The sequence below is a fragment of the Oryza brachyantha genome, chromosome 7, assembly GCF_000231095.2.
Source record: "Oryza brachyantha chromosome 7, ObraRS2, whole genome shotgun sequence".
NCBI classification, from domain to species: Eukaryota; Viridiplantae; Streptophyta; class Magnoliopsida; order Poales; family Poaceae; genus Oryza; species Oryza brachyantha.
This window is the reverse complement of record NC_023169.2, coordinates 8282576-8354423: the sequence shown is the minus strand read 5'-3', so window position 1 is coordinate 8354423 and position 71848 is coordinate 8282576. Positions and strand designations below refer to the sequence as shown.

At 48.2% G+C, this 71848-nt stretch overlaps 3 protein-coding genes and 1 pseudogene across 3 annotated transcripts; 3 read left to right on the top strand and 1 right to left on the bottom strand.

Annotated features, from left to right (window-relative positions):
- The first annotated feature begins 35699 nt into the window (after positions 1-35699).
- LOC121053226 lies at positions 35700-43288 on the top strand (annotated as a pseudogene).
- Positions 43289-45193: 1905 nt separating this feature from the next.
- Positions 45194-52659, top strand: LOC102714064 (poly [ADP-ribose] polymerase 1-like). The gene is made up of 5 exons (XM_040526293.1): positions 45194-45353; positions 45430-45723; positions 46494-46689; positions 46781-47021; positions 52463-52659. The coding sequence occupies exons 2-5, from the start codon at positions 45470-45472 to the stop codon at positions 52657-52659; spliced, it is 888 nt and encodes a 295-aa protein (XP_040382227.1). The 5' UTR covers positions 45194-45353; positions 45430-45469.
- An 824-nt stretch (positions 52660-53483) lies between these two features.
- Positions 53484-54714, bottom strand: LOC102713791 (protein CDI-like). The gene has a single exon (XM_006664896.3). The coding sequence runs from the start codon at positions 54650-54652 to the stop codon at positions 53810-53812; it is 843 nt and encodes a 280-aa protein (XP_006664959.1). The 5' UTR covers positions 54653-54714; the 3' UTR covers positions 53484-53809.
- Positions 54715-60969: 6255 nt separating this feature from the next.
- LOC102713513 (phenolic glucoside malonyltransferase 1-like) lies at positions 60970-62717 on the top strand. Its single transcript, XM_040526106.1, has one exon. The coding sequence runs from the start codon at positions 61013-61015 to the stop codon at positions 62471-62473; it is 1461 nt and encodes a 486-aa protein (XP_040382040.1). The 5' UTR covers positions 60970-61012; the 3' UTR covers positions 62474-62717.
- Positions 62718-71848: the final 9131 nt, after the last annotated feature.

Genomic DNA, 71848 nt, shown 5'->3' with positions numbered 1-71848 from the left:
TCTGCATAGGGTAAAGTTATTCTCTTAATTTGCAGTATTAGTTTCAGTTAAATGCACTGCACTACCTAGCATCTCTCTTTCTTTTGACACTGCAATTAATCCCAGGCTTAAACTACCTCTCTCTCTCTCTCTCTCTCTCTCTCTCTCTCTCTCTCTCTCTTCTCCGATCGCCATGAATTAACCTTTCTCATCCATACCCGACGCTGATCGATGATCCATTGATTCCAGGAGCTTAATTAATTCTGTTGCTCTCAAAACCGCACTACGTTGATGATATTGAGCTTGCAACTTTGTTGGCACCTTCATTTCCATATGAAGTTGGTCGAATTCGTCCATTTTGTCTCGGAAACAAGAAAATTTGAGGAATTGGGATGTAGAATTTGCTCAAGCTGATCGATCGGGAGCCAAATATGTCATTGCGGCCATCTCCTTACCGTCCTTGCTATGGACGGTCCTAGTGATTACAGTTGCTTGCTCTATATTCGGACAAATCGATCCAGTGGTTTTGTTAATTCACCGGTATTAATTCATGATCGATGCTGTGCCGGACCATGTGAGGCTGAGAAGGGGTTGCTACAATGAAATGGTACGTTGTGATTTCACATTTAATTTCTTCCATGTTCAGGAAGGCATATCTTGCTTACTCTCTTTTTTAATTCAACTTTGTCTTGACAGAAGTATTTTTTATAAGAGCTTTTTTAATATGCACCTGAAGGTATCATATTTTTCAGATCTCAAGGTATCAGAATTTTGCACTAAAATTTTCGGTACCTCAAGAACTTTTTTTAAGGACGGTAAAAAAACATTTTTTAATGACCTTCCTAATTATTGGACATGTCATGATTATATACCCTCAACTACTCCCTACGTCGCAAAATAAGCCTAACTTTTGACCATCCATCTTATTTAAAATTTTTTCAAAAAATTAAAGAAAATGGTCACACGTAAAGTACTATACATGATTTATCATCTAATAAAAAATATTAATCATATTTTTTTTAGTAAGACAAAGTTCAAAGATTATAGCTAAAAAATGAAAGATTGGTTTATTTTGAGACGGAGGGAGTAGTTTCCCGTTGTAGCAACTAGGGCCAGGTTCAGCATGCTATGCTAAGTTATCTAAACTCCCCTCATTTTCCGCGTACACGTTTTCTGAACTGCTAGATGGTATACTTCTTACAAAAAAATTCTATAAAAAAGTTGTTTTAAAAAATCATATTAATCTATTCTATATTTTCTAATAATTAATAATTAATTAATTATGTGCTAATCTATTATAATGTTTTTCACTCTAGATAATTGACACTCAGAACACGGTCTAGTACGTTTATTTCCCTAGACCGTTGCCTCCCTCTTCTTTCACTAGACCGTTGTCTCCCTTTCATTCCTTTCTTTCTCATTGTCGGCTTGAAACAGTCACCACACCAGACTGTTGCCTAAAAGAAGTCAAAAAGAAGCGGTAGAAGAAGCAGAAGAAGAGGGCACTAGCCGCGGTAGAAGAGACTGGAATTAATAAGAGAGCAGGGCGGTATTATGACCGTTGTTCCTCGACGCACTACTCTAGTCGTTGCATGCAACTCGGGACTTTCATTTTTTCTCAAACGACCCATATATGTTTCTCATGGACAACAAGCTCAGGCCTACGTACGACCCGGCCCAAAGAAGTATGCCTGGATCGATCGAATCCATCTTTGTGTACAAAAAAGACACAATCATCTCCATGCATACTGATCACTTCGCAGGGGATGCCTGCTTCCCTTTTTAGATTTTAGGTGTAGCCGATTTTATTGCAGTTACCAGCAAAATATTTAAACTATTAAGTAGGCATCTCCTTATTTATAGCATGTAGTTAAAAAAAATAAAAAAGATAGATTAATACTAAATGTACAATTCCACAAACATGCAAAGTTCAAATATAACAAAAATTATTAAAAAATAACAAATATGACTGTGATTATACATCTTATATTTAGAGTTTAATTTGTTAATTTTTACAGATTGTAAAAGTTATATTTAAATTTACATATTTATGTTATGATACATCTCATATTAATCTATCTTCATAATTTTTTTAAAATTTCTTTTATAACTATTTAAATAATATACAATAGATAAATGTTATAAGTATAGAGTAAGAAAGATTCATGCCCTATTCATTTGAGTGGGAAAGTGAAGTATGAAAAACAGAGGAATTATCAATAAATTAATGTGCATGATGAACTAGCTAGTTAGGCCGCATTCAGCATATGTAAGGATGAGGATTAAATATCCAGTGCCGAAAAATGTAGTACTAATTAGTACATTATTAATTATGAAAAAATTAAATTTTCCTATAGAAAATAGTTTAATATGGTTTTTTAAAGCAACTTTCCTGTAGAAAATTTTCGCAAAAAGTACACTGTTTAGTAGTTCAAGAAGCATGAGCGTGAAAAACGAGGGAATCTAGGGTTACTTGTTGGGTAGTCGAACACTGCCTTAGTCAACGTGCACGCCTCCAGCCGGCGGGCATGTGCTGCTACTGCTCACGCGCTTGGGGTCACCGCCCGTGTGGAAGCTGTCACGGTCCGAGTCATCGCACTCCAAGACGACCCCCCTCTGCCACTAGTGTCGTACCGCACCCTATCGTGGCATGCTGTGTACATCAGATGCCGCGATCGGAACCGCCGCATCGCACCACGCTTGGCACTAACAGCGGGAAAAGCTATCAGAGGGACCCACAGGGATCACAACACGGAGAAACCAACGGGGCAACCTTAGGGCATTAACACTGCACACACGTGGTGAGTAGCTCGGACCATCCACGTCAGAGAGAGTGCGATGCGGCGCCTGGGTGATGCCACGCCGAGCTCCGGGTGCCCTAGGCATGGTGCGCACGACCCGACCTCGAGCGTGGTGAGGACGCCACCCGAGGCACGCGCCGAATGATGTTGACTCGGTGTGTGGCCTCCGCTGCCTTCGTCGTGTCCGCCCATCGCCTGACCACTGTCACGTTCACGCGAGTTCCGCCACAACAGCAGAGAGACCGTCGGAGAGAGGGAGGGAGTGGCGGAGAGGCGGAGAAAGAGGGAGGGAGAGGCAGGAGAGACCGCCAGAGAGAGGGAGGGAGCATCGGAGATGGGGGAGGTAGAGATCTAGAGAGAGTGATGGCCGGGGAGAGGGAAGGAGATTGGGGGAGGCATAGAGAGGGAGGGGGCCTGAGAGAGGGAGGAAGCGGTGGAGAGACCGAGGAGGGGAGAGAGGTCACAACAGTTGTGGGTCCTATTTACAATAGAGTGATTTCCAATGTAAAAGAAGTGGTCTATGGAATAGTTTTATCTACGTGGCATATATGGAAGTACCCTCACTTGGCATATATGGAAGTACCCTCACTGTGAATGCCCTTAGGACATACACAATGCACCGTATCCTTACGAGTGGTCTTGAGATGCCACCTAAGCTAAGAATGCACCTCTAAAAATACTCTCATGTAGTGCAAGTGGCCTCAGGAGTGGTCTATCTTTTCATTTTAGCCCTAACTTTATCTATCTTAGTCCTAATTTTTTAATCTACGAAGAAGTCTAACATTTTTACATCGAACACCCTAAGACAAACAAATACCAAACTACCACCACCCTACCATCTCTAGCACCGACACAATCACCCTCCTATCTCTCCTCCCATCGCTGATTGCTTGGAAGAAGCAGCATCCACGACGATGCCACGGCAGCGCGACTCGGGCGACAGCGGTGGAGCTTGGCGGCGACGTTGTATATCTAGTGGCGGTAGTGCAGATCGGGCAAAGGCGACAGAGTTCGGGCGACACCGATGTAGCTCGAGCGGCGGTGAGAGAGCTCGGGCGATGACGGTGACAGTCGAGATGTGGTAGCGGTCCGACTACGATAGGCCCCTCTGCTCCTTCCCCTCCATCGCACCGCTGCTTTTTTCTCGCCATCACTACAGTCATCACCTACGTGAAAGAATCCTAGGGCGCGAGCATGAGAGTTGAGGCTCCTGTGGTTTCTACAAGAGACAAGGAGCTCTACAAGATTCATGCCCTATTTGTTCATTTGAGTGGGAAAGTGAGGCCTGAAATACATAGAAATGATCAATAAATTAATGTGCATGATGAAGTAGCTAGTTGGTTGTCACGCCCAGAAATTCCTCACATGAATTTCTGAACTTAATTGTGTATTAAATCCCTGTCCAGGACCAGCCAGGGTACACAAGAAGACAATGTTGATTACATAACCATCGTTCTTAGAAACAACTGAAAATTACACTTATTCTAGCGGAAATGCAGCGGAAAGAAAAAAACAAAGGGGTAGACTAGCTCCAGCGGGTACGGCTCCAGTCCACAGGCAACGCTTCGACGGCGGAACAGCTCACTCCTGAGAGGCACCTCCATCGGACTCTGCTTCTAGCTCTGGGTTGGGAAAGTTAAGCAAGGCTGAGTACAAACCACCGTACTCAACAAGTAACACGGACAAGGGGGAAACAAATGATGCATAGGGATTAACAAGGACAGGCTCGGGTTAGTTGCGACAAAGCAGCAATTTAAATAAATAACAGAGATTGAAAGAATAAAGGTAATTCAAATATAGTGAAGCATAAATAAATAAACAGTTGTAAAATACCCCAACACTGTCCAACGTTACACCACGTTGCAACAGGCCCAACCACTACTCAACGTTACACCACGTTGCAGTAGTCCCGAGTGACAACAGATTTTACTCAAGTTATTAGGGTTCACTAATCACAGTGAAGCTGGGAGTTCGCCCGTAACCGTGGGCACGGCTATTCGAATAGTTTATACTCTGATCAGAGGTGTACTACTGTACCCACAAGACACGACTCCACTACACTTGAACGTGCGCCGACATACCACCACGGCATACCGGAAATGAGACCGTGATAGGACCCGTTACACAACCCTCCCTATTTAATCGTACCACACTTCAGGTTTCACCCCCTCCTTTACACCAAGTCGGGCAGTCCCCTCTTGTGCCTCGGTAGATCCGGAAGCAGGAGAAGCTTTCGTTACACCACGATTGCCCGTCCATACTCCATCACGCCTACCCTTGCCTGGGTACGTCAAATAGTTCGAAGTCATGCTCCAAATCCCACCTTACCCATTTCGGCATGTGGTTAGCACTTATTTACTTCCAGGGTTTCCCGTGAACCGGTCCTTAATTACCATGGGTGCGACTCTCAAAACCATGCACCCACAGCCCACCATTATCAATATTTTAGTTGACATTAACCCGTACCGGGTAGTGAATCATTATCTCGGCTATTCAGAACTAAGCATAATTAAATGTGATCCCATGAGCTATTTGTTCTAAGCATGGCTAAGCATTAACCTAGGCCTGACTCTAATCAAGTTACCCCTGGTCCAGCAATGAATAAGGTTGGATAAACAACGGCGTAATAATAAGGTTTACCCGAAAATAACATAAAGTAAGTACTTTAATTAAAACAATGCATATTTGAAATCAACAAGCGGGGAATTTGCAATAATGGGTTCAATATGTTCAAGGATGAGTGTCACTTGCCTTGCTCTGGCCCTTGGGGAACTTCGGCAACGATCTCGAAGTAAACCGGCTCTTCGGCGGGGTCCGAATCTGAGCGACAAAGCACAAAAATAAATAAAACAGGCACAAACTCTACTGAAACAGCAAAAGAAACTATTTTTAATGGATTCTAGATAATTTTATGAATTTAATGAAATTTGAATGGACCTAAACGGAGACTAGATGAATTACTTATGAATTTTAGAAGTTTTCTGGGTTTTTAACTAAACAGAAAAGTGCTAAATACATTATTGCGCAATTAATGGGGCTGCTGACGTCAGCGAGGAGAGAGGGTACTGACGTCTGACAGGTGGGGACCACCTGTCGGTGAGAGGGAGAGGGAGAGAGGCGCTGACGGCTGGGCCCGGGAGGAGAGAGAGAGGGCGGGCGCGGGGAGCGACTGACGAGTGGGACCCACTCGTCAGCGAGAGGGAACAGAGAGAGATGGGGAGCAGAGCGCGGCTCGGGCGGACGGCGGCGGCCGGCGGGAGCGGCGGGCGACGCGGCGGCGGCGGCGCACGGCGACGGCGGCGCGACGGCGACGGCGCGACGGCGACGACCGGCGAGCGGCGACGGCGCGACGGCGACGACGGCCGAGGCGGCGACGCACGGCGACGGTGGAAGGACAGCGGCGACGGCGACTGGCGAGCGGCGACGGCACGGCACGCGCGGGCGCAAGCAACGGCGGCCAGACGTCGGCGACGCGGAGGCGACGACGACCACGGCGGCCGGCGGGAGCGGCGGGCTTCGGCCTCGTCCGGCGACGGCACGCGACTCGGCGGCGGTCGGCCGGAAAGGGGGAGAAAGAGGGGAGGAGGGTGCGGAGGCTCACCGGCGGCGGCGAGGGCGCGGACGGGTCGGCGAGACCGAGGCGAAGGTGGCGACGCGGGCGGGTGCGGGAGATCGGCAGTGGCGGTGGAGATCGATCGGCGGCGGCGACGGGCGAGACGCGGCGGCGGCCGGGCGGCGGGGAAACGCGCAGCGCCGAGGGGGCTCCCTGGCGACGGCGAGGGCGGCAACAAGTCGGCGACAGAGGGACGGAGGTGATGACGCAGCTGAGCGGCGACGACCGGCGACGGGTGAGAGGTTGCGCGGCGGCGGCGAACGGCGGCAGCGCGGCGGCGACTCGAGCGACGGCGCGCGGCGACTCAGGATTTATAGGGTGGCGGCGACCGGCTAGGGCGGGCGGAGGTTGGAGACCGAGTCGGCGACGACGCGGTCTCGGCGGCGGCGGATGCGGCGGCGGCGGTTGCGGCGCGGCGGCGCGGAGTCCGGCTCGGACGCGGCGCGGCGCGGACGAGCGGCGAAGCAGTCACTGACAGGTGGGCCCCACCTGTCAGTGGCGCGAGAGGGAGGAGGGAGGCGGCGTGGACTCGCGCCGCGGGCGTCGCGTGAGCTGGGCCGAGCGGCGGCCCAGGCGGGAGCGCGCGCGGGCGGAGGGAAGGGGCCGGCGCGGCTGGGCCGGCCGAGCGGGAAGACGGGCCGGCTCGGCTGGGCCGGCCCGGGAAGGAAAAAGAAAAAGAAAAAGAAAAGGAAAAAGAGAGAGGGAGGAAAATTGGACTTCGGCCCAATTTGAGAAGGAAGGGAAAAAGAGAGGAAAAAGGAGGGAAAAAAGGAAAACCCCACTTTTGCCGAGTTTTAAATTAATTTGTTTGGCCGAATTTTATACTTCTGCAATTTGAATTTAAATCCTATTAGTCGATTTGCGAGCCTCGATTTAAATGAATTAATTCCTTTTAGAGGGATTTTTCCTGAGTTAATTAAGCCAATTGTTATTTACGGATTTCTTTTTACAATTTAGGCTTAGGACGAAACTCCGGGTGTGACAAACCTACCCCCCTTAAACGGAATCTCGACCCCGAGATTCGGAGGCACTGGCGAAGAGGTGCGGATGGGCGGCCTTGAGCTCATCTTCTCTTTCCCATGTTGCTTCTTCTTCTGAGTGGTGACTCCATTGAACTCTGCAGAATCTGATCACATGGTTCCGAGTCTTCCTTTCACTGGTTTCTAGAATCCGTGCTGGCTTCTCCACATAAGTTAGATCTTCCTGCAGATCGATGTGCTTGGAGTTGGTCTGTTCCTCAGGCACACGGAGACACTTCTTGAGCTGCGACACATGGAACACGTCATGAATTCCGGCCATGTTAGCGGGGAGTTCCAACTGATACGCAACTTCTCCCCTGCGTTCCATTATCCGGTATGGTCCCACGAAACGTGGTGCCAATTTTCCTTTGGTCCGAAACCGGTGTACTCCTCGCAAAGGTGTGACGCGGAGGTACACATAGTCTCCTGCTTCGAAGGCTAAGTCCCTTCGACGATTATCCGCATAACTCTTCTGTCTGGTTTGGGCCGTTTTCAACCTTTCACGGATTATTCTGACCTTTTCTTCCGCTTGGCTTAGAACTTCAGTCCCAAAAACTTGACGTTCTCCTGTTTGATCCCAGAAGAGGGGTGTACGACACTTTCGCCCATACAATGCTTCAAAAGGTGCCATCTGCAGACTGGCTTGATAACTGTTGTTGTATGAGAACTCTGCATACGGTAGATTCTTATCCCAAGTTCCACCAAAGTCGAGAGCGCAAGCTCTGAGCATATCTTCAAGAATCTGATTTACCCTCTCTGTCTGACCATCTGTCTGTGGGTGATAAGCCGTACTGAAGTTCAGTCGGGTTCCCAATTCTTCCTGTAGCTTCTGCCAAAACTTTGAAGTAAACTGGCTCCCACGGTCAGAAACGATCTTCTTCGGTACTCCATGTAAACACATGATCCTAGCCAAGTAAATCTCGGCTAATCTTTTCCCTGAGTAGGTAGTGTGAACTGGTATGAAATGAGCGACCTTTGTCAATCGATCAACAATTACCCAAATCGAGTCATGACCAGCAGCAGTCCTTGGTAAACCAGTGATGAAATCCATCCCGATTTCTTCCCATTTCCATTCTGGAATCTGGAGAGGTTGCAATAGTCCTGCTGGCCTTTGGTGTTCTGCTTTGACCCGTTGACAAACATCGCACAAGGCGACGTATTCTGCAATCTCTCTCTTCATACTAACCCACCAAAACTTTTCTTTGAGGTCCTGATACATCTTAGTACTCCCAGGGTGAATAGAGTACTGGGTTTGATGAACTTCTTGGAGTATCAACTCCTTCAACTCCTTGTTATCTGGTACGCACAACCTGTTTCCCATCCAGATTGTTCCATGTTCATCTTCTGAAAAGTCTCGAGCCTTACCAACTCGCATATTTTTCTTTAGTTCGGCTATCTCCGGGTCATTTGCTTGGGATTGGCGTACTTGATCCACCAAAGTGGGCTGTGCTTCTAGGGCTGCCACAAAACCTTCTTCGACTAAACCCAAATTTAGTCGTTCAAACTCCTGTTGCAACTGCTCACAAACTTCTGCTGACATTGCAGCGTTGCAGTAATTTTTTCGGCTCAAGGCATCTGCAACTACATTTGCTTTGCCTGGATGGTAGTGGATACTTAGATCATAATCCTTGATCAATTCCAACCATCTTCGCTGACGGAGATTCAAATCCGGTTGTGTAAAGATATACTTTAAACTCTTATGATCCGTATACACTTCACACTTGTTACCGATCAAGTAGTGTCGCCAAATCTTTAGGGCATGCACTACAGCTGCTAATTCCAAATCGTGAGTCGGGTAGTTACCCTCATGTGGTCTCAACTGACGAGAGGCGTAAGCAACCACCTTTCCTTCTTGCATTAGCACACATCCCAGTCCTGATCTGGATGCGTCACAGTAAACCTGGAAGTCCTTCGTTTGATCCGGCAAAACCAACACGGGTGCCGAAACCAACCTTTGCTTGAGCTCTTCAAAACTCCTATCGCACTCACTTGACCACTTGAACTTCTCTTCCTTTTTCAACAACTGTGTCATTGGCTTGGCTATCTTTGAGAAATTCTCAATGAACCGGCGGTAATAGCCCGCGAGTCCTAAGAAACTCCTGATTTGGGAAACCGTCTTAGGCGGGGTCCACTTGATCACTAACTCCACATTACTGGGGTCCACTGCTACACCTTGGGCATTGATCACATGGCCAAGGAACTTCACTTCATGCAGCCAAAAATCACACTTGCTGAACTTGGCATACAACTGGTGTTCTCTTAGCTTTTCTAGCACAATCCGTAAATGTTGCTCGTGCTCTTCTTCTGACTTGGAGTAGATAAGAATGTCGTCGATGAAGACAACCACAAACTTATCCAGGTATTCCATGAACACCTTATTCATGAGATTCATGAAGAATGCCGGGGCATTAGTAAGTCCAAATGACATTACCGTACACTCATACAAGCCATAGCGAGTAGTGAATGCCGTCTTAGGGATATCTTCTTCCCGAATTCTCAACTGGTGATACCCTGATCTCAAATCGATCTTGGAGAAAACTCTGGCTCCCTTCAACTGATCAAATAGGTCATCAATCCTTGGCAGAGGATACTTATTCTTGATAGTGACATCGTTCAAAGCACGATAGTCCACACACATTCTCTTGGTTTTGTCCTTCTTCTCAACAAAAATAACCGGGGCACCCCAAGGCGAGGTACTCGGTCGGATGTAACCTTTCTGAAGTTGTTCATCCACTTGCTTCTTCACTTCTGCCATCTCATTAGCGGCCATCCTATAGGGTCTCTTATAGATCGGAGCGGTTCCGGGTACCAAGTCGATACGGAACTCGATCTCTCTTTCTGGCGGCATCGTTGTGAGATCATCTGGAAACACCTCCGGATACTCACAAACCACTGGTATGTCTTCCAACTTCTTTGGGTCTTTGTCTTTTTCCGAGGGCTGTTCTTCGGCTTCCATCTGATTCAAACCAGTCCTGGTTGACACTGACTCTAGCGACTGATAAGTCGCCACTTTACCTTCTTCACTGGTCAAGGTGACTGTACGCTTGGCACAATCAATCACTCCTTGGTGCTTGGTAAGCCAGTCCATTCCCAAAATGACATCTAGGTCTTTAGATTCGAGAAGGATGAGATTGGCTAGAAAGGGTGTCCCTTGGATTTCTATGGGCACATCAGGGCTATAAAGGTCCGAGAACATACTATGCCCTGGAGTGTTAACCCGCATCGGGTTTCTTAACTTTTCCCTTTTTAACCCAAGCATTCCCACAAACTTCCTTGAAATAAAAGAGTGTGTAGCACCAGAATCAAAAAGTACTGTAGCAGGTACGGAGTTGACAGGAAACGTACCCAGTATTACTTCTGGCGCAGCCTGTGCTTCTTCGGCGGTGACGTGATTCACGCGAGCTTGCACGAACCTTTGCCCACTGCGCTTCGGCTTCGGGCACTTGTCAGCAAAGTGACCTGGGTCGCCACAGTTGTAGCACACCCCAGGCTTTGCACCTGCATCCTTCCTGGCTGGAGGAGGTTGAGCTGTCGGTGGAGGAGCATTCTGTTGCCGGGGAGCTGGTGCAGGAAGAGCGCGTTGAGGTGGAGCACGCTGGGACGAAGCACTGGAGAAGTTGTTGGGATTGTAAGGACGATGTTGGCGGACAATGAAGGTTGATTGCCCGTGCTGCTGATTCGAAGGATAGGGGCCGGTGTGGAATCGGGGCTTCTGAGGAGGCGGCTGGTTAGACCTGAACTGCGAAGCCTTCCTCTTCTTGTCCATCTGGAGGTGCTGGTCCTCTTGACGGATGGCCTTGTCCACTAGTTTCTCAAAATCAGCATAGTCGCCCGAAAGCAACTGCTTCTTCAGTTCATCATCCAAGCCTCCGAGGAACTTTTCTTGCCTTTCGGCGTCGGTGCGGACATCCTCGGGAGCGTATCGCGCTAGGCGATTGAACTCATGAAGGTACTCTGTCACTGTCTTGGTACCTTGCTGCAGAGCGTGGAACTCACGCTTCTTCTGGGTGACTATCCCGTCAGGGATATGGGCCTTGCGGAAGTTAAGACAGAACTCCGCCCAAGTCACTTCTGTGGTAGCAGTGCGGGTAGCCAGGAAATTATCCCACCAAGCAGAGGCGGGACCCATCAGTTGATGTGCGGCGAAGGAAACCTTCTCTTGGTCAGTGCACTGCAATAAGTTGAGCTTCTTCTCGATAGCATGGAGCCAATCACTTGCCTCCATGGGGTTGGTGGTGCTTGAGAAAGTTGGGGGACGGACACGGAGGAACTCCGGTAACTTGGACTGCACTGGGGGTGGTCCCTGCTGTTGCTGGTTGTTCTGACTTTGATTTAGAAGCTGCTGTAGCAGTTGTTGGTGCTGCTGCTGTTGCTGTTGCATCTGCTGCATCATCCAAGATAGCATCTGCGTCTGGTTAGCAAGAACCTGGGCAAGCGACGGGTTCTCTGGTGGAGGCGGCAGGGGCGGTCCTCCGGTGCTGGACTGGTCGGTGTCGCGGTTGCCGTGGCGGGTGTTCACCATCTGCGGGGCGGGAGGAACAGAAAGAGAAAGAAGAAAAAGAAACGACTAAGCAAACAGGGGCTTTATTTAATTAGTGAACTGTAATTGTCTTGCTTAAGAAACACACTTAAAACCACACAACTCCTGGCGGCACAACCATAACCCCACTACTGCTATGGTTCACCACTAGCCCCAAGCGAAGCAAACCTAACACACCAAAACTAGCACACAACGACTAAAACGAAGCTAAGGGCGGCGTCTAAGGCACGGAAGGAGAGCGACGATCGACGACAGGGGACGGATCTTCTTCCTCGTCTTCAGAGCGGCTTCTTGAGTTGCTAGGAAGACCATCTTCATCTTCACCAGAAGCGGAGTCACTGCTGCTTGAGACCGAGACGACCCTGTTGCGGTTCCTTGCTGCGTTGAACGGGGAGACACCTTCCTCGGGCACTGGGGTCGGAGAGGTTGGCACCATCTGCATCAGGGGTCCTGGTTCATCCGGGGCACCGGGGTAAGACTGAACTCTGGGCGGCCCACGGGTTCGCTTTCTTACCGTAGTGCGACACCTTGCACCTCCAGGCTCTGGGAGTCCTTTAAGCCTGGCGTTCTCCTTCTTCAAGCGGTCGACCTCATCTTGCAGGCGAACGATCTGGGTGAGCTTGGCGTCGTTCAGAGCCTTGGACGCTTCGTGGAGGTCGTGATGCATCTGGTCGAGACCCTGCAGCACCGTGCACATCCTACCGAAGGTAGGGTCTTGCTCACTTCGGGCAGACCGAAACCTACTGACCATGGAATTGGGTCCACGACCAGGGTGATACCGGTAAGCCGAATGCCGAAACGTCAGGTCATGCCTGGCCCTGAGCGTTGTCATCAGACTGTAGGCAGCTTCCTGGCAGGCATGCTCATGCGAACCTCTAGCTCCTTCTGCTTCCAAGTTAGGGAGGAAACCGGGGATTCCATGTAGCTCCAATCTTACTCGGTGGGGAAACTCGCCTTCCAGAGGATGGATCGTGGTGTACTCCGGCTCATAGGGGTATCCTGCGGTGAACGAGACTCTTGCCAACTCTGCCACGAATCCAGTCATCCTGTTTCCACGATGGTACAAGGGGTGGTCAGCCATCTAAAGAGCACAAGGATTTGGAATCAATAGATGCAAAATTTTATTTCAAGATAAATAAATCATAAAAGAAAGAAAGTAAATAAAGTTTTACCCGTAAATAGATTTACTCACGCTTTTCAATCAAAGGGGTTTTGTCTTTTTAAATCACTCACGCTTTTGAAAAACACCAACCCATTTTCAAAAACACTCCCACTTTCGCAAACTATGCACAAACATGAAAAGCAGAGGGCTCTTAGGGTTTCCATTGGGCTGATCCTACGGTCAAACCTGGCTCTGATACCAACTTGTCACGCCCAGAAATTCCTCACATGAATTTCTGAACTTAATTGTGTATTAAATCCCTGTCCAGGACCAGCCAGGGTACACAAGAAGACAATGTTGATTACATAACCATCGTTCTTAGAAACAACTGAAAATTACACTTATTCTAGCGGAAATGCAGCGGAAAGAAAAAAACAAAGGGGTAGACTAGCTCCAGCGGGTACGGCTCCAGTCCACAGGCAACGCTTCGACGGCGGAACAGCTCACTCCTGAGAGGCACCTCCATCGGACTCTGCTTCTAGCTCTGGGTTGGGAAAGTTAAGCAAGGCTGAGTACAAACCACCGTACTCAACAAGTAACACGGACAAGGGGGAAACAAATGATGCATAGGGATTAACAAGGACAGGCTCGGGTTAGTTGCGACAAAGCAGCAATTTAAATAAATAACAGAGATTGAAAGAATAAAGGTAATTTAAATATAGTGAAGCATAAATAAATAAACAGTTGTAAAATACCCCAACACTGTCCAACGTTACACCACGTTGCAACAGGCCCAACCACTACTCAACGTTACACCACGTTGCAGTAGTCCCGAGTGACAACAGATTTTACTCAAGTTATTAGGGTTCACTAATCACAGTGAAGCTGGGAGTTCGCCCGTAACCGTGGGCACGGCTATTCGAATAGTTTATACTCTGATCAGAGGTGTACTACTGTACCCACAAGACACGACTCCACTACACTTGAACGTGCGCCGACATACCACCACGGCATACCGGAAAGGAGACCGTGATAGGACCCGTTACACAACCCTCCCTATTTAATCGTACCACACTTCAGGTTTCACCCCCTCCTTTACACCAAGTCGGACAGTCCCCTCTTGTGCCTCGGTAGATCCGGAAGCAGGAGAAGCTTTCGTTACACCACGATTGCCCGTCCATACTCCATCACGCCTACCCTTGCCTGGGTACGTCAAATAGTTCGAAGTCATGCTCCAAATCCCACCTTACCCATTTCGGCATGTGGTTAGCACTTATTTACTTCCAGGGTTTCCCGTGAACCGGTCCTTAATTACCATGGGTGCGACTCTCAAAACCATGCACCCACAGCCCACCATTATCAATATTTTAGTTGACATTAACCCGTACCGGGTAGTGAATCATTATCTCGGCTATTCAGAACTAAGCATAATTAAATGTGATCCCATGAGCTATTTGTTCTAAGCATGGCTAAGCATTAACCTAGGCCTGACTCTAATCAAGTTACCCCTGGTCCAGCAATGAATAAGGTTGGATAAACAACGGCGTAATAATAAGGTTTACCCGAAAATAACATAAAGTAAGTACTTTAATTAAAACAATGCATATTTGAAATCAACAAGCGGGGAATTTGCAATAATGGGTTCAATATGTTCAAGGATGAGTGTCACTTGCCTTGCTCTGGCCCTTGGGGAACTTCGGCAACGATCTCGAAGTAAACCGGCTCTTCGGCGGGGTCCGAATCTGAGCGACAAAGCACAAAAATAAATAAAACAAGCACAAACTCTACTGAAACAGCAAAAGAAACTATTTTTAATGGATTCTAGATAATTTTATGAATTTAATGAAATTTGAATGGACCTAAACGGAGACTAGATGAATTACTTATGAATTTTAGAAGTTTTCTGGGTTTTTAACTAAACAGAAAAGTCCTAAATCAATTATTGCGCAATTAATGGGGCTGCTGACGTCAGCGAGGAGAGAGGGTACTGACGTCTGACAGGTGGGGACCACCTGTCGGTGAGAGGGAGAGGGAGAGAGGCGCTGACGGCTGGGCCCGGGAGGAGAGAGAGAGGGCGGGCGCGGGGAGCGACTGACGAGTGGGACCCACTCGTCAGCGAGAGGGAACAGAGAGAGATGGGGAGCAGAGCGCGGCTCGGGCGGACGGCGGCGGCCGGCGGGAGCGGCGGGCGACGCGGCGGCGGCGACGCATGGCGACGGCGGCGCGACGGCGACGGCGCGACGGCGACGACCGGCGAGCGGCGACGGCGCGACGGCGACGACGGCCGAGGCGGCGACGCACGGCGACGGTGGAAGGACAGCGGCGACGGCGACTGGCGAGCGGCGACGGCGACTGGCGAGCGGCGACGGCACGGAACGCGCGGGCGCAAGCAACGGCGGCCAGACATCGGTGACGCGGAGGCGACGACGACCACGGCGGCCGGCGGGAGCGGCGGGCTTCGGCCTCGTCCGGCGACGGCACGCGACTCGGCGGCGGTCGGCCGGAAAGGGGGAGAAAGAGGGGAGGAGGGTGCGGAGGCTCACCGGCGGCGGCGAGGGCGCGGACGGGTCGGCGAGACCGAGGCGAAGGTGGCGACGCGGGCGGGTGCGGGAGATCGGCAGTGGCGGTGGAGATCGATCGGCGGCGGCGACGGGCGAGACGCGGCGGCGGCCGGGCGGCGGGGAAACGCGCGGCGCCGAGGGGGCTCCCTGGCGACGGCGAGGGCGGCAACAAGTCGGCGACAGAGGGACGGAGGTGATGACGCAGCTGAGCGGCGACGACCGGCGACGGGCGAGAGGTTGCGCGGCGGCGGCGAACGGCGGCAGCGCGGCGGCGACTCGAGCGACGGCGCGCGGCGACTCGGGATTTATAGGGTGGCGGCGACCGGCTAGGGCGGGCGGAGGTTGGAGACCGAGTCGGCGACGACGCGGTCTCGGCGGCGGCGGATGCGGCGGCGGCGGTTGCGGCGCGGCGGCGCGGAGTCCGGCTCGGACGCGGCGCGGCGCGGACGAGCGGCGAAGCAGTCACTGACAGGTGGGCCCCACCTGTCAGTGGCGCGAGAGGGAGGAGGGAGGCGGCGTGGACTCGCGGCGCGGGCGTCGCGTGAGCTGGGCCGAGCGGCGGCCCAGGCGGGAGCGCGCGCGGGCGGAGGGAAGGGGCCGGCGCGGCTGGGCCGGCCGAGCGGGAAGACGGGCCGGCTCGGCTGGGCCGGCCCGGGAAGGAAAAAGAAAAAGAAAAAGAAAAGGAAAAAGAGAGAGGGAGGAAAATTGGACTTCGGCCCAATTTGAGAAGGAAGGGAAAAAGAGAGGAAAAAGGAGGGAAAAAAGGAAAACCCCACTTTTGCCGAGTTTTAAATTAATTTGTTTGGCCGAATTTTATACTTCTGCAATTTGAATTTAAATCCTATTAGTCGATTTGCGAGCCTCGATTTAAATGAATTAATTCCTTTTAGAGGGATTTTTCCTGAGTTAATTAAGCCAATTGTTATTTACGGATTTCTTTTTACAATTTAGGCTTAGGACGAAACTCCGGGTGTGACAAACCTACCCCCCTTAAACGGAATCTCGACCCCGAGATTCGGAGGCACTGGCGAAGAGGTGCGGATGGGCGGCCTTGAGCTCATCTTCTCTTTCCCATGTTGCTTCTTCTTCTGAGTGGTGACTCCATTGAACTCTGCAGAATCTGATCACATGGTTCCGAGTCTTCCTTTCACTGGTTTCTAGAATCCGTGCTGGCTTCTCCACATAAGTTAGATCTTCCTGCAGATCGATGTGCTTGGAGTTGGTCTGTTCCTCAGGCACACGGAGACACTTCTTGAGCTGCGACACATGGAACACGTCATGAATTCCGGCCATGTTAGCGGGGAGTTCCAACTGATACGCAACTTCTCCCCTGCGTTCCATTATCCGGTATGGTCCCACGAAACGTGGTGCCAATTTTCCTTTGGTCCGAAACCGGTGTACTCCTCGCAAAGGTGTGACGCGGAGGTACACATAGTCTCCTGCTTCGAAGGCTAAGTCCCTTCGACGATTATCCGCATAACTCTTCTGTCTGGTTTGGGCCGTTTTCAACCTTTCACGGATTATTCTGACCTTTTCTTCCGCTTGGCTTAGAACTTCAGTCCCAAAAACTTGACGTTCTCCTGTTTGATCCCAGAAGAGGGGTGTACGACACTTTCGCCCATACAATGCTTCAAAAGGTGCCATCTGCAGACTGGCTTGATAACTGTTGTTGTATGAGAACTCTGCATACGGTAGATTCTTATCCCAAGTTCCACCAAAGTCGAGAGCGCAAGCTCTGAGCATATCTTCAAGAATCTGATTTACCCTCTCTGTCTGACCATCTGTCTGTGGGTGATAAGCCGTACTGAAGTTCAGTCGGGTTCCCAATTCTTCCTGTAGCTTCTGCCAAAACTTTGAAGTAAACTGGCTCCCACGGTCAGAAACGATCTTCTTCGGTACTCCATGTAAACACATGATCCTAGCCAAGTAAATCTCGGCTAATCTTTTCCCTGAGTAGGTAGTGTGAACTGGTATGAAATGAGCGACCTTTGTCAATCGATCAACAATTACCCAAATCGAGTCATGACCAGCAGCAGTCCTTGGTAAACCAGTGATGAAATCCATCCCGATTTCTTCCCATTTCCATTCTGGAATCTGGAGAGGTTGCAATAGTCCTGCTGGCCTTTGGTGTTCTGCTTTGACCCGTTGACAAACATCGCACAAGGCGACGTATTCTGCAATCTCTCTCTTCATACTAACCCACCAAAACTTTTCTTTGAGGTCCTGATACATCTTAGTACTCCCAGGGTGAATAGAGTACTGGGTTTGATGAACTTCTTGGAGTATCAACTCCTTCAACTCCTTGTTATCTGGTACGCACAACCTGTTTCCCATCCAGATTGTTCCATGTTCATCTTCTGAAAAGTCTCGAGCCTTACCAACTCGCATATTTTTCTTTAGTTCGGCTATCTCCGGGTCATTTGCTTGGGATTGGCGTACTTGATCCACCAAAGTGGGCTGTGCTTCTAGGGCTGCCACAAAACCTTCTTCGACTAAACCCAAATTTAGTCGTTCAAACTCCTGTTGCAACTGCTCACAAACTTCTGCTGACATTGCAGCGTTGCAGTAATTTTTTCGGCTCAAGGCATCTGCAACTACATTTGCTTTGCCTGGATGGTAGTGGATACTTAGATCATAATCCTTGATCAATTCCAACCATCTTCGCTGACGGAGATTCAAATCCGGTTGTGTAAAGATATACTTTAAACTCTTATGATCCGTATACACTTCACACTTGTTACCGATCAAGTAGTGTCGCCAAATCTTTAGGGCATGCACTACAGCTGCTAATTCCAAATCGTGAGTCGGGTAGTTACCCTCATGTGGTCTCAACTGACGAGAGGCGTAAGCAACCACCTTTCCTTCTTGCATTAGCACACATCCCAGTCCTGATCTGGATGCGTCACAGTAAACCTGGAAGTCCTTCGTTTGATCCGGCAAAACCAACACGGGTGCCGAAACCAACCTTTGCTTGAGCTCTTCAAAACTCCTATCGCACTCACTTGACCACTTGAACTTCTCTTCCTTTTTCAACAACTGTGTCATTGGCTTGGCTATCTTTGAGAAATTCTCAATGAACCGGCGGTAATAGCCCGCGAGTCCTAAGAAACTCCTGATTTGGGAAACCGTCTTAGGCGGGGTCCACTTGATCACTGACTCCACATTACTGGGGTCCACTGCTACACCTTGGGCATTGATCACATGGCCAAGGAACTTCACTTCATGCAGCCAAAAATCACACTTGCTGAACTTGGCATACAACTGGTGTTCTCTTAGCTTTTCTAGCACAATCCGTAAATGTTGCTCGTGCTCTTCTTCTGACTTGGAGTAGATAAGAATGTCGTCGATGAAGACAACCACAAACTTATCCAGGTATTCCATGAACACCTTATTCATGAGATTCATGAAGAATGCCGGGGCATTAGTAAGTCCAAATGACATTACCGTACACTCATACAAGCCATAGCGAGTAGTGAATGCCGTCTTAGGGATATCTTCTTCCCGAATTCTCAACTGGTGATACCCTGATCTCAAATCGATCTTGGAGAAAACTCTGGCTCCCTTCAACTGATCAAATAGGTCATCAATCCTTGGCAGAGGATACTTATTCTTGATAGTGACATCGTTCAAAGCACGATAGTCCACACACATTCTCTTGGTTTTGTCCTTCTTCTCAACAAAAATAACCGGGGCACCCCAAGGCGAGGTACTCGGTCGGATGTAACCTTTCTGAAGTTGTTCATCCACTTGCTTCTTCACTTCTGCCATCTCATTAGCGGCCATCCTATAGGGTCTCTTATAGATCGGAGCGGTTCCGGGTACCAAGTCGATACGGAACTCGATCTCTCTTTCTGGCGGCATCGTTGTGAGATCATCTGGAAACACCTCCGGATACTCACAAACCACTGGTATGTCTTCCAACTTCTTTGGGTCTTTGTCTTTTTCCGAGGGCTGTTCTTCGGCTTCCATCTGATTCAAACCAGTCCTGGTTGACACTGACTCTAGCGACTGATAAGTCGCCACTTTACCTTCTTCACTGGTCAAGGTGACTGTACGCTTGGCACAATCAATCACTCCTTGGTGCTTGGTAAGCCAGTCCATTCCCAAAATGACATCTAGGTCTTTAGATTCGAGAAGGATGAGATTGGCTAGAAAGGGTGTCCCTTGGATTTCTATGGGCACATCAGGGCTATAAAGGTCCGAGAACATACTATGCCCTGGAGTGTTAACCCGCATCGGGTTTCTTAACTTTTCCCTTTTTAACCCAAGCATTCCCACAAACTTCCTTGAAATAAAAGAGTGTGTAGCACCAGAATCAAAAAGTACTGTAGCAGGTACGGAGTTGACAGGAAACGTACCCAGTATTACTTCTGGCGCAGCCTGTGCTTCTTCGGCGGTGACGTGATTCACGCGAGCTTGCACGAACCTTTGCCCACTGCGCTTCGGCTTCGGGCACTTGTCAGCAAAGTGACCTGGGTCGCCACAGTTGTAGCACACCCCAGGCTTTGCACCTGCATCCTTCCTGGCTGGAGGAGGTTGAGCTGTCGGTGGAGGAGCATTCTGTTGCCGGGGAGCTGGTGCAGGAAGAGCGCGTTGAGGTGGAGCACGCTGGGACGAAGCACTGGAGAAGTTGTTGGGATTGTAAGGACGATGTTGGCGGACAATGAAGGTTGATTGCCCGTGCTGCTGATTCGAAGGATAGGGGCCGGTGTGGAATCGGGGCTTCTGAGGAGGCGGCTGGTTAGACCTGAACTGCGAAGCCTTCCTCTTCTTGTCCATCTAGAGGTGCTGGTCCTCTTGACGGATGGCCTTGTCCACTAGTTTCTCAAAATCAGCATAGTCGCCCGAAAGCAACTGCTTCTTCAGTTCATCATCCAAGCCTCCGAGGAACTTTTCTTGCCTTTCGGCGTCGGTGCAGACATCCTCGGGAGCGTATCGCGCTAGGCGATTGAACTCATGAAGGTACTCTGTCACTGTCTTGGTACCTTGCTGCAGAGCGTGGAACTCACGCTTCTTCTGGGTGACTATCCCGTCAGGGATATGGGCCTTGCGGAAGTTAAGACAGAACTCCGCCCAAGTCACTTCTGTGGTAGCAGTGCGGGTAGCCAGGAAATTATCCCACCAAGCAGAGGCGGGACCCATCAGTTGATGTGCGGCGAAGGAAACCTTCTCTTGGTCAGTGCACTGCAATAAGTTGAGCTTCTTCTCGATAGCATGGAGCCAATCACTTGCCTCCATGGGGTTGGTGGTGCTTGAGAAAGTTGGGGGACGGACACGGAGGAACTCCGGTAACTTGGACTGCACTGGGGGTGGTCCCTGCTGTTGCTGGTTGTTCTGACTTTGATTTAGAAGCTGCTGTAGCAGTTGTTGGTGCTGCTGCTGTTGCTGTTGCATCTGCTGCATCATCCAAGATAGCATCTGCGTCTGGTTAGCAAGAACCTGGGCAAGCGACGGGTTCTCTGGTGGAGGCGGCAGGGGCGGTCCTCCGGTGCTGGACTGGTCGGTGTCGCGGTTGCCGTGGCGGGTGTTCACCATCTGCGGGGCGGGAGGAACAGAAAGAGAAAGAAGAAAAAGAAACGACTAAGCAAACAGGGGCTTTATTTAATTAGTGAACTGTAATTGTCTTGCTTAAGAAACACACTTAAAACCACACAACTCCTGGCGGCACAACCATAACCCCACTACTGCTATGGTTCACCACTAGCCCCAAGCGAAGCAAACCTAACACACCAAAACTAGCACACAACGACTAAAACGAAGCTAAGGGCGGCGTCTAAGGCACGGAAGGAGAGCGACGATCGACGACAGGGGACGGATCTTCTTCCTCGTCTTCAGAGCGGCTTCTTGAGTTGCTAGGAAGACCATCTTCATCTTCACCAGAAGCGGAGTCACTGCTGCTTGAGACCGAGACGACCCTGTTGCGGTTCCTTGCTGCGTTGAACGGGGAGACACCTTCCTCGGGCACTAGGGTCGGAGAGGTTGGCACCATCTGCATCAGGGGTCCTGGTTCATCCGGGGCACCGGGGTAAGACTGAACTCTGGGCGGCCCACGGGTTCGCTTTCTTACCGTAGTGCGACACCTTGCACCTCCAGGCTCTGGGAGTCCTTTAAGCCTGGCGTTCTCCTTCTTCAAGCGGTCGACCTCATCTTGCAGGCGAACGATCTGGGTGAGCTTGGCGTCGTTCAGAGCCTTGGACGCTTCGTGGAGGTCGTGATGCATCTGGTCGAGACCCTGCAGCACCGTGCACATCCTACCGAAGGTAGGGTCTTGCTCACTTCGGGCAGACCGAAACCTACTGACCATGGAATTGGGTCCACGACCAGGGTGATACCGGTAAGCCGAATGCCGAAACGTCAGGTCATGCCTGGCCCTGAGCGTTGTCATCAGACTGTAGGCAGCTTCCTGGCAGGCATGCTCATGCGAACCTCTAGCTCCTTCTGCTTCCAAGTTAGGGAGGAAACCGGGGATTCCATGTAGCTCCAATCTTACTCGGTGGGGAAACTCGCCTTCCAGAGGATGGATCGTGGTGTACTCCGGCTCATAGGGGTATCCTGCGGTGAACGAGACTCTTGCCAACTCTGCCACGAATCCAGTCATCCTGTTTCCACGATGGTACAAGGGGTGGTCAGCCATCTAAAGAGCACAAGGATTTGGAATCAATAGATGCAAAATTTTATTTCAAGATAAATAAATCATAAAAGAAAGAAAGTAAATAAAGTTTTACCCGTAAATAGATTTACTCACGCTTTTCAATCAAAGGGGTTTTGTCTTTTTAAATCACTCACGCTTTTGAAAAACACCAACCCATTTTCAAAAACACTCCCACTTTCGCAAACTATGCACAAACATGAAAAGCAGAGGGCTCTTAGGGTTTCCATTGGGCTGATCCTACGGTCAAACCTGGCTCTGATACCAACTTGTCACGCCCAGAAATTCCTCACATGAATTTCTGAACTTAATTGTGTATTAAATCCCTGTCCAGGACCAGCCAGGGTACACAAGAAGACAATGTTGATTACATAACCATCGTTCTTAGAAACAACTGAAAATTACACTTATTCTAGCGGAAATGCAGCGGAAAGAAAAAAACAAAGGGGTAGACTAGCTCCAGCGGGTACGGCTCCAGTCCACAGGCAACGCTTCGACGGCGGAACAGCTCACTCCTGAGAGGCACCTCCATCGGACTCTGCTTCTAGCTCTGGGTTGGGAAAGTTAAGCAAGGCTGAGTACAAACCACCGTACTCAACAAGTAACACGGACAAGGGGGAAACAAATGATGCATAGGGATTAACAAGGACAGGCTCGGGTTAGTTGCGACAAAGCAGCAATTTAAATAAATAACAGAGATTGAAAGAATAAAGGTAATTTAAATATAGTGAAGCATAAATAAATAAACAGTTGTAAAATACCCCAACACTGTCCAACGTTACACCACGTTGCAACAGGCCCAACCACTACTCAACGTTACACCACGTTGCAGTAGTCCCGAGTGACAACAGATTTTACTCAAGTTATTAGGGTTCACTAATCACAGTGAAGCTGGGAGTTCGCCCGTAACCGTGGGCACGGCTATTCGAATAGTTTATACTCTGATCAGAGGTGTACTACTGTACCCACAAGACACGACTCCACTACACTTGAACGTGCGCCGACATACCACCACGGCATACCGGAAAGGAGACCGTGATAGGACCCGTTACACAACCCTCCCTATTTAATCGTACCACACTTCAGGTTTCACCCCCTCCTTTACACCAAGTCGGACAGTCCCCTCTTGTGCCTCGGTAGATCCGGAAGCAGGAGAAGCTTTCGTTACACCACGATTGCCCGTCCATACTCCATCACGCCTACCCTTGCCTGGGTACGTCAAATAGTTCGAAGTCATGCTCCAAATCCCACCTTACCCATTTCGGCATGTGGTTAGCACTTATTTACTTCCAGGGTTTCCCGTGAACCGGTCCTTAATTACCATGGGTGCGACTCTCAAAACCATGCACCCACAGCCCACCATTATCAATATTTTAGTTGACATTAACCCGTACCGGGTAGTGAATCATTATCTCGGCTATTCAGAACTAAGCATAATTAAATGTGATCCCATGAGCTATTTGTTCTAAGCATGGCTAAGCATTAACCTAGGCCTGACTCTAATCAAGTTACCCCTGGTCCAGCAATGAATAAGGTTGGATAAACAACGGCGTAATAATAAGGTTTACCCGAAAATAACATAAAGTAAGTACTTTAATTAAAACAATGCATATTTGAAATCAACAAGCGGGGAATTTGCAATAATGGGTTCAATATGTTCAAGGATGAGTGTCACTTGCCTTGCTCTGGCCCTTGGGGAACTTCGGCAACGATCTCGAAGTAAACCGGCTCTTCGGCGGGGTCCGAATCTGAGCGACAAAGCACAAAAATAAATAAAACAAGCACAAACTCTACTGAAACAGCAAAAGAAACTATTTTTAATGGATTCTAGATAATTTTATGAATTTAATGAAATTTGAATGGACCTAAACGGAGACTAGATGAATTACTTATGAATTTTAGAAGTTTTCTGGGTTTTTAACTAAACAGAAAAGTCCTAAATCAATTATTGCGCAATTAATGGGGCTGCTGACGTCAGCGAGGAGAGAGGGTACTGACGTCTGACAGGTGGGGACCACCTGTCGGTGAGAGGGAGAGGGAGAGAGGCGCTGACGGCTGGGCCCGGGAGGAGAGAGAGAGGGCGGGCGCGGGGAGCGACTGACGAGTGGGACCCACTCGTCAGCGAGAGGGAACAGAGAGAGATGGGGAGCAGAGCGCGGCTCGGGCGGACGGCGGCGGCCGGCGGGAGCGGCGGGCGACGCGGCGGCGGCGGCGCACGGCGACGGCGGCGCGACGGCGACGACCGGCGAGCGGCGACGGCGCGACGGCGACGACGGCCGAGGCGGCGACGCACGGCGACGGTGGAAGGACAGCGGCGACGGCGACTGGCGAGCGGCGACGGCACGGAACGCGCGGGCGCAAGCAACGGCGGCCAGACGTCGGCGACGCGGAGGCGATGACGACCACGGCGGCCGGCGGGAGCGGCGGGCTTCGGCCTCGTCCGGCGACGGCACGCGACTCGGCGGCGGTCGGCCGGAAAGGGGGAGAAAGAGGGGAGGAGGGTGCGGAGGCTCACCGGCGGCGGCGAGGGCGCGGACGGGTCGGCGAGACCGAGGCGAAGGTGGCGACGCGGGCGGGTGCGGGAGATCGGCAGTGGCGGTGGAGATCGATCGGCGGCGGCGACGGGCGAGACGCGGCGGCGGCCGGGCGGCGGGGAAACGCGCGGCGCCGAGGGGGCTCCCTGGCGACGGCGAGGGCGGCAACAAGTCGGCGACAGAGGGACGGAGGTGATGACGCAGCTGAGCGGCGACGACCGGCGACGGGCGAGAGGTTGCGCGGCGGCGGCGAACGGCGGCAGCGCGGCGGCGACTCGAGCGACGGCGCGCGGCGACTCGGGATTTATAGGGTGGCGGCGACCGGCTAGGGCGGGCTGAGGTTGGAGACCGAGTCGGCGACGACGCGGTCTCGGCGGCGGCGGATGCGGCGGCGGCGGTTGCGGCGCGGCGGCGCGGAGTCCGGCTCGGACGCGGCGCGGCGCGGACGAGCGGCGAAGCAGTCACTGACAGGTGGGCCCCACCTGTCAGTGGCGCGAGAGGGAGGAGGGAGGCGGCGCGGACTCGCGGCGCGGGCGTCGCGTGAGCTGGGCCGAGCGGCGGCCCAGGCGGGAGCGCGCGCGGGCGGAGGGAAGGGGCCGGCGCGGCTGGGCCGGCCGAGCGGGAAGACGGGCCGGCTCGGCTGGGTCGGCCCGGGAAGGAAAAAGAAAAAGAAAAAGAAAAGGAAAAAGAGAGAGGGAGGAAAATTGGACTTCGGCCCAATTTGAGAAGGAAGGGAAAAAGAGAGGAAAAAGGAGGGAAAAAAGGAAAACCCCACTTTTGCCGAGTTTTAAATTAATTTGTTTGGCCGAATTTTATACTTCTGCAATTTGAATTTAAATCCTGTTAGTCGATTTGCGAGCCTCGATTTAAATGAATTAATTCCTTTCAGAGGGATTTTTCCTGAGTTAATTAAGCCAATTGTTATTTACGGATTTCTTTTTACAATTTAGGCTTAGGACGAAACTCCGGGTGTGACATTGGTTGATGTGCACGCCTTCAGCCGGTGGGTATGTGCTTCCATTGCTCACGCACTTAGGCTCACCCCACACGTGGAAGCTATCGCAGTCTTAGTCGTTTGATCAGGACATCAACGCCATCGATACATCCACATCCGCACAAGTACAACTTCATGGCCCTATTACCCGCACTCGTGCATGTCAACTCTTGAGTTCATGTTCCTCTTCTTTATACCCCGGAGACGCGTGCACTATTGTTTTGCTCCAGAACGATGGAGAGGCGCAGGGTGGATTCAGACTACAGGACAGTGCCAACTTGTGACGACCGCCACAACTTCATGCGAACTCCGATTTGGGTGTGGAAGTACTTCATGGAAAGCTTATAAAGTCTATTTTCAAATGGATCTAGCGACATGTCATTATCTGTTCTGGAGCAACCACCATTATTGTTTTACTTTGGACTATTTTCTTCTGTCTATGCGTGTTGCCTCACCTCTTTTGGTCCAATGGGTTGTGTATCAAGTTGGGCCCATTAGAGGCGCATCCAAGGTTAGAGCACAACCATGTGGTCATTCTTCCCCTCTATTTATGCCCCTAGATGCCACCAAGTATAGAGTTAGCTACTAGCTACCTGCTCGCAGCGCGCGTGTTGGCTAAACCGTCCGTCTACTTGTATCAGAACCCCACCATTTTGTGTTTTTAATAGTGACACTATCCGTCCTTGTTCTGCTTGTTCTTGCACGTTCTTCGATTGCTTGCAGGATGGGTGCCCTCGTGGCCGGGTTGTCGCACACCACAAGTTTGCGACAACCATTGGAGATGGTGTATCGGTTGCTAAGACGCAATGTCTGTCACGCCCAGAAATTCCTCACACGAATTTCTGAACTTAATTGTGTATTAAAATCCCTGTCTAGGACCAGCCAGGTACACAAAAAGACAATGTTGATTACATAACCATCGTTCTTAGAAACAACTGAAAATAACACTTATTCTAGCGAAAATGCAGCGGAAAGAAAAAGGTAGACTAGCTCCAGCGGGTACGGCTCCAGTCCACAGGCAAAGCTTCGACGGTAGATCGGCTCACTCCTGAGAGACACCTCCATCGGACTCAACTTCTAGCTCTGAAGGGGGAAAAGTTGGGCAAGGCTGAGTACAAACCACCGTACTCAACAAGTAACACGGAAAAGAGGGTAATACATGATGCATAAGGATTATCAAGGGCATGCTAGGGTTAGTTGTAGTAAAGCAGCAGTTAAACAAATAACAGAGATTAAAAAGAATAAAGGTAATTGAATACAGTAAAGGATAAGTAAATAACAGTTGTAAAATATCACAACACTGTCCAACGTTACACCACGTTGCAACAGGCCCAACCGCTACTCAACGTTACACCACGTTGTAGTAGTCCCGAGTGAAAACCAGTTTACTCAAGTTATTAAAGGTTCACTAATCACAGTGAAGCTGGGAGCTCGCCCGTAACCGTGGGCACGGCTATCCGAATAGATTATACTCTGATCAGACGTGCACTACTGTACCCACAAGACACGACTCCACTACACTTGAACGTGCACCGACATACCACCATGGTATACCGGAAAGAAGACCGTGATAGGACCCGTCACATAACCCACCCTATTTAATCGCACCACACTTCAGGTTTCACCCCCTCCTTTACACCAAGTCGGGCAATCCCCTCTTGTGCCTTGGTAGATCCGGAAGCAGCAGAGGCTTTCGTTACACCACGATTGCTCGTCCATACTCCATCACGCCTACCGTTGCCTCGGTACGTCAAATAGTTCGAAGTCATGCTCCAAATCCCACCTTACCCATTTCGGCATGTGGTTAGCCCTTAATTACTTCCAGGGTTTCCCGTGAACCGGTCCTTAATCGCCATGGGTGCGACTCTCAAAACCATGCACCCACAGCCCACCATTATCAATATTTTGGTTGACATTAACCCGAACCGGGTAATGAACCATTATCTCAGCTATTCAGAACTAAGCATGATTTAAAGTGATCCCATGAGCTACTTGTTCTAAGCACGGCTAAGCATTAACCTAGGCCTAACATTGATCAAGTTACCCTTGGTCCATTATGAATAAAGTTGGATAACCAACGGCATAATAATAAGGTTTACCCGAAGAAAATAAATACAGTAAATACTTTAATTAAAACAATGCATATTTGAATGAATAAAGCGGGGAATTTGCAATAATGGGTTCAATATGATCAAAGATGAGTGCCACTTGCTTTGCTCTGGCCCCCAGGGAACTTTGGCGATGATCACGAAGTAAACCGGCTCTTCGGCGGGGTCCGAATCTAAGCGACAAAGCACAAAAATAAATAAAACAGGCACAAACTCCACTAAAACAGCAAAAGAAAATATTTTTAATGGATTCTTGACAATTTTATGAATTTAATGAAATTTTAATGGACCTAAACGGAGACTAGATGAATTACTTATGAATTTTAGAGGTTTTCTGGGTTTTTAACTAAACAGAAAAGTCCTAAATCAATTATTGCGCAATTAATGGGGCTGCTGACGTCAGCGAGGAGAGAGGAAGCGCTGACGGCTGACAGGTGGGGACCACCTGTCGGTGAGGGAGAGGGGGAAGGAGAGACTGACACGCGGGCCCGGGGAGGAGAGAGAGGAAGGGAGGGGGAAACGGTTGGTTGACGAGTGGGGCCCGCTCGTCAGCGAGGGGGGAACAGAGAGGGGGAGGAGAGCGTGGCCGGCGGCAACGACTCGGGCAACGCGGCGGCGGTGGCGACGACGGCGGACGCGGCGGCGATGACGCGACCGACGGCAACGGCGCGGGACGGCGCCCGGGGAGCGGGAACGTCGGCGGCGCGAGCGGCGGCGGCCGAGTGCGGCGCACGGCAACGACGGCACGGCGGCACGGTGACGGCGGGCGAGCGCGGGAAGCGGCCACGCGGGAAGGCGCGGGTGGCGCGACAACAACGTGACGACGGCGGAGCTGGGCGACGGTCTGGCAGGGAGTGCCGGCGACTCGCGGAGTCTGACGACGACAGCGAGGAGAGAGCTCGGCGGCGGCGATGGAGGGAACGGGAGAGGGAGGAGGGGAAGCGCTCACCGGCAGCGACGGAGACGGCGGCTCGTCGGCGAGGGCGAGGCGGAGGTGGTGACACAGACGAGCGGCGGCTGGCGACGCGTGGTGACGAGATCGGCAGACGGCGGCGAGGCGACGAGGCGCGGCGGTGGAGAGGATGTAGGGGCGGCGATGGGCGCGGGGTGCCCACCGGCGGCGACGGGAGCCGGAGGAAGGTTGGCGACGTCGAGGCGGAGGCGACGGCGCGGCTGGACGGCGACGACGGGCGGCAGAGGACTAGATCGCACGTCGGCGGCGGACGGCGGGGCACAGTGGCGGCTCGGTGGCGGAGGGGAAAAGGTGAGCAGCGGCGCGGCGGCGGAGAGGATTTATAGTGCGGGGAGGCCGGCTAGGGCGGGGCGGAGGTTGGAGACCGAGTGGGGCGCGGCGAGGACTCGGCGGCGGCTGTTGCGGCGGCGGCGGACTCGGACTCGGCCGGCGCGGCGCGGCGCGCTGGCGAGGGCTCGGCCACTGACAGGTGGGCCCCACCTGTCAGTGGCGCGAGGGAGGAGGGAGACGGCGCGGACTTTGCGGGCACCGCGCGGGCGAGCGAGTTGGGCCGAGGCGGCGGCCCCGGCGGAGGGGAGCGCGCGCGCGGGGAAAGGGGGCCGGTCGGCTGGGCCAGCCGAGCGGGGAGAGGTGGGCCGGCTCGGCTGGGCTGGTCCGGGAAGGAGGAGAGGAAAAAGAAAAAAAAGAAAAGGAAGGGAGGAAAATTGGACTTCGGCCCAATTTGAGAAGGTAGGGAAAAAGAAAGGAAAAAGGAGGGAAAAAGGAAACCCCACTTTTGCCGAGTTTTAAATTAATTTGTTTGGCCAAATTTTATACTTCTGCAATTTGAATATAAATCCAGTTCGTCGATTTGCGAGCCTCGATTTAATTAAATTAGGTTCTTTTAGAGGGATTCTTCCTGAGTTAATTAAGCCAATTGTTATTTACGGATTTCTTTTTACGCAGTGGAACGCAGGGGAGAAGTTGCGTATCAGTTAGAACTCCCTGCTAACATGGCCGAAATCCATGACGTGTTCCATGTGTCGCAGCTCAAAAAGTGTCTCCGCGTGCCTGAAGAACATACCAACTCCGAGCACATCGATCTACAGGAAGATCTGACGTATGTGGAGAAACCAGCACGGATTCTAGAAACAAGTGAAAGGAAGACTCGGAACCGTGTGATCAGATTCTACAGAGTTCAGCAGAGTCACCACTCAAAAGAAAAAGCGACATGGGAAAGAGAAGATGAGCTCAAGGCCACCCATCCGCACCTCTTCGCCAGTACCTCCGAATCTTGGGGTCGAGATTCCGTTTAAGGGGGTAGGTTTGTCACACCCGGAGTTTTGTCCTAAGCCTAAAGTCGTAAAAAGAAATCCGTAAATAACAATTGGCTTAATTAACTTAGGAAGAATCCCTCTAAAAGAACCTAATTTAATTAAATCGAGGCTCGCAAATCGACTAACTGGATTTAAATTCAAATTGCAGAAGTATAAAATTTGGCCAAACCAATTAATTTAAAACTTGGTAAAAGTGGGGTTTTCCTTTTTCCCTCCTTTTTCCTTTCTTTTTCCCTACCTTCTCAAATTGGGCCGAAGTCCAATTTTCCTCCCTTTCTTTTCTTTTTTTTCTTTTTCCTCTCCTCCTTCCCGGGTCGGCCCAGCCGAGCCGGCCCACCTCTCCCCGCTCGGCCGGCCCAACCGACCGGCCCCCTTTCCCCGTGCGCGCGCTCCCCTCCGCCTGGGCCGCCGCCTCGGCCCAGCTCGCTCGCCCGCGCCGTCTCCCTCCTCCCTCGCGCCACTGATAGGTGGGGCCCACCTGTCAGCGACCGAGCCCTCGCCAGCACGCCGCGCCGGCCGAGTCCGTGTCCGCCGCCGCGCTGCAACCGTCGCCGCCGCAACAGCCGCCGCCGAGTCCTCGCCGCGCCCGACTCGGTCTCCAACCTCCGCCCCGCCCTAGCTGGCCTCCCCGCACTATAAATCCTCTCCGCCGCCGCGCCACCGCTCACCTTTTCCCCTCCGCCACCGAACCGCCGCTGTGCCCCGCCGTCCGCCGCCGACGTGCGATCTCGCCCTCTGCCGCCCGTCGTCGCTGTCCAACCGCTCCGTCGCCTCCGCCTCGACGTCGCCAACCTTCCTCCGGCTCCCGTCGCCGTCGGCACCCCGCGCCCTTCGCTGCCCCTTCATCCTCTCCACCGCCGCGCCTCGTCGCCTCGCCGCCGTCTGTCGATCTCGTCACCGCGCGTCGCTAGCCGCCGCTCGTCTGCGTCACCACCTCCGCCTCGCCCTCGCCGACGCGCCGCCGTCTCCGTCGCCGCCGGTGAGCGCTTCCACTCCTCCCTCTCCCGTTCCCTCCATCGCCACCGCCGAGCTCTCCCCTCGCTGTCGTCGTTAGACTCCGCGAGTCACCGGCAGTCCCTGCTAGACCATCGCCCAGCTCCACCGTCGTCACGCTGTTGTCGCGCCACCCGCGCCTTCCCGCGTGGCCGCTTCCCGCGCTCGCCCGCCGTCGCCATGCCACTGCACCGTCGTCACTGTGCGCCGCGCTCGGCCGCCGCCGCTCGCGCCGCCGACGTTCCCGCTCCCCGGCCGCCGTCCCGCGCCGTTGCCGCCGGTCGCGTCGTCGCCGCCGCGTCCGCCGTCGTCGCCACCGCCGCCACGCCACCGCCGCGTTGCCCAAGTCGTTGCCGCCGACCACGCTCTCCTCCCCCTCTCTGTTCCCCCCTCGCTGACAAGCGGGCCCCACTCGTCAGCCGACCGTTTCCCCCTCCCTTCCTCTCTCTCCTCCTCGGGCCCGCGTGTCAGTCTCTCCTTCCCCCTCTCCCTCACCGACAGGTGGTCCCCACCCGTCAGCCGTCAGCGCTTCCTCTCTCCTCGCTGACTTCAGCAGCCCCATTAATTGCGCAATAATGGATTTAGGACTTTTCTGTTTAGTTAAAAACCCAGAAAACCTCTAAAATTCATAAGTAATTCATCTAGTCTCCGTTTAGGTCCATTCAAATTTCATTAAATTCATAAAATTGTCAAAAATCCATTAAAAATACTTTCTTTTGCTGTTTCAGTACAGTTTGTGCCTGTTTTATTTACTTTTGTGCTTTGTCGCTTAGATTCGGACCCCGCCGAAGAGCCGGTTTACTTTGTGATCATCGCCGAAGTTCCCCAGGGGCCAGAGCAAGGCAAGTGGCACTCATCTTTGATCATATTGAACCCATTATTGCAAATCCCCTGCTTTATTCATTCAAATATGCATTGTGTTAATTAAAGTATTTACTATATTTATTTTCTTCGGGTAAACCTTATTATTATGCCGTTGATTATCCAACTTTATTCATGATGGACCAAGGGTAACTTGATCAATGTTAGGCCTAGGTTAATGCTTAGCCGTGCTTAGAACAAGTAGCTCATGGGATCACTTTAAATCATGCTTAGTTCTGAATAGCTGAGATAATGGTTCATTACCCGGTTCGGGTTAATGTCAACTAAAATATTGATAATGGTGGGTTCTGGGTGCATGGTTTTGAGAGTCGCACCCATGGCGATTAAGGACCGGTTCACGGGAAACCCTGGAAGTAATTAAGTGCTAACCACATGCCGAAATGGGTAAGGTGGGATTTGGAGCATGACTTCGAACTATTTGACGTACCGAGGCAAGGGTAGGCGTGATGGAGTATGGACGGGCAATCGTGGTGTAACGAAAGCCTCTGCTGCTTTCGGATCTACCAAGGCACAAGAGGGGACTGCCCGACTTGGTGTAAAGGAGGGGGTGAAACCTGAAGTGTGGTGCGATTAAATAGGGAGGGTTATGTGACGGGTCCTATCATGGTCTCCTTTCTGGTATACCATAGTGGTATGTCGGCGCACGTTCAAGTGTAGTGGAGTCGTGTCTTGTGGGTACAGTAGTGCACCTCTGATCAGAGTATAATCTATTCGGATAGCCGTGCCCACGGTTACGGGCGAGCTCCCAGCTTCACTGTGATTAGTGAACCTTTAATAACTTGAGTAAACTGGTTTTCACTTGGGACTACTGCAACATGGTGTAACGTTGAGTAGCGGTTGGGCCTGTTGCAACGTGGTGTAACGTTGGACAGTGTTGTGGTATTTTACAACTGTTATTTACTTATCGTTTACTGTATTCAATTACCTTTATTCTTTTTAATCTCTGTTATTTGTTTAACTGCTGCTTTACTGCAACTAACCCTAGCCTGCCCTTGATAATCCTTATGCATCATGTATTACCCTCTTTTCCGTGTTACTTGTTGAGTACGGTGGTTTATACTCAGCCTTGCCCAACTTTTCCCCCTTCAGAGCTAGAAGTTGAGTCCGATGGAGGTGTCTCTCAGGAGTGAGCCGATCTACCGTCGAAGCTTTGCCTGTGGACTGGAGCCGTACCCGCTGGAGCTAGTCTATCTTTTTCTTTCCGCTGCATTTCCGCTAGAATAAGTGTTATTTTCAGTTGTTTCTAAGAACGATGGTTATGTAATCAACATTGTCTTTTTGTGTACCCTGACTGGTCCTGGACAGGGATTTTAATATACAATTAAGTTCAGAAATTCGTGTGAGGAATTGTTTAACTGCTGCTTTACTGCAACTAACCCTAGCCTGCCCTTGATAATCCTTATGCATCATGTATTACCCTCTTTTCCGTGTTACTTGTTGAGTACGGTGGTTTGTACTCAGCCTTGCCCAACTTTTCCCCCTTCAGAGCTAGAAGTTGAGTCCGATGGAGGTGTCTCTCAGGAGTGAGCCGATCTACCGTCGAAGCTTTGCCTGTGGACTGGAGCCGTACCCGCTGGAGCTAGTCTATCTTTTTCTTTCCGCTGCATTTCCGCTAGAATAAGTGTTATTTTCAGTTGTTTCTAAGAACGATGGTTATGTAATCAACATTGTCTTTTTGTGTACCCTGACTGGTCCTGGACAGGGATTTTAATATACAATTAAGTTCAGAAATTCGTGTGAGGAATTTCTGGGCGTGACAATGTCCCTCGACGATTGTAGTCGGGCCGTGAACATCGTCTTCATCCAATCGAGTTATCCCCCTACCTCTCATCGAAAGATCAGGACACTAACCCTCGCGGGTTCTCATCATCATTGCACTCCAAGAAGACCCCACTGCTACCAGTGCCGTCGTACCGCACCCTGTCGTGGCACACCGTATACGTCAAATGCCACGACCGAAACCGCCGCATCATGCCACGCTTGGCACCAGTAGTAAGAAAAGCTGTTAGAGGGAGGGCAGTCTGGTCAGAGCACGGAGAAACTAATGGGACGACATTAGGGCATTCACACGTGCACACATAGCGATGTAGTGCATGGGCGATGCCCCGCAAAGCTCTGTGTGCCCTGGGCAGGGTGCACAAGACCCAATCTCGAGCATGGTGAGGACGCCGCTCGAGGCACGCGTTGCACGACGTCAACTCCCAGCGATTGGCCTCCGTCGCCTTCTAGATCTACGTCGCGTCATGCCCGATCACCGCCATTGCCCGGGATCCGTTGTGTGCACCCGTAGCCCGACTGCTGTCGCGTCCGCTAGAGCTCCGCCGCAGCGGGATCTGTGCCTCTGTCGCTAGATCTGCGTCACACTCAACCACCACCGCTGTCGCGTCCACGCAAGTTCCGCCTGAACGACAGAGACCGCCAGAGAGGGAGCGGCGGAGAGGTGGAGAGAGGGAGGGAGAGGCAGGAGAGACCGTCAAAGGGAGAGGGGGAGTTGCGAAGAGGCCGAGAGAGAGGTAGAGGGAGGGGTGGCCGGGGACAGGAAGGGAGACTACTGGGAGAGGCGGAGAGAGGGAAGGGGCCAGAGAGAGGAAGGCATCGACGGAGAGACCGAGGAGGGGAGAGAGGTCCTATTTAAGCCTATCGTGGGTCCCACTTGGAGTGACTTCCACAGTAAAGCATGTGGACTATGGAGTAGTTTTATCTACGTGGCTTATGGGAAAGTACCCCACTGTGAATGCCCTTGGGGCATGCACTATGCATCGCATCCCTACAAGTGGTCTCGACATGCCACCTAAACAAATACAAAACTACCCCCACCTTAGCATCTCCAGCACCGACACAATCACCCTCCCTCCATTGCACCATTGCTTTCTTCTCACCATCACTATCATCGTGACCTGCATGAAAGAATCCTACGGCACGAGCGTGAGAGCTGAGGCTCCTGTGGTCTCTACAGGATACGCGGAGCTTTGGAGGGGCATGTCAGAAGCTAATCTGGAGGCACGGATTCAACATGGCGATGCAGAACCACTTGCCACATCACTGTGCCCTTACCGTTCCAGCAACAATAGAACGACGTACGTGGCAAGTCCTTTCCATCGCCTAGCCCGCGACGAGTGGAGAGGCTCTTATCCATCCATCTCCAATCCGATGGCCAAAACAAATCTGATGATGTGGCATAGCCTAGCATGACCCCAGCCTGCCACCATTCATATATAGTACTTCATAATTTATATTGTCAGGGTGAATACATTATGTCCTATTATATATGTTGACATGTATTCCATAAGGGGTACATAAGATTTTTTAAATTTTTTTTCAAAACATTCTACAGGTAAATAATCATTATTATGTCCTATCACATATGCCTATAGGTATTTAATAAGGGGTACATAATTTTTTTTAACTTTTTCCAAAAAAATCCTGAGGATAAATAATCCTTTATATATTGAACATTTGGATGGAGTCTTTTTTTCCTTTAACCATCTTGACACCTCACCAGTCCGAGGGCGTTGTCTCCCCTTTCTTTCTTCTCTTTCTTGTCGTAGTCTCCTGCCCCTAAAAGAAGCCAAGAAAAAGCGGCAGAAGGAAGGGAAGAAGTGGGCCCTAGCCGCATGCCCGCACCGGCCGGCGGAATGGCGGCGCCGCCAAAGCCCTGGAAGGCGGTGTACGCCTTTTCCGGGGGCTCCCCGTGCAAGTCATGCAGGTCCTCCCTCGGCAAGGACCAGCTCCCGCTCGGCAAGATGGTCCAGGCCAACTAGTTCGACGGATTCATGCCCGTCCGTAACCGTATCCCCTCCCCTCCACCGTCCTTGTCGCCGGCAGTCTTTCTTCGTTCCCCATTGATGAATCTTTCTTTGATCTTTATTTAGGGTTTGGGAGGGTAGGGTTTTGGTGTGGCTTAGTGCTCTTGGGGTTTTCTTTGGGTTGTTTTGTAGACACGGAGGCGCATTGGATGAATACGAACTGGTTGTATCTTCTAGTTTGATTTGATGTGGGATCGTTTTTCATCTTGATGTGTATTGTGGATGTCGGTTTTGTGGGCATTTACCATAATAATTGTCTGCTTTGATGGGTGATTGGTTTTCATCTCCATGCGCAAAAAAAATATGCAATTTAACTAGTGTTGCTTAAGTTATTTGATAAACTAACTGTGTGAATCTTGTTTATCTTGGCAACGGGCTATACCAATGAAACCATTTTCTCCTTTTTGTTCATTAATCTGTTCTTGTTCCTATGAGTTATGTGTGGTTTACAAATTATTGTTTTGGCAGCTTTGTTTTTTTGTTTGCTCTTGTAATTGTTTCGTGGGTGCATGCGCGATATAGATGCTTAACTGTATTACGAAAGCTAAAACTTGGACGTGAATCCTTATTTGTATTATATATTGCTTATCTTGCACATTTGGATGCTGAAGCTTAATTGCTTTTTGTTAGATCACGTGCTCATGTAGTGATGTAGGCACTCGAATTATTTCACTGGCTCACTGGGAAATGTATGATCGTTTAGGGAAAACTGATGTGATCCTTCTGGATCTGCATGCCAATTTTCCTTAGTTTGTTCATTAAGTGGTTTGTGTGTCTGCTCTTGAAAGCCCAACAAATATACCTCGGTTAATGTAGTCATTGTCTTTCCCTTTTCTCTAGTGCATTAATCATCGTGCAATAGATTGGATTATATAAGCATAGGAGTTCCCTATAGTTTACACCCTATTGTTAGGCCTTAATCTGTTCTTGTTCCTATGAGTTCAGTGTGATTTGCAAATTATAATCTAGATATTGTTCTGGCAGCTTTGTTTTTTTTGTTTGCTCTTGTAATTGTTTTGTGGGTGCATGCGTAATATAGGTGCTTAACTATATTACGAAAGCTAAAACTTGGAGGAGAATCCTTATTTGTATTATTGATTGTTTATCTTGCACATTTGGTGCTGAAGCTTAATTGCTTTTTGGTTGGATCACTCTAATTATTTCACTGGCTCACTGGGAAATGTATGATCGTTTAGGGAAAATTGATGTGATCCTTCTGGATCTGCATGCCAAATTTTCACTTGATCGTATTCTTTTTTTTTTCTTGCAATGGCCTGACCATGTTCTTTTTAATATGGAGAATGAATTGCCAAATTTGCACCTTTTCTTTAAAGATCTAAACCTTTATTGGAACCTTTTTTGGTCATGGTAGATTCTCCAAGGTGCGGATGAAGAAAACGATGGTTATTTGTTTATGAATTGATCACTTCCATTTAATGTTAGTGCCCTGTTTTCTCTTTTTCAGATGTGAAATCATGCCAGTTGCATCCTCAGTAAGAAAAACCAGATAAAATCGTATGCAACTTCATCTTTTATTCATATTATTATATCTATTGGAAATCCGACATAATAAAATAGTCAATTCTTCATTTCCAATTAGTGTTGATGATGTTGAAGGAATAGACTGTTAGTATCTCAATTTTTACTCTCATTGGTGAGAGGATGGCACTCAATCTTAGGGCAATTTTCTGTTTACTTATCACCAAATGTCATACCTTCCTGGGGGGAGGTTGGATACATGTTTATAGCTGCATTCTAACATACGGAATGCTGTCCTAGAGCATCCTAACAACCTGTCCTAGAGCATCCTAACCACTTGTCCTAGAGCATCCTAACAACCTGTCCTAGATGCTGTCCTAGTAACTGAAAGCTGAAAAAGGCAATGGAAGGACACCACAGGACCAAGACCAAGACTTATTCCTTCATTTTCCCCCTAAGTCTTGTGCGTTGTCTTGTGGGAAAGTTGAGCCGTCCCGATGCGGGAGCAAAGCTCAAGGAACTTGATCCTCCCAAGGGGCTTGGTGAGCAAATCCGCAAGCTGGTCCTTGGTGTTGATCTAGCTCGCCTTGATGCTCCCTTCCTCCAAGCAGCCTCGGATGAAGTGGTACCGCACCCAAATGTGCTTGCTCCGTTCCTAAAAAGCGGGATTCTTTGCAAGGGCCAGAGCGGACTTGCTGTCCTCCCTGAGCTCCACCGCTCCAGTGTCTCTGCCGAGGAGATCACCGAGAAGTCGAGCAAGCCAGAGCGCCTGCATCGAAGTAGTGGAGGCTGCTATGTACTCGGCCTCGCAGCTGGATAAGGCCACCACCTGCTGCTTGACCGACTGCCAGCTAACGAGGCACTCGCCGAGGAAGAAGAGAATCCCGCTCGTGCTCTTGCTAGTGTCGATGTCACCGGCGTGGTCGCTGTCAGTGTACCCAATGAATTGTGCCTTTCCAGGGCACCTCGGGTAGTAGAGGCAGTGGTCGAGAGTCCCCGCAACGTAGCGGATGATCCTCTTCATAGCCTGCTGGTGCTCCATCGTCAGTCGCTGCATGAACCGACTAACGTAGCTGACGGAGAACGCTAAGTCTGGCCGTGTGTGGGTGAGATAGCGAAGGCTCCCCACGAGACGCCGGTACTGTGTAGCGTAAACCTCTTCCACCGTGCTGTCCCAGCTCAGCTTCAGCCTCTCCTCCATCGGGGTGAGGGCTGGGTTGCAATCGATGAGCCCAGCTAGCTCAACGACGCGCTTGGCGTAGGCAGTCTGGCGAAGTGTGATCCCGGAGTCATCTTGGTGCACCTCAATCCCCAGATAGAAGGAGAGAGGCTCCAAGTCACTCAGCTGGAAAGTGGTCTTCAATGTAAACACCCACCAGCACGGTATTTCCTCCATTTCCCCGCCGGTAGATAGCTGCCTTGAGCGGGCTTGGCTCGAAGCCCATACCCTTGAGCGTGGAATCCAACTTGGCATCCACGCCCTCGGTGCCTGCCGCAGGCCGTACAGAGCCTTGTGCAGGCGTAGCACCTTGCCCTCCTTGTCGGGGATCACAAAACCCGATGGCTGGTGCACGTAAACCACCTCCTTCAAGTTGCCTTTGAGGAACGCCGACTCGATGTCCATGTGATGGACGCGCCTACCTTCCTGAGCCGCCAGCGCAAGGAGTCGCACGGATTTCATCCGTGCCACGAGGGCAAAGGAATCGTCGAAGTCGATCCCCTCCTGCTGCACGAAACCACGTGCCACCAAGCGAGCCTTGTGCTTGACGATGGCTCCTACTTCATCCCCCTTCAGCTTGAACATCCACTTAAGGGAGATCGCACGATGACCACGAGGAAGGTCAGCAAGTTCCCAGCTGCGGTTCTCCTTAACCGCGTCCAATTCCATCATCATCGCGGTGCGCCATGCCGGGTGTCTCTCGGCCTCTGCGAAGGACCGAGGCTCGCCATCGTCGCACGCAAGGTGCAACTGTTCCTCAAGGTCATGAGGCACCAGTCCCGACACCGGCTGGCCGCCGAGGAGGTCCTCCATCGTACAGTACTGCAAGGGCCCTCTATCGTGGTAGGCGTCGATGCGCTCCTCATCATGTGAGAGCGGAGTAGCAAACTGCAGTGGGCTGCGCTCAACGTGAGTTGGTGTTGGTGTGGACGTGCCCTAGGGGTGGCTGTTGGCGCTGAAGTGTGTCGGGTCACCGGCTGTGGTGGTGTCGGGGAAGAGCTCGTCGTAGCCGAAGTCATGGCTTGAGAGCGTGGCGCTGCCGAAGTGGCGTGTGCCGGAGTTGGTGGAGACTCGGAGACCGGGGTAGGCACGCTCGGTGGTGAAGGAGAGCTGCCCACTCCCCCAGCTCCCTTGAAGTGGATGTACTCGACAGTGAAATCGTTGTACGTCGGAGTAGAGTCGTTGTCCACCGTCTTGTCCCGTGCCCATCCTCGCCCTTCGTTGAACACCACGTCATGCACCGTGCGCACACGCTATGTCTTGAGGTCGAGGATGCGGTAGGTCTTTGAGCCCTCCGTGTAGCCGATGAACACTCCTGGGGTGCTCCTGTCGTCAAGCTTGCCAATGTGGCCAAGCTCCTTGGCGAACGCGAGGCAGCCGAAGACCCACAGGTGGGACACCGCTGGCTTGCGCCCATGCTAGGCCTCGTACGACGTCCTGCCATTGAGGGCCTTGGTAGGTGAGCGGTTGAGGATGTAGATGGCCGTCACCACCGCTCAACGACGCCGTTCTGTTGCGGGCTGTATGGCGCGGAGTAGTGGCGGTGAATACTTTCTTCAGCACAATACGACACAAATTTAGCCACCGTGAATTCACTGCCGTTGTCGGTGCGCAGAAAACGCAACTTGCGGCCGTACTCCGCCTCCGCAGCAGCCTCCATGCACCTGATGGTGTCCGCAGCCTCTCCCTTGCTACCGAGAACCGTCACCCACATGTAGCGGGAGAGGTCGTCAACGAGCAGCAAGAAGTAGCGACATCCTCCTGGTGTGGCCGGAGTCACTAGGCCACACAAATCGCCATGCACGAGCTCGAGCTGTTCCTTGGCTCGAAAGCTCGTCTGATGGGGAAAGGGGAGCCGCCTCTACTTCGTCAACATGCAGTCATCACAGAACTACTCCACGTGGTCAAGACATGGCAAGCCTCGCACTATCTCCTTTGTACTGAGCCGCTTCAGGGCCTCGAAGTGGAGATCGCTGAAGCACTCGTGCCACTGCCATGCCTCATCGTCCCGACGGGCGGCAAGGCACACGGGTTGCGCCACTTACACATTGAGGATGTAGAGTCGGTTGGTGCCTCTTGTTACCTTGACGAGGAGGCGACCATGGCACTCCCCGATCTTGCGCCGATGCCAAATCCTCATGACTCCATTCTTGATCATCACGCATGAGTCTTCCTCTTCTTCTAGTTGTCCAATGCTGATGATGGAGTTCCTCAGCGCCGGGATGTAGTAGACTCCGGTGAGCAGCCTGTGCTCGTCGGACTTAGTGGTGAAGATGACGGAGCCGATGCCGTTGATATCTACGCAAGAGGCATCTCCAAACTTGACAAAGCCTCTGACGCTAGAATGAAGCTCGGTAAAGAACTCCCGTCGGCCAGTCATGTGATGGGTGGCCTCGGTGCCGAGGACCCATCCATCAGTCTTGTCGTTGCTGGAGTCGTCGCCAAGAAGGGTGCGTGCCTTCGGCTCATCTAGGTGGAGGAAAGCCGATGCGGCCAGTGCCGCTGGAGATAGCTCGATGCTTGCGTGTGCCAGAAGCAGGGCTAGTTCTTCCTCGTCTACTTGTGCGGCGTTGGCTTGGCCGTGTCGTGGCTGCCGGTAGTCCTTGGCCCAATGACCAGACTTGCGACAGTTGCGGTAGGTGTCGTCTCGCGTCGACCTGCGGTTGCCGGTGATGCCGCCCTAGACGCCTCCACGGGCTCCACCCCGGATGCGTCCTCGTAGCCTGACCTGGACGCCTCCACGCCCCTTGTGCAAATTGCCCACGCTTGCGGCCGCCTACCAAGGACTCCCCTTTTTCCCATCACCCTGGCAGGCCTCCCACTACTCCTGAGTGAGATGGAGCTTCCCGCCAATGGTGATGGGCCCGGAGAGGGGCTGTTGCTCATCTCTGTTGACGACTTTGAGGCGACCAATCGCCTCCTCGATCGTCATCATTGAGAGGTCCAGCAGAGATTCGATCGAGCGGGCGATCTGTTTGTACTTCTCTGGGATGCAGCAAAAGAGCTTCTCGACAGCTCTCTCCTCGTTGTAGATATCGTCGCCGTACTGCACCATTTTGTGCAACACAGTGTTGAGACGAAGGGCAAAATCATCGATGTCCTCACCTGGCTTGAAGGCCAGGTTCTCCCAATCCTTGCGGAGTGCTTGCAGCGTGGTCTTGCAGGCGCGGTCACTACTGATGCGTGCGGTAGCGATGGCGTCCCAGGCCTCCTTGGCAGTCCGCTTTTGCGAAAGTGAAAACTGCATCTCAGACGGAACTGCAGCGATGAGGGCATCCAGCGCTGTTCGGTCTTCATCGTAGTCGACGTCGCCGTAACAGACTGCCTCCCACATGTGCCGCACCTGGAGCCTCACCCTCATCATCGCGACCCACTCGATGTAGTTGGTTTTTGGAGGGTAGGCCACCCACCACCGGGACCAAAGTCCCTGACCACCGCTTGGATGTCGTGGTAGCCATGGCACCGGTCAAGGGAAGGAGAGTCGCGTTGCCTATGAGGGTCGCGCTCTCCGTAGACCCAGCCACCACCGCCGGGAGCGCCACCGCCGCGCGCATGCTCTGGGCTACCGCTGACACGCATGCGCCTGTTTGAGCTACCGTTGCCGCACGCACCCCCTCCTAGAGCGTCGTCGGTGGGCGCCTGGACCACCGCCGCTGTTGGGGTGGGCTGCTGCCCATCGTGCTGTCCGCTCTCGCGCCCTTTCTCTTACCGGCTCCTCAAGGTCCCTGTCACCGGCGAAGGAGTCGTTGATGCTGCTGCGCAAGGTCTCAACCTCAACCTCCGCCGCTCGTGCTGCATCTTCTGCCTCCTCTGCTTCTGCCTCCACGCTGATCGCCGCCAACTCCGCTGCCGCCCTTGTTGCTGCTGCTGCGGTTTGTGCCGCTGCTCGCCTGTGCTCTTGCGCTACAGCGAGCTCAGCGTCCTGCTGACGCCATGTGCTCGAGGCACCCTTCCGCCTCCACCCTGCGCGCTTCTAGGGGGCTGCTGCATGGAGAAGGGAAAGGGAAAGGGGAAGGAGGAGCAGCCGGTGCTGCTAGTGGTGGTGGCTGAGTGCTCACTCGAGCTTGGGAAAGGGAGGAGCAAGAGATGTTCAACCTATAGAAAAGTGTGGCTCTGATACCAGATGTTAGTATCTCAATTGTTACTCTCATTGGTGAGAGGATGACACTCAAGCTTGGGGCAATTTTTTGTTTAGTTATCACCAAATGTCATACCTTCCCGGGAGGAGGTTGGAATACATATTTATAGCTGCATTCTAGCCTAAGGAATGATGTCCTAGAGCATCCTAACAACCTGTCTTAGAGCATCCTAACCACTTATCCTAGAGTATCCTAACAACCTGTCCTAGATGCTATCCTAGTAACTAAAAGCTGAAAAAGGCAAGGGAAGAACACCACAAGACCAAGACCAAGACTTATTCGTTCGTAGACACACTTAGATGGGATGACCAAGAGAAGATCAGAAGTTATACTGGAAGTGCACCAGCTACTGCAAGTTCCGCAGTGGCTATTTCAGATAACTGCACTATTGAGGTTGCTAAATCTGCTCGTACTTTCTGTAGGCGGTATGGTGAAAAGATTACTAAAGGAACGGTCTGTATCTTTTGATCAATCAATTTTATACATGCTTTCTAATTAGTCCCTTGAAGGTAAGAAGTTTATGCTTGTTGCCACATGAGATTTGTGTTTGTACTTTGTTGTTATTCAAATTATAGTCTTGAACGTAACCTCCTCTTGATGATCAACACCTTACAGTTTAACACTTTACAGTCTTAAAACATGCATTCAGCTAACAATCATAGATAAACAGAAGTTTTTCCTTCTTGAATGAACCTTGATGCAAATGTGTAAGAATGATGGATTGTAACATATTTCTTGTTCCTTATAATTACTCTCTTGGAAAAATACTATACTCTTGAAAATTCTGAATGTTTTTTATTGCTTTATTTATTTAGGAAAGTTGTTATGTCTCTGTGAAAAATACTGTACTATTCAAAATTCAGACCAGGTCATTCACATGTTCTTTTATTTTCTAAACATACATCTAGACAATATATGGTTCTGCTACATAATGACATCAAATATTCTTTTCTGTACGCTAATCCCTGTAAATAATTCCCAAGCTTATGCATTGGGATTTCAAGTAACTAGAAAACCTAAAGGCCCCAATTCCCCCTTTTGGTTTTAGTTAGTGTGCCACATTCCATTAGCAAACATTAGGACTGAATTTTATGTTAAATTACTTTGTCAAATGAAGCTAGCTGCAAAATGTATTCTTTTCTCAGAAACACAGGAGGGCTGCATTTCATTTAATTTAAGAACGAACATATGTACAAACAAAAAAGGAAGGAGAAAAAGGGAAACAACCCATCGTTTCCCACAACTAAGACACTTCCAAAAATGACCTCCCTACCATCCTTAGACAAGTTGGGGTCATCTTCTTACTAAGCAACTTTTGGAGCGCATGTGCGCCATCTAAGCATCACAAGTTACTCTCATTTGACACTGCTTTTAAAACCACCGAAATGGTAGGAGTAACCCCATTGGACCCAATGGCATTCCGATGCTTCCATAGCTCCCAAGCAATCAAGATAATGTACCAAGTTAGCCCCTTCTGAGCGTCTTTGTGAATTTCTTTGTAGTTTTGCACCACCAACTAGAAAAACTTAACTCTGTAGGTTGATGAGCAGCTGCACTTAACTCAACATCTGAAATGTTATGAATTATCTATGGTAAGTGTCCAAAGACCGGGTGATTGAGCACTTGCCCTCTAATAGCATCGGTAGGGCTTCTCCCTGCTGAGCTAAAAGAGGCTCTGAGGCTTAGGGTTAACTATAGAGATTCATTGATCGATTGATAGTAGAGTACATGGGGGCCCTTTATATATAGGGAGGACTGACTTCACATCCAAAGAACTAATCTCTAACATTGTAGAAAGTAGGAACCAATCCAATCTCTATCTCTAGTTATCTCTTTCCTAACTAGATAATCATCTCCTCTCTTTGTTTACTTATTCCTAGTTTATCATGCCTAAACTGTTGCATGGGCGTGGCCCATGCCCATAACATGAGAGAACCAAGGACCACACTTGCTAGGGTGAAGACACAATAAACCAAAATATGCTGAATATTTATTATATCGATTTTTCTTATTTACTGACTCCTAGTTGAGTACTCTAAGGAATTACTCCCTCCGCCCTGAAATGTAACTATTTCTAGAGTTGGGCATGAGGATTATGAAAGCATATGGGAATGATTAGATGGAGGTTGTGATTGGTTGAGAAAAGAATATAGGTGAAAAAAAATAAATGGAGAATGATTGCGATTGGTTGAGATAAGGAGGTAGGTGGAGAAATAGCTTCATTTTGAGATAAATGGTGGATGGTAGAAATAGCTTCATTTTGGGATGGAGTATAATAATTACCGTGGTTAATTCAAGATAGGAAACATTTGATGATCAGGGGTAGTACATGTTTGACATTTTTCATGCACTTAGCTCATAATGTTTGTTTTGAAGATACATGAATATTATATAACTCTGATAGGGCAACTTATATTTTAAAAACATGGTCCTTGTGCTGACTCTAAATTGTTTCTCTGCAATATTTTCTTTTTGTCTTGGTTCGTGTTTCATCTAAGCTTGAAGGGCAAGGTTGGTACCACACCAGCTGTTTTCTGGAGATGTCCCCAGCTGCAAATGTCGAGAAATTCACAGGCTGGGAGGTCCTGTCACATGAGGATAAAGGAGCTGTTCTTGATCTTGTCAAGAAAGATGCTCCTAAAACAGGTAATGAAACATGGAGATAAATTTTTTCTTTAGTTCACTTTGTAATCTGACTTGTTTTATTTGTATGGTTTTCAAGAACTTCTAAGGCTTCCAAGCGCAAGAATAGTGACAATGATATGCATGACTGTAAAGCTCCCAAGATAGACAGGAGTATATCAGAAGGCGCACAAAATAAAGGGAAAGTTGTTGTATCATGTGAGTCCAATGCTAGTTCTACTGACCTTCAAGAAAAGCTTAAAGAGCAGAGAGGCACACTTTGGAAATTGAAGGATGAACTTAAGAAGCATGTGTCAACTGCTGAACTAAGGAACATGCTCGACGCTAATGGGCAGGATACATCTGGGCCAGAGCGGCATCTATTGGATAGTTGGTAATGCTGCATGCTATTTGTGTAATGGTTTTTAACTTCCTGCACTATTCCATCTAATGAGTGGTTGACATTTAAAAAAACTGCACTACAAGGATTCTGCACATAATATGTCCTTGTGTAGTGCTATTTTCTAGAGGATAATTATAACTAATGACAAATGGTGCTGGTGTATGAATTGTTGGGATAGCTTTTCCCCAATGCCCCAATTGATCTTCTATGTTCTTTTTTGCTAGATCTATTTTCTGCTTGCTTTCTAGTCCCAAATCCTTGTGGTAACTCTATGGTTATAGGATGCGATATTGGTTTCTTAGTGGAATTCTATGCCTTTTGTTGTGGTTCTTTTGGAACTTGTTCCATATATACAAATATTATTATTATTTCCTTAATAGTAGCTGTACCATTTTATTTTTTCCTTAAAGTAGCTATTCCTTTTTTATTTTTTATAAATTCACATTTGTTTAAATTTTTGTTTTTGTTGTTTAGTATTTTTTTTGTTCAGCTGCTGTGTTAGATTTATCTACATGAATTCGGTTAAAGTAAGGCGGCAGGCATGTAAACCAGAATTCAGTTATAAATTTTGTACTTTTTATTAGGTGGTCTGGGACTTCCATTTCAGTTTTTAGCCTATATAATGAGCCATTTTTTTTCCTTTTGCCCTTTTGTAGCAGCTAGCATTCTCTGAAGTAAGGCATGAATGTTTTGTGTATATTTCAAACAAGACAAACAGTATTGATAGCATAGACCTCATCTCTTTCTTCCTCTTCTGGCAGCGCTGATGGGATGCTTTTTGGAGCATTGGGTCATTGCCCAGTCTGTTCGAGTTTCCTCTACTATCATGGTGGCCAATATCATTACAATGGTTATGTATCAGAGTGGTCCAAGTGTACTTATCCTACTACAGATCCTGTTCGCAGTAAAAAGAAGTGGAAAATTCCTGATGAGATGGATAATGATTATCTTGCAAAGGTATGCCTAAGCTTTCTTTTCCAAACAAATATCATTCACAAATCACAATGCTTGGTTTCCACTGTTAGATAAGCAAATATGTATGTTGCAGTGGTTCAAGCCTCAAAAGGTTAAGAAACCAGAAAGAGTTCTTCCGCCAATGTCACCTGAGAAATCTTTGTCCCAATCCACTGTTGGTGATGGATTGGATAAATTGAGAGTTTCTATAGTAGCACAATCTAAAGATGTGGTTGTAAGTAATCTTTCAGTACTTTTTGGTACAGTTATCCTCAGGTTCTCCTGTGAGTTCTTCATATTTACTGTGTGGCTTTCTGACATGAAGCCTAAAAGTTGTCAGTTGTATATGCTTTATATATTGGTTTGCTTAAGTCAGTTCCTTGAAACTAGCTAGTTAGACAACAATACTCATACTTGTAGGCTGGGCCTATATCAGACCCACATGGTGGTGGTGGTATGGACTTATTTGCTTTTAGGTTCGTGAAATACATAGTAGTAACTGTTTTATGACTTAAGCCATGAAATGGTAGTCTTACTCTTATGCACTCATGTATCCTATGCATGTATAAATGCCTTCCAGCACTCGTTGCAACTCTAGTGGCATTAACATATTTTCTCCTCACTTAGTCTAGTTCGGCCAAATCAAAATCATGAAATTCCACTTGCAAGATTGTGTTTTCGAGACAACAAGCTTTGAAAACCTTTTCGATGGAGCTTTCAAAAATTATACGGACCATATACTTCATCTGTTTGAGCTCAAATTTTCTATGGTTAGTTCCTGTCTACTCCTATGTTAAAAGAACATATTAAAAAGACAAAATAAAAAGTGCACACTCTCCTCTCCACTGGAGAGAGAGAGCAAAAAAGAGAGGGAGCACATAGCTAGTTTTGTGGGAGCTTCAATATATGCTATTTTTTCTAATTATAATCTCGTATCATCGTTCATGGTTTGTCCTTTGTAGCACCCTTTGTGGTTAGGCTCGAGTCTCTATTATGGCTAGCCTAATACCAACACGATACCAAGAACAATTTGCTCATGCACCGATGCTCCAACTTCCTGATTTTGGTAAGACCTTTGAACTTGAGTGTGATCTTAGTGGTATTGGGATTAGATGCATGATGATTCAAGATGATAAACCTATTGCTTACTTTAGTGAGAAATTATCTATGCTTTGTTTGAATTATTCTACTTTTAGTTCGAACTTTAGAGACTTGGCAACATTATTTGTGGCCCAAAGATTTTGTTATACATTCTGATCAAGAATCTTTGATGCATATTCGAAGTCCAATTAAACAGAACCATCGACATGTGATAATTAAGCACAAGAAGTGGAAGGAGAATATTATTGCTGATGCTTTGTTTAGGTGATATACTATGCTTTCACGGCTTGACTTTAAAATTTTTGGTTTGAAAATGTTTAAGAAACAACATGTGCATGAACAATTTTGTTATCGCTTATCAATGATGGTTTTACCTATAGAGCAAATAGGCTATGCATCGCAGCTCTGTTTGTTAGTTCCTACAGGAAGCAGGCTGACAGAACATTTTGGGGTTTGCCTAGAGGATGTGCTTGCTAGCTATTTTTATTGGCCAAAGACGAGGCGTGACGTGGAGCTCTATGTTTTTTACTGCACGACATGCAATAAAGCTATGTCAAGCTTGAATCCACATGGGTTATATATGCATCTTTCTATTTCTAGTGTTTAATGGGAGGATATTTGTCATGCCCAGAAATTCCTCACACGAATTTCTGAACTTAATTGTGTATTAAATCCCTGTCCAGGACCAGCCAGGGTACACAAAAAGACAATGTTGATTACATAACCATCGTTCTTAGAAACAACTGAAAATTACACTTATTCTAGCGGAAATGCAGCGGAAAGAAAAAAGGTAGACTAGCTCCAGCGGGTACGGCTCCAGTCCACAGGCAAAGCTTCGACGGCGAATCAGCTCACTCCTAAGAGGCACCTCCATCAGACTCAACTTCTAGCTCTGGGGGAAAGTTAAGCAAGGCTGAGTACAAACCACCGTACTCAATAAGTAACACGGACAAGGGGGAAATAAATGATGCAAAGGGATTAACAAGGACAGGCTTAAGGTTAGTTGCAATAAAGCGGTAGTTAAACAAATAATAGAGATTAAAAGAATAAAGCTAATTGAATACAGTAAAGCATAAGTAAATAACAGTTGTAAAGTACCACAACACTGTCCAACGTTACACCACGTTGCAACAGGCCCAACCGCTACTCAACGTTACACCACATTGCAGTAGTCCCGAGTGAAAAACCAATTACTCAAGTTATTAAAGGTTCGCTAATCACATTGAGGCTGGGAGCTCGCCCATAACCGTGGGCACGGCTATTCGAATAGTTTATACTCTGATCAAAGGTGTACTACTGTACCCACAAGACACGACTCCACTACACTTGAACGTGCGCCGACATACCACCATGGTATAACGGAAAGGAGACCGTGATAGGACCCGTTACACAACCCTCCCTATTTAATCGTACCACACTTCAGATTTCACCCCCTCCTTTACACCAAGTTGGGCAGTCCCTTCTTGTGCCTTGGCAGATCCGGAAGCAGCAGAGGCTTTCGTTACACCACGATTGCCCGTCCATACTCCATCACGCCTACCCTTGCCACGGTATGTCAAATAGTTCGAAGTCATGCTTCAGATCCCACCTTACCCGTTTCGACCTATGGTTAGCACTTAATTACTTCTAGGGTTTCCCGTGAACCGGTCCTTAATTACCATGGGTGCGACTCTCAAAACCATGCACCCACAGCCCACCGTTATCAATATTTTAGTTGACATTAACCCGAACCGGGTAGTGAAACAATATCTCAGTTATACAGAACTAAGCATGATTAAAGGTGATCCCATGAGCTACTTGTTCTAAGCACGGCTAAGCATTAACCTAGGCCTAACTCTAATCAAGTTACCCCTGGTTTAGCAATGCATAAAGTTGGATAAACAACGGCATGATAATAAGGTTTACCCGAAAAATAACATACAGTAAATACTTTAATTAAAACAATGCATATTTGAATTAATAAAGCGGGAAATTTGCAATAATGGGTTCAATATGATCAAAGATGAGTGTCACTTGCCTTGCTCTGGTCCCTGGGGAACTTCGGCGACGATCTCGAAGTAAACCGGCTCTTCGGCGGGGTCCGAATCTAAGCGACAAAGCACAAAAATAAATAAAACAGGCACAAACTCTACTGAAACAGCAAAAGAAACTATTTTTAATGGATTCTTGACAATTTTATGAATTTAATGAAATTTGAATGGACTTAAACGGAGACTAGATGAATTACTTATGAATTTTAGAAGTTTTCTAGGTTTTTAGCTAAACAGAAAAGTCCTAAATCAATTATTGCGCAATTAATGGGGCTGCTGACGTCAGCGAGGAGAGAGGAGGCTGGCGGCTGACAGGTGGGGACCACCTGTCGGTGAGGGAGAGGGGGAGGGAGAGACTGACACGCGGGTCCCACGGGAGGAGAGAGGGAGGAGGGACGCGGTGGTGGCTGACGGGTGGGTCCCGCTCGTCAGCGAGAGGGGAACAGAAAGGGGAACAGCGAGCGCGGCCGGCGACGGGAGTGGCGGGCGGCACGGCGGCGGCGGCGCACGGCGACGGCGACGACGGCGCGACGGCGCGACGGCGACGACGGCGCGACGGCGTGACGGCGACGACCGGCGTCCGGCGACGGCGACGACGGCCGAGGCGGCGGCGCACGCGGCGCAACCCGGCAAAGCAGCGGCGACGGCTGGCGCGGCGACGACTGGCGAGCGGCGAGCGCGAGCACGCGCGAGCGCAGGTGACGGCGGCTAGACGACGGCGCCGCGAAGGCGACGACGACCGCAGCGGGCGGTGGGGACGACGGGCTCCGCACCCGTCCGGCGACGGCGTGCGGCTCGGCGGCGGTTGGCCGGGAAGGGGAGAGAGAGGGGAGGAGGATGGAGAGGCTCACCGGCGGCGGCGAGAGCGCGGACGGGTTGGCGAGATCGAGGCGGAGGTGGCGACGCGGGTAGGAGCGGAAGATCGGCAACGGCGGCGGAGATCGACGAGCGACGGCGAGGCGACGAGGCGCTGCGGCGACAGGGCGGAGAGGGAACGCGCGGCGCTGGGGATGTCCACCGGCGACGATGGGGGCGGCAATCCGACGGCGACGACGGCGCGGAGGCGGTGAAGCAGCTGGACGACGACGACCGGCGGCTGGCGGCGAGATTGAACGATGGCGGCGAACAGCGACAGTGCGGCGGCAACGTGAGCGAAGACGGAAAGTGGGCGACGGCGCGCGGCGGCTCGAGATTTAAAGGGCGGCGGCACCGGCTAGGGCGGGCGGAGGTTGGAGACCGAGTCGGGCACGACGCGGTCTCGGCGGCGGCCGTTGCGGCGGCGGCGGTTGCGGCAGCGGCGCGGAGTCGGAATCGGCCGGCGCGGCGCGGGCGCGGGCGCGGGCGCTGGCGGGGGAACGGTCACGGACAGGTGGGCCCCACCTGTCAGTGGCGCGAGGGAGGAGGGAGGCGGCGCGGACTCGCGGGCGCAGGCGACGCGGCGAGCTGGGTCGAGCGGCGGCCCAGGCGGGGCGCGCGCGGGGCGGGGAGAGCGGCCGGTCGGCTGGGCCGGCCGAGGGGGGGAGAGAGTGGTGGGCCGGCTCGGCTGGGCCGGCCCGGGAAGGAAGAAAAAGAAAAAGAAAAAGAAAAAGGAGGGAGGAAAATTGGTCTTCGGCCCAATTTGAAAAGGAAGGGAAAAAGAAAGGAAAAAGGAGGGAAAAAGGAAAACCCCACTTTTGCCGAGTTTTAAATTAACTTGTTTGGCCAAATTTTATACTTCTGCAGTTTGAATTTAAATCCAGTTAGTCGATTTGCGAGCCTCGATTTAATTAAATTAGGTTCTTTTAGAGGGATTCTTCCTGAGTTAATTAAGCCAATTGTTGCTTACGAATTTCTTTTACGATTTTAGGCTTAGGACGAAACTCCGGGTGTGACAATATTCCAATGGATTTTGTGTATGAATTGCCTAGTATAAGAGGGGGAGGGATAACATATTTATTGTGGTTGATAGATTCTCTAAGATGGCACGTTCTATTACTTGTCATAAGACCGACGATGTTATCCATATTACTAATTTGTTTTGTATGGAGATTGTTCGTCTCCATAGCGTGCCATCCACTATTGTTTTAGATCGTGATATGAAGTTCTTGAGCCACTTTTGGAGGATCTTAGTCGGGAACCACATTATTGTTTTCTACAATGTGTCATCCTCAAATTGATGGACAAACTGAAGTGATCAATCATACATTGTATCAAATGTTGCAGGATATTTTAAAGCATAATTTGAAGATGTGCGAAGAATGTCTATCTCATGTGGAGTTTGCCTACAATCGTGTGATGCATTCTACCACAAAGATGAGGTAGATGAGCCCTTTTCAGGTGATATACAGGTTCAATCCTCATGTTTTCATCATGTTCTGAATACATGAATTTAGATGTTTCTAAACATGCTGAATTTGTGTTTAGATTGCATGAAACTACTACAGAGAATATCGGACACATGAATGAGAAATATAACATTGCTAATAGTTAGGGTAGACAAGAGTTAACTTTTGAACATGGTGGTCTTGTTGCATTTGAGAAATGATAGATTTCCTGAATTGTGCAAGTCCAAAATTGATGCCTAAAGCTGATGGTCCATTCAAAATTATTGATAAGATAAATGATAATGTATACATGCTTGAATTGCCTATAGATTATGGTGTTAGCGATACATTCAATGTCGTTGATTCAAAGTCCTACATGGGAGTGGAGGATGAGATGTGTCAAGGATGACTCCAATTCAGGAGGGGAGGATGATGACGACATCTCCAACGTCAACATAGTTATGCCAAATCCACAAACCCAACCCATGTACAAGGACCAATCACGTGTTCTTGTGCTCGCCAACTTAATTATCAAGTGAATACATTCTTAGGATCGCATAAACATAATTTAGTGATTGACATACCACTAAGTTCTTGTGATGACGTTATTGTGCTCAAGAACAAAAATACATGATGAAGAAAGATCTTCTTTGCTTCGACCTCTTTCACATCGTTGAATTTAAATGAGCATAGCCGTTGATCCAGAAATCCGTTTGGGTGTAGAAGTACTTGATGGAAAGGTTTTGAAGTCTACTTTCAAACTGATCTACTCTCATCTCAAGATTCTTCTCATATAGACTGTAATTGCCAAAACAATACCAATATATCAAGGCCCACCATTTGTGGGTTGTAGGCCCACGTATCAACTGGAGTCCATCAGGGACGTGTCTTAGTGTTAGAGGACATCCCCAGCTCGTCCTTCCACATGTACATAAAAAAATTCTTAGCTATCATATAATATCTTGAGTTTTGTTTAGATCAAAGTTTAATTTTGCTACTTCGCCATGTAATCCCATATTTCAATATTTTTGCCGATTTAATCCTATGTATTTATTCCTCAATTTGAATTTTTTTTGTTCATTTTGTTCTTACTATATCTCGATTGCTTGCAGAAACAAAGTACTCTCGTGTTTGGCTGATCATGTATTCGATAGGTTCACGACTGCCTCTGGAGTTAGTGTAACAATTGCTAATGCGCAACGTCCTTGGACAATTGTAGCTAGATCGCTAATATCGCACCATCTAATCGACTTATCATTTGATCGAAAGATATATCGAGACACCGTAGTGCACATCAATAAATGAACTGATACAATAGATCTTTTCATATTGTCAAGATGTTTGTTCGGAACTCTAAAAGCAACGGAGGAAGTCCAAGTAATCTCGAGATGTTTAAGGACTCTGACGAAGCCCATAATTGAGTATTTATTGTAGCCCGCATATATTATTAATGGAAATTTCATTGCGTGTACAAATAATAGATATCCCAGGACATCCCAACTACTACTTCCATTTTTAAATAAAAATAAAATTAATATTGGACTGAATGCGACATACTGTAGTAGCACGAAGGCGTATCCACAGATTTGTAGTAGTATCATATTGTGGAATTTAGGAAGTAGTAGGCAGGCAACAGATGGGTTTATTCCATCGTCTAAAAGACTAAAATAGTAGGCAGGCATGAGGGCATCACGCGTCCACCGAAACTGCAGATGGCGCGGTCTGCAGGATGGCCTTGCCTTGGCTCTCTTCCTTCTCCTCCGCCGCCTCGGCCTCATATGCGTCGCGTTCCTGGACCCAGAGCTCGGCGTACTCGCAGTCTCTGTACTGCTCGAACCACGGGCCACCGGACGTGTAGTGGATGGCGCGCGGCGACGTCCCAGCCACGTCGGCGGGGTCGACGCGGTTGTGCCCCACCAGGAAGTTCCACACGAACGGCACCTCGCCGATGTCGGCGTCGTCCAGCCACATGAAGCGGTGCAGGTACGCGCCGCTCCGCGTGCTCACGGCCTCCGGCGTCAGCGCGGCGCGGTTCTTGGGGTGGCCGCAGTTGAAGAGTACCATGGACGACCAGTTCTTGCGCGGGTACGCCGTCTGCACGGCGCCGTCCATCTTGGTCGCCTCCTTGGGCGTGTAGTCGTGGTGCACGCACAGCGCCGCGAAGCGTGGGTCGGCCAGGCGCGCCAGCTCCGCGACGTCGGCGACGAAGAGGAAGTCGCAGTCGACGAAGACCGCCCAGCCGCGGTAGCCGGCGAGGTGGGGCGTCAGGAAGCGGGTGAAGGAGAACTCGGTGCTCTCCGTAGGGCCGCGCTCCCGCCAGTACAGCCCCGCCGACCGGAGCTCCTGCTGGACGATCGGGACCACGGCAAGCGGCACGGAGGAGCGCCGCAGCAGCGAGCGCCGGCACACGCGGTACGCGATGTCCTCGCGTGAGTCGTACCCCACGAACACGCGGAACGGCTCCGCCGCCGGTGCCTCGTCGGCGCCAGGGCCAGTCACGACGACGTCGGAAGCAGGAATGGCCTCCTCCATAACTGTTCTGTACACACTAACAAACGTGCTGGCTAGATAAGCTGAAGGTTGCCAATCCCGGTGCTACTAATAGGCTGTGCTAGTTATCACTTATCAGTTATTCAAGCTGGTCGCTATCGATGCCGCGTTTTTAATAAGAGCTAGTGTGTGGATCTAGCGCTGGAAAAAGGATAACAATGCATATATTAACTTAAACGCCAACAATACACTTGCACCCCTGTCTTTTCAATTTTGCTTATGATCATAAATCAAAATTTTAATTTTTTATTTTGAATTTGAAGCTGATTTTAGAGTTTTTTTATCATAGTTTATTTTTCAACCTTGACTTTTTAGATAACTAAGAACACATATATAAAAATTTTATTCACAAATTAATTTTTATTTGTAAATATGCCGTTTAGATTTTTTTTCCCTTATATTGTTGGAGAAGCACCAGTGACGTGATAGCTTAGCCGTGGAGGCATCATTATTTATCGGCAATTAAATTATGGTGTTTACAATACTACATTTATTCCAAAATATAAACATTTAATTTCTAAGTTGTTTAGCATAAACTACGGAGGTGCTAATAGATTCACTTTTAGTCACTCAAGCGATCAAGTTTTGAATTTTAAATTATTTAGATTATCTTTCTAAACATATGATTAGCTTTCAAATAATTGAAATGATGAAATCACGAGAATTAGTGCATGGTTATATTGTTGCATAGAATTAGAGCAAGGTTAATAGAAGAGGTAACTACTAACTCTAAAATTTTTACATGTCATTAAGAGTTATAATATGCATAGATGAGACTTATATAATACTACGTCGTGTATGTATGGTCCACCTCTCACACACAATGTCTTGAAGTTTACGCTATAATTAGCACAAATCTATAGTCCGTCTTTTTTCTCTCCTTTCTTCTCCTTTTAGAGTTCCGCACACATCACTTGTTGTATTTGTTCTTAAATTGTGCCACAAAATTAAAGTCCTAGAAATTTTTATATTTTAGTAGAGACGGAGAAGAATTTAGTGGAGGTATGGAAGCTACCGCTGATCTCTGCCTCTTTCACAAGAAGGAACTTAGGGTGTGTTCTTTCTTGCTAAACAATTTAATGGTATAAACGATGAAAATAACAATTATAAACAGCCAAATGATACATTTTGTTTAAAGTAATCCATATACAAGTTTATCATCCTACCTTTTTAAAGTAAAATTTCACCTATTATTTTCTAGTTTTTCTTCTATAGAAGCCTAGAGCATCCTCTAGAAAAAAAATATTTTTAACAATTCCAATTCTTTTTTGTATTTCTAATTAATTTCTTTTCGTGTTTCTAATTCATTTTATTGAGGTACATATTGCTCTCTTCTGTGGAAAAAAAAGTACTTTGAACAATTCCAATTTGTTTTTTTATAGGTGGTCTCGTATCGTAAAGCAGCGTGAAATATTTTAATATTTCCAAAAGCTCATTTCCCTTTCAGTCCATAGACCAGGTACTACACGAGCCCTCTCCCTCCACACATAAAACCAACTCGCGTGGTTCACCAGTTCCACCAAAAACCTACTATTAGTGTTATTTGTACTGTAAATATTAGTCTTTTTTCATTCATTGATTTTTCCTATATAAATAAAGTAGTTATTGTACGTATTAAAGATTTGCTTCATTTTATTCCACGCTTCTTCCTATAGCGTGAAATTAAAAAAATGCATATTTTTAACACTTCCAGCTTCTTTAACTACCGTACTACCTCCTTTTTTTTTTTATCGATGCAGTCGATTTTTTAATCTACATTTGACAATCTATCTTATTAAAAAAATTAAATAATTATAAATTATTTTGTTATGATTTGATTTATTACTAAAGTAACTTTAAGTATAATTTATAATTTTATATATTTACAAAAAACTTTGAATAAGGCGAAGAGTCAAGCACAAATCCAAAACTCAACTATGAACAATATCGAGATGTATTCTCTAATAAAATGTGTATGTGTGAAGCGTCATTGATAACTGAAAGCTATATTTCGTCGGTAGTTGGGCGCCCATGCCCCCTCTGTTTCGTGTGTAAGCTACCATTGCTGTTCGAGCGCATTTACGTACACACACTATGCATTCGCTTATATTATTAAGCCATAATTGAATTAGATATGATTTTTTTTTGAAAAACAAAAGTTCTCCTTCTCCACACATCTAGCACGCCCCCCACGAGGCCGCGAGCGATGTAGTAAGAAATTGTGGCCATGCTTTGCGCGCCCAAGCTGCGCATGGCGACGCAAGCGGGAGGGACCAACAGCGCGGTCGCTAGCGTACGTGGTCCTGTCGTGTAAACCACCAGCAGGGTAGGGAAACCAGCAGAACAAGCCGCGTTTAACTTTTCGATGTCATAGACTCATTAGAGCTTACATGTTATAGACAGCGAGTGGCAAATATATTATTTTGCCAATCTTACTAATGTTTATAATAGATTTGTCACTGCACCCATATGTCATAGACTCATTAGAGTCTATATGTCATAAACAGCGAGTGACAAATATATTATGACCACCGGTATGAGCGGCAAAATGTTAAATTTCCGAAACACCTGCAGGTGGTGCTTGGCTGTGCTGATCGCTCCACAGTTGTCGTCCACCGGGTCCGATCCTAATCATCAACAACACTAGTGTTTCCTATTGACCCATCACTTTCTCTTTTTTTTTTCTTATATGTTCGTTTCTCTCATTACATCGCAATTCGCAAGCTGTTATTTGCGCTGAGATCGTAACTATTCTTTGTATCTGTGGAGGACAACATTGGTGATAGAGATACTCGTTGATAGAGATACGCCAGATCTCAAGCGATGCATTAAACAAAAATCATGGATCTATACGTTTATTTTATAAGTTATTAGGGCATGTGCAAATGTGACTCTAATGAGAGGGAATGAGAAGATAAAATCTGTTGTCATGCCTACAGTTGACTCTTAGCATTTATTAAAGAAAATTTTTTGCATGAGGGTGTATAAAAAAAAACTAACGTAATAAAAATATTTTATTGAATTAATAAAGAAACCACAACTGACTTTACCTTTATACGTATCATTATAAAATAGGTTTTTATTCACGATGGACTCTATCATTCAATATGGCATGGATCTATATGATCAGTGGATCTCATTTTAAAGATCTTACATATATTTTAGCCATATATATAATCCACAGCCTTAAAAGCCAAGAATTTACTCTACGTTCGTTTAGAATGGTTGAGAACTTTTCCACGTGCACTTAAAACGATAATGACTCGTTAGCAGAAAATGATAAATAGATTGATATGTTTTTTCAAGACACTTTCTATAGTCTTTTTTTAAAAAAACATGTTGTTTTATACTTTGGAAAGCGTGTGCACAAAAAACAATAGATATAATTAAGTACATATAAGTTAGGAAACTAGTCATTTGAACATTATCTTAAAATATGAGGCGGTGATTGGTTGACTTTTAAATGAAAAGGCCAAACAATACATTTTGAAATAAAAAATAATTTGTAAATAAAACTTTTATATACATATTTTTAGCGATTTAAAAGCCAAGACTGAAAAATAAATTTTGATAAAAAAACTCCTAAAAATCAACTTTAATTTAAGATTGAAAATTTAAATTTTGGCATATAGGAATAAGTAGAAGCGAAAAGACGAAATTGTCGGTCTAAAAACAAAGATAACACCTGACGAAACCTCCATCAAAATTTTGCGAAAACTTGACTTGTAAGTTGTACGTGGTTGTTACTTTCTTCAACATAATAATATAACGTTTGAACTCAGATCGATCCTTTTGCTAATTCAAGTTTACTTATATTACCGCTAGCAACTGATCGAGACTAAGCTTATAACCTCGGAGAGTAACGAAACGCTGTCAATCGTTAGTCACCGGCAAAACCATCGGCCGAGGGAAAAAAAAAACTTCTGTACACAGGTCCTCTAGATCCATAAGATTTAGAGATTACACTAGCTGAACAGGTACGAAATTTTTGAGCCACTGTAACATGGCAGCGAGAGATTGGTTGCAGCACATGGAAAAAATGTTCTCATCGACATGACGGTGTTCCCTTCTCGGTTGCATGGATCTGCGATTCTGCGAGAGGGTGAAGTGGTAGGGCGTCGGTCGGCGCGATCACCGCCCACCCCACGAGGAGCGGTGTCGGTTGCTTGCCCGACTCACCCTCGGAAAACAAGTGTCTGGACAGTGTGGCTCTAGCTACGGTTAACAGTAGTTTTCTCTTGTACCAAATTTTTTTTTTCGTCAATCTCACGTATATCAATATAAAATAAAAGTAAAAAATTCTCTACTTCATTAAATACTATTTCGATATATTTATTTTCTACTTTCATAAACTATAATACTGTAGAAAATAAATTTATTTTAGAATAGATAACATGAGACAAAGATAAAGTAATTTTGGAATGGATTGAACATTAATCATAATGCAGCTCGCATACGACACTACAACAAGTCTTTAATTGTTGTATTGATATTTAATTGTTGTATTGATAATAGTAGCAATCGTAAGACAGCTTACATATGCCACCATACCGTTCTTTATCTGCCGAGGTCCCTCGCTTGTAGGTGTGGCACTGCTTCTCTCCCAGGTCAGCTTCAGTACCTTATCGTGTTTAGTACCCATTTCGTTTTGTATTTTAACATATCTTTTGATGTTTCTAAATTAAGGTCCTAAAATTTGGTGTAGAGATATTTTTAACACAAAACAAATATGCTCTAAATATATATAATAAATTAATTTCATGTTATAAATTTTTCTATTTTTTATAAATTAGTTAATTTTTAGAAGAATAATGAAAAAAAAGGTTATAGATGTCATCCTCAACTTTTCGCTTCTACTTTTGCTTATAAGCAAAATTTAAATTGTCAATCATAAATTTAGAGTTGATTTTGGCGTTTTTCATAGTAACTTTTGTACTCTTTACTTTTAGATCACTAAGAATATATATATATATATATATATATAGGAAAATAGATCCTACTACTAGGTGTAGCTACTTCCTACACGTCCATGATGAAAAACATTTTCATAACTGTTTCTGCTCCCGCCCAACAGAAAGTATAGACACTATTAAATCTCATGTGAATGATACAACTACATGTATAGAGTTTATACTTTGTATTGAAGGAGAGAAGAAATATATATAGATGTGTTTCTGCACCTTAGATGTAAAAGAAGTAGCTATATATATATATAATTTTATTTAGAAATACGTTGTTTAGCTCTTTCGCTGAAGAACCAAACAATTACCCTGTTACCACTGTCCTCTGTTTATGAGTCACTAAGGGTAGAGTTAATCGAACTCTATCATGTACATGTTACAACTCTAATTTCTATCCGGTAACCAACCACGTTCTCATCGACACAAATTATTCTAACAAAGTTTCAGATGGCAGAGCGAAATTATTACCGGCGTGGTACCATCCCAATCTCCTGCGGCCTTATTTTTTCGCTTCTACTTATGTTTATAAGTTAAAATTTAAATTTTTAATCTTAAATTTAGAGTTGACTTTGGAGTTTTTTTAACGAAAGTTTATTTTTCGTCTTGGCTTTTAGATCATTAAGAATACATATATAAAAATTTTATTATAAATTATTTTTTATTTATAAACATGCCATTTGGTTTTTTCTATGAAAAAATTGAAACAATCACCCCCTTGGTTTTCTCAAGCCATCATGTCACCCCATCTTGATCAATTATCAAAGTACATTTTTTTTGGGTTTCGCCGCAGTTGTTATATATAAGAAAACCAATGATCATGGAACTTGGTATTTGGGAATTCAATCGATCCATCCTTGGGTGCCTAGAAGGGCACAACATGGGTGTTACCGTGTTAATGTAGACTACAGTGGGTCCAGTAATCTGCGCCATCTTACTGGTCGTTTCGCACTCCAGCTAGGAAATAAAGAACTGGGCAACCTGCAATTGCCTATTGTAACGGAGCAAGATGCCAAGAAAACAGGCACAAACATTTTCATCAGTCTATTGGATATTCACGCTTTTTTGGTATATATCACCTAAAGAGTTATTAAAAAATTAAATTAGTATGAGATATATCATTCCACAAATATTAAAGTTTAAATTTAACTTCTATAAATTGTAACAAAAATAATAAATTTAATTATAAATATGTGCACACTAGTTGTGGTTTACTTTGTTGTTTTTATTACAACTTGTAAAAGTCAATTTTAGAATATTTTATATCATTTTATATTTTAAATTTTGTTAACTATTTAAATGATGCGTAAGAAAAAGATAGATATACAGCCCAATGATGAAAAATCCATGTCTAGAAAACAGCAATGAAGCGAGCTCCGAGTCATAACGGTCACAGTGTCACACCATGGCTCCAGGGCCACTGACTCTGGCCGTGACTGTCCTAGAGCAATACCACGTCTCTCCAACTCCGGCGCCGGCGCCCGGTCAGCTACGGTCTCTGCCGCTCACGTTCTTCGACCTAGTCTTCTGGGACTTCCCGCCCGTGCAGCGCCTCTTCTTCTACGCCAGCGCCGATCTCTCCGACGTCCCCGACTTCCTCCACAGCAAGCTTCCCCTGCTCAATGAGTCCCTGGCTGCTGCGCTGCACCATTTCTACCCCTTGGCCGGGCGGTTGCCGTGCAGGATACAGGAGTGCGCGTCGCCGGAGGTTGTATACTCGGACGGAGACTCCGTTCGCCTGACCGTCGCCGTCAGCCGCGACGACTTCCAGGACCTCGCCGGCGACCACCCCCGCGACACCGCGAGGTTACGTCCGCTGCTGCCTCCGCTGGCCAAGCATGGCGGCTGTCATCGGCCGTCGCAGGACGTGCTCGCCGTCCAGGTCACTGTGTTCCCGGGCGCGGGCGTTTGTGTGGGCACGACGCTGCACCACGCCGTGGCCGACGGGTCCAGCTACGTGCACTTCTTGAAGACGTGGGCCGCCATTCACCGCCTCGGCGACGAGTGCAGGGAAGCGGTGGTGGTGGGCTACACTCCCCCGCTGTTCGACCGCGGCGTCCTGCGAGACGACACCGCACTCCGGGAGTCGTTTATCCACGACCACCGGCATCTGGTGGAGTCCGGCGACAGGAGGCTCGACGAATGGGACGTCAGTCGGCGGCCAGACACCGTGCTCGCGACGTTCAGGTTCACGGACGAGCTGCTTCGCAGGCTGGGGAGGCACGTCGAGTCGGATACCTCGGCGCGGTGCTCGCCGTACGCGCTGGTGTGCGGCGCCGCGTGGGCCGGCATCGTGCGCGCACGATGCGTCGGCGGCGGCGGCGACGCAGACGACGACGGCGACAACGCGCGGTTCGGGTTTGTGACCGGGTGCAAGCCACGCATGAGCCCGCCGATACCGTCGAGCTACTTCGGCAACTGCCTGGGGCTGTGCTTCGTGGAGGCCGATCGGCGATGCCTCACCGCGGCGAGCGCCTCGGCGGCCATCTGGCTTGTCATCGCGGGGCTCGCCGAGCAGGGGCGGGCACTCCGGGACGCGCGCGGCTGGGTGCGTGGAGCGCGGGAGTACGCGGCGGCGCGCGCGGTGACGGTCGCGGGTTCCCCGAAGCTGGGCGTGTACGCGGCGGCGGATTTCGGCGCAGCGTGGGGCGGTCAGCCGCGGAAGGTGGAGATAGTGTCGGTCGAGCGCACCGGCGCGCTGGCGCTGGCGGAGAGCGGGGGGCGCAACGGGGACGGCGGCATCGAGGTCGGGCTGGCGCTGCCGCGTCTGCAGATGGAGGCGTTCCGCGCGTTCCACGCCGAGCTGGTTGGCCTGCTTCACGCCAATGACGTGGCCACGCCGTTGCTGCGAGAGCCTAAATCATGAGATTAATTATTTGCGTCGGAGCACGTGGGGGATGGTGAATAGGCTCACCATTTCCTTGTCTACCTATTGGATTGGGATCATTTTTAAATTTGTAGTTTGATTTTGTTTGGTATGTGTCCGTACTTATCACCACGTGACTATGGACCCCAAGGACGATGTTGACAGCATACAGAGACATGTTGCATACTCCTATGTTTTAGTGTTGAGTGGCCTCCGCGTGAAACTGTGAGCGACGTGGAACCTTGAGAGACCACATGCATGCTCTACCTCATCCAGGCAATGGCGCAACCACGGTCTCTTCGAGCCTAGCTCTCAAACTGAACACTGAAACTACTCATACCATGCCTCCACACACCAAAATACTATACCATTATGGTAAAAAATCAATTTAAAACTATTCATTGTATAGAAAAAAATTCTATTCTAATGACGTTAACAGCCAAGAAGGCTCATGGTTACGGTTGCAATGGAAAAAATTAAGAACTAATTAACCAATGGATAAATCAATTTATCTATAACAAGAAGCAAGGTTATGAGATGAAAGTAGCTTAAGATAATACAATTAGCATACAGTTCAGAAGGCTCAAATTGAATGTTAAAAGTATATGTTTGTGCATTTACTTAGGTTGGATTTGACTCCTTTGAGGATTATACTCGTTACAAAGATTTAATTGATATATTTCTCTTCATCTACGATTCAAAACATGTTCTAATTAGTAATCAAATACTAACAAATGGTATTATGAAAAAGGGAATGAAAGAAAAACACTAACCGGCTCTTCTTGTTCTTGGTAATCAAATTAAGAAGGGGAAAAAGAAGCCCGACGCCTCCACGGCTCTGCCCTCCGCGTCGATCCTGCTGGCCGCTGCCTACCGCCGCACGCCCACCAACCTGTTGCTACCGCTGGCTGCAGCGCACCCGCCAGCCTCCCACTGCTGTTAACGTCAGAATTTGGAAATAACTGTTAGAGATTAAACCGTAATTAAAAGACCAAATCGGATGGGAAACAGGGCAATCGGATAGAAGACCAAAGCGGAGTACAACTCGGATTCAGCCGATGGAGTTTGGATCGGACAAAAATGGGAGTCCGATTGGGCCTGTGAACATTGCAGATAGAATCGGAAGTAATTAGAGTCTGTGTAAACTAGTTTGTCTATATGTTAAAGTTTGTTTAAGATTTTATCTCTGAATTAGAGTCTGTGTGTAATAGATTAGTTATTAGATACAGATCTATATTTGGTTAGGTTAGTTATTTCTCGAGGTATAAATATAGCACTCCGTAGCTTTGTAAAATCTATCTATCAATACAAATCAATTGCTTCCGGCGCATCGCTACCCTCTTCATCGAGTTTTCAACACCGACAGAACTTGGCACCTGATGCCGGGCTGCATCGTCTTGATCTCCGGCAGAGGGGTAAGTCCTACGTTCCGCCGGCCAAGGTAATCGTATCAGCTCGATTAGAACCGTTCGGTTTGGTCCGATCTTCTAATTTGGTTGTGCGATTGCTAGTTATCTTATCAGCTTTAGCTTAGATCACTTTCGTGTCTTGAGTTGATCTGGTCAACCAATTTGGGTGATCTACGTTGGTTTGATATTTGCTATTTGACATATTCAATCTAATACTGTCTCGGTTCAGTCCGATCTAGTAGATTTCGTTTATCAGATGGTTTATATCAGATCAATGTATTTCGCTGATCGGTGGACATATGATAGACTACATGAAACTCTTGGTTTATGGTAATGGAAATAAGTTTTGTTGGCATTATCGATGACAATGACGATACCAGCAGACTCCATTACACAAACCATGAAGAAGTGGCGGATGAAGCACCATATAAGGTATCGTGATATATAACAAATTTGAGTGCAAGCATAGTATATCTATCATATTATGGTAATGTTAATTTAATTATCATTTTGTTGTATAACAGTTAGATGATAAAGTTGTCCAAACTTTGATAGTTCCTCGTGTTGGAATGACTTTTGAATTAGAGAACAAAGCATATGAGATATATAACACCTATGCTGGAAGATTTGGTTGAGAATCCCAAAGAGCTAGAACAAATGTCAGATCTGATGGAACTATATATCAAAAATATCTAGTTTGCAGTAACCGAGGACAACGAGAAATTAAGTCTTCACATGATACTACTAGAACCCGTGGTGATGGTCACGGGTTCGCCAAAGCTAGGCGTGTACGCGGCGACGGATTTCGTCGTAGCCTAGGGCGATCAGCCCTGGAAGGTGGAGAGAGTTTTGGTTGAGCGCACCGGCGCGTTGGCGCTGGTGGAGAGGGGGGTCTAATCGGTGGCCGCTGCATACGGAGAGAGAGCACGGCGATTCTTTTCCTTCTCTCTCCTCCCCTCTCACGTACATACATACATATACACACACATATGCACACAAACACGAACTTTATATAAGTAAACTTTCGGAATATAAACTTCAGGCATATAAACTTATATATATATATATATATATATAAACATTATACATGTATACATATATACTTTATGTATACAAATTTACCCATATATATCTTTATACATGTAAACTTTTTGTATACACAAATATTATAGGTATAAACTTAAATATGTAGACATCTCTATACATATAAATTTTTATATGCAAACTTTACACACATAAAGTAAAAAAAGTTATCTATTTTGGGAGTGTTCGCTCGGAGAGAACTAGGGCGAACGTTAGCTAATTAGTCTTTTCGGGCGGAGAGCGGGTGCGACCCGAAAAGGCTAATGCGAGCACCGCGTGACCGCGCGGCACTGCCGGCCCAACCACGGCCCACCAACTTAGCAATAGACATTTTTTTATTTTTTTCTATTACTTTATAAATAGGGGTTTAAACTTTATAGGTATAAAGTTTACATATATAAATTTATATGTATAAAGTTTTTTCTGTAATAAGTATATCTATAATTTTTTATGTATATATAATATTTTGTATTTATGTAGATTTTTATATGAAAAGTTTGTATATATGTGTATATGTATATAAAGTTTATATGTATAAAGTTTACATGTATAAATTTATATGTATAAAGATTTTTCTATATTAAGTTTATATCTATAATTTTTTATGTATAAAGTTCTTTACTTTATGGGTACAAAGTTTACATGTATAAATTTTTACTTTATGGATATAAAGTTTTTTTACTTTATGGCTATAAAGTTTGCAGGTATAAAGATTTTTCTATACTTAGGTTTTTATCTATTATTTTTGTGTATATGTAATTTTTATATGTACGTATGTGTGTATATATACAAAGTTTGCATCTACAAAGTTTATGTGTATAAATTTACATGTATAAATACATGTGCGTATATATATATATATATATATATATATATATATATATATATATATATATATATATATATATGAAAGTGTTTCTGCACTTTAGACGTGAAGGGAGTAGCTACATTTGTTAGTAGGATAGAGGCTTCCTATCTATATATATGACAAGACTAATACACGCACCCCTCTTAGTATAAGCTGTTTTATGCACCCTCGTCTTTTCCTAACTATCACCTCCACCTCCCCTCCCTTCCTCCTTTTTCCACGCAGCCACCTCCCCCCTCCCCCCCTCCCCCCTCCCCGTCCTCCTCCTCCCCTCCCTTCCTCCTTTTTCTAGGCAGCCGCCTCCCCCCTCCCCATCCTCCTCCTCCCCTCTACGGCGCTAGCAGCCTCCCCTCGTCCTCCTCCTCCCCTCCACGGCGCCAGCAGCCTCCCCTCCCCCCTCCCCCATCCTCCTCCTCCCCTCCACGGCGTCGGCAGCAACCTCTCCTCCCCCTCCCCCATCCTCCTCCTCCCCTCCAAGGCAGCAGCACCTCCACCTCCTCTCCTCGTCCTCCTCCTCCCCTCAAAGGCGGCAGCAGCAACCTCCCTCCCATCCTCCTCCTCCCCTCGACGGTCGCAGCAGCAACACCCCACACACACTGTCCTCCTCCTCCCCCGCCCTCCCTCGATGTTGTTACTGCATAAAATTTTTGTTACTGCAAATTCAGGATTTGTTTTACTGCATAAATAATTCTGGCCCCCTCCCTACCACAAATTCAGGCTTCGATCTACTACATAAATTAGTTAGATTACAGAAAAATTACTATTTTGTGTTTCTGCTGAAAACCCCAGGATTTCCTCCCTTTTGTGGTTTTGTGTTACTGCATGATAATTATGTTACTGTAAAATTTCATGCTTTCATTGCTGAAAAAATAAGGCATTTCAGGGTATTATGATACTACATGAATAGTCAGGTTACTGTAAAAAAATTATGGTTTATGTTACTGCAAAAAATTCAGGATCACCCCTTCCTAATTGAGGCTTTGTGTTACTGCATAATGATTATGTTTTTACTGTAAAAGTCATGCTTTATGTTGATGCGAAAAAATTCTAGACATGAACGAAGTGTTTGAAAAAGAAAAAGAACACACGATAAGGTCAATGAGGAAGAAGACGAAGAGGATCTTTTGTACTTAAACTAGTTTGATTTAATTTTTTTGTACTTGTTATTCCAGACATACACTTATAATGCTATAATGATAATGCAATGTTACTGCAGATCTGCTACATTTTGTGCTCTGGTTGGTTCGTTGATTGCAATATTATACAACTATTGTGATGTCTGTTACTGCATATACACACATGTTTTACTGCAAAAATGTACATATGTTATAGTGTACTATGGAAAATTTTGGCAGAATTCCTTGTGCAGATATGGACATCCAGAACAGACAATTAGTGGTAAAATATACAAGGATGTATGATTAAAAAGAATCACAATGTTACCACTGTTACTGCAGATATACACATGTGTTGCTGCAAACATATACGTATGTTACTACATATTATAAAATCAATTGATGTCTCTTACTGCATATATTTGTACTTGTTATTCCAGACATACACTTATAATGCTATAATGATAGTGCAATGTTACTGCAGAAATGTAATATGTTACTGTGTACTATGAAAAATTTTGGCAGAGTTTCTCCTGCAGATATAGACATCTAGGACAGGCAATTAGTGGAAAAATGTACAAGAATGAATGGTAAAAAAATCACGATGTTACCGTTGTTACTACAGATATACACATGTGTTGCTGCAAACATATACGTATGTTACTGCATATTGTGGAAGCAACTGATGTTTGTTACTGCATATATACACGTGTGTTACCGCAAAAATGTGCATATGTTACTGTATACTATGAAAAATTTTGGCAAAGTTCCTCCTGCAGATATAGACATCCACGACAGGCAATTAGTGGAAAATATACAAGAATGAATGATAAAAAAATCACAATGTTACAACTGTTACTGCAGATATACACATGTGTTGCTGCAAGCATACACGTATGTTACTGCATATTATGGAAAATTTTAATAGAGTACCTCTTGAAAATATGAGCATCCACGATAGGCAATTAGCAAACACACACATATATATACTAGAAAAGTGCTCGTGCGTTGCAACTGGAGAAATCTAAACTTAATTCATAATTTCAACATCAATTTAAATAATAATAAAAGTGGTCGACGTTCGGTGTCAGCAATAAACTTATAGGGTGGTTACCAAGCTCGAAATTCGATGGTTAAGATGAAGAGGGAGGCGATTTACCCAGGTCCAGGCTCTCGACGTGGCGAGATAATACCTTACTCCTGCTTGGCGATTGTATTCCTCAGATGAATTTCCGTTGCCCTCAAGAGGGCACCCCGTACCCCTTATATAGTGGGGGAAGGGTTACAGATATGATAGAGTCCTAATCTAGTAAGACTAAGATTTATCCTAATTTGGTTACGGCTCGGGTTTGAAGTACACGGCATGCAATCCGGTACATACCGGACTCCTAGCCGACACCGTACAGATATATTCTTCTTCCTATTCGGTACCCCGTTGACCATACGTATTTGTATAGTCTCCGGATACCCCCGGTATAAGTATCCCACAATAGCCCCCGGAGTCGTCCATAGCAACGTAGGTTATCTGTGCAGATCATTGACCAGTAGGTGTATCATGGCGCTATATGCTTGACATTATCCGAGTGCTTTTGAGGCGCTCCCCGAGTGCTTCCCGAGTGATGCCGAGTACTCTGTGATGATTGTAGAGGTTGTGGAGGACTCCGAATGGAAGCAGACATTAGGTGCATCGAAGATGCACCTAATAGGTGTAGCCCCCGACTCTATGCTTAAATGCATAACAATTAAACATAGAGTCATCTATGGACTGTTACCCAAAAGGTTTCCTCTCGAAGTTTTCGAGCTCACCAACTCGAGCTGCACTGTTTCAAGTGCTTCCGGACCCGAGTGGTTTGGAAGTGAGTTTGTGCCATGTTTCCCCAGACGTGCAGCGCTTAGCTATGTTCTGCCCATGGGATAGGTTGCGCCGACTGGCTAAACCGTTACAGCCGAGTAGTTAATACCGACTTAATTCGGATTTACTCAAAGTTTAGGCACAGGCTAAAGAGCGCAATTAAGTGCCATGGGTGATATCGACTGACGCCTGCCCGAGTGCGGCCATGAGCCCATAACATAGGCGTTCCGTCGATTCCCGATTTGAAGGAAATTACGAATTTCATATTATCGTCATAAAACTCGCAACGTTCCTTAGGAATAGCACGGTACCCATTATGCCAGCACCGAAAATTTCGGTCCACCTTGCCCGCATGGGGACATAACGATACTTAGCCTGGTAACGGAATTTTATAGCCGTTAGGCCCAGCAACAACCCATTTAAGCTTCCCGTTACTCTGCCTGTTCATCTTCTTCTCCGCCGCGCTAACCACTATAGCCCTAATTTGCTCCAGCAATCTCGCGCTCACCGAAAACCTAGCCTCCGCGCTCAGAGCTCTAGCCTCTCCTCCACCCATCGCATCTGAGCCCTCTCCTCCAACCCTTTGGAGAAAGCTCCCGATGGCTTCCCCAGTGGATTCAGGGAAAGCACTCTCGCTACACGCCTGGCAGACTTCCATCATCACCGACCAGAACCTCTCCACTCTCTCTGGAGCTGGCCTGATCCTGAGCAAGGAAGTAGCCGGATACCGCAGTGCACATAGCAAGGAGTTCCCTACTCCCGACTCGCGAGAGGTAGTGGTATTCGAGGCTTTCTTTGAGCGGGGTTTTAGTCTTCCAGTGTCTTCCTTTTTTCGGGGTCTGCTGGATTCTATGGAATCGAACTCCATCATTTGAACCCCAATTTCATTCTTCAAATCGCGGTGTTTGTATACACCTGCGAAACCTTCCTTGGGATCCCCCCTCACTTCAACCTTTTTTGCCACTTGTTCGCCGTTACGCCCCAACCCAACCGGAATCATCCCTCGGTGGTGGGCAGCGCCGGCATCCAGCTTCGTGAGGGGAGCAAAAAGGCTTGGCTTTCCTTGCCCATGAAAACATCTCTCAATGGCTGGCATGCGACATGGTTCTATTGTTCCAACCTTGCCGACTCCCTTCCTTCATTCATCGGCCACGCGCCAGTAGACCGGGAGTCCTGGTCTTCTCTTTCGACTGCCGAGGAGATGCTGCAGGTGAACTCTCTCCTCAACCGGATTGAAAACCTGAAGACCCCTGGCCTAACTGGCGTCTGGGTAACTTGGCACTTCATCCATCGCTGAATCCAGCCTCTCAAGGATCCGGTTCGATTCGCCTTCAACTACGTCGGGACTGATGACCCGACTCGGGAAACCGCGGAGACACTTCGGCCGGCGGATATCCGGTCGCGAGCCCGCAAGCTGTTTGCTCCGAACACCTCCATCCCGGCCAACGCCTCTGATCTTCCCCGTCCGTTTAATGCCTGGAATGCCCCGCCGCCGATGAGTCCTTTACTTTGCTGGAGATTCGTTTATTATTTTCTTCTGGGGAGATTGCCCCAATGTGTCATAATCTGGCTCTTGTCACGCTCGCAGGATCGGCACCAGTTCCTGTCTTACCCTCCAAGTCGGGCATTGCCCACACTCAAGAGGGGGTCGCAAGCTTCGGCTGACGAGCCGGCTGCCAAGAGGATGGCATTTGATCCGAACGCCGAGCTTGCCGGGGCGGCCGAGGACGACACTCCAACCCCGGCTCGCTATCCTAGCCCACCTCCTCTGAAGAGCTTGAGGAAGCCTGCCTTCAGGACATGGACAAGGTAACTCGACTTAGCGTTTCCGCCATGATCCGAGTAGGTCTGCCATAGTTGTCGGAGTCTTATCGCCTGTTTTCAGGAAATCAAGCGACATTGACTCGACTGCACTGGCCGGGTCCAAGGACGCTTAGCCCCCGAGCCCGGCGGCGGCCGTTCTTCCTATTGCCCTGACTCCAGCCCTTCTCCCAGCGGTTAACCCCACGACGGGGCGACCAACCGAAACATCATTGGTGATTATCCTAGCCACCGCTGCGGCGCCCACTATAGAACCAGACGCGGCCAGTGTGCTTCCCGCCATAGGTTTTGTGGAGCTGGATGCTAGGACGACCATCCCAACGGTCGTGGCAAAGACCTCGGCGACGCTGCCTCTGAGTGCCCTAGAGAGTCGCACCGACTGGGCCAAGATCGACCCGTCGGACGACTCCAAGGACATCACCAAGATCGAGCGATACATCGAGAAGTCGGTGAAGCTCATGAAGGTATTCTCATTACCTGCCTTCTTGCGTGCACAATCCTATTAACTTTTAGCGTGTCATTCAGGGAATTAAAGCACGCTCGAAAGCAAAGTCAGAGGCCCTTCAGTCGCTGGATCCCTAGTCGGGGAACATGGATGCCTTGCGGCAGGATCGCGACGAAATCCTAGAGCGGGCGAAGGCCATGGAGCACCGCCTGCAAGGTGAGATAGCCGATCTTCGTGTGGAGCTGGTATCGAATACCGCTCGGATCAAAGGTGAGACGATTTGTCTCTGGTCGTTGTTTCTTCATTGTGGCTGAAGGTTGCCTTCTTTTGACAGATCAAGACGCGGCCTTGGGAGAGTTGAAGAAGGCGAACATCGGGCTACAGGCTGAGTGCTCCAAGCTGCTTGCGGTGAAGGCCAAGCTTGAGGCCAAGCGCTCCCAGCTGTCGGCCTCGAAGGCTGTGCTGGAAGCCGAATGCGCTCGACTCAAGAAAGCCAAGGACACCGCCGTTGCTGAGCTCGTGGGTAAGTTTATCTTTACCCCGTCCTTCGTTCTTCCCTTCCGGGCGTTTCCTGACTAACATGCTTACTAGCAAAGCCACAATCCTGGGTGAAGTTCGTGGTGGAGGCCGCCGAGGCCAGGGCTCAGGAAGCTATGGTGGCTCAGGATCGGCTCGTCACAGTTGCCCTTAATGTGCTTGTGGCGACGCCGCTACTGGCACAGGGCTCCTCGTCGATTAGCATAGACGGGGTGGTCCAGTAGCTGAAGAAGATGTCCGCGGCT

What these genes read in the sequence shown, in the direction of transcription:
- LOC102714064 (XM_040526293.1), top strand. Translation starts at nt 45,470, where the DNA reads ATGCATGACTGTAAAGCTCCCAAGATAGACAGGAGTATATCAGAAGGC. An exon ending in ATAATGATTATCTTGCAAAG is followed by an intron (nt 46,690 to 46,780) that starts GTATGCCTAAGC and finishes TGTATGTTGCAG; the next exon opens with TGGTTCAAGCCTCAAAAGGT. An exon ending in TGACATGAAGCCTAAAAGTT is followed by an intron (nt 47,022 to 52,462) that starts GTCAGTTGTATA and finishes TTATGGTGTTAG; the next exon opens with CGATACATTCAATGTCGTTG.
- LOC102713791 (XM_006664896.3), bottom strand. Translation starts at nt 54,652, where the DNA reads ATGGAGGAGGCCATTCCTGCTTCCGACGTCGTCGTGACTGGCCCTGGC.
- LOC102713513 (XM_040526106.1), top strand. Translation starts at nt 61,013, where the DNA reads ATGGCTCCAGGGCCACTGACTCTGGCCGTGACTGTCCTAGAGCAATAC.